The 72,089-nt window shown below is 40.4% G+C and overlaps 1 long non-coding RNA gene across 1 annotated transcript; it reads right to left on the bottom strand.

Annotated features, from left to right (window-relative positions):
- Positions 1-18,390: 18,390 nt before the first annotated feature.
- LOC130680003 (uncharacterized) lies at positions 18,391-39,639 on the bottom strand. Its single transcript, XR_008992995.1, has 3 exons — positions 39,154-39,639; positions 19,558-19,752; positions 18,391-19,076 (listed from the first exon to the last, which is right to left on the bottom strand). It is a non-coding gene; the product is annotated as an uncharacterized LOC130680003 (long non-coding RNA).
- Between the last annotated feature and the right edge of the window lie 32,450 nt (positions 39,640-72,089).

The raw sequence follows: 72,089 nt of genomic DNA, 5'->3' as shown, positions 1-72,089 counted from the left end.
TACCTTAGAGCTACTCTCCATATTACTTTGTGAGTACAGATCACAATTGTCAATATAGCTTCTGCTAGTTTACAATATTTTCCAAATTCTTGGGCACCATAAGTTTGTGCTTCCAACGTCTTTCTTAGGAGGAATCAACTCATGTATTGAGTGCCTGGCCTTCCATCTTTTACAAGGTAAAAGATGATGCGGTTTCATCTGCAACTTGAATCCAGCAAATCAAGTAGGTTATGTGAACATGGCTCAGTCACAATAGAGACCATGGGCTTACCACAGTCAGATTCTAAAATCTTTCAGAGCAGTTGGGTCTGTAGGACATAGACTTCAGTAGCTCAATAACCCCCTGAAACTGGATGTAAAATTTTGTGTCTGTTGATTGTAGAAGAATGGGAGAGTAGCATTCATCAGAGTCTGTAAAGGGCCTATGACCCAAAGAAGGAATGATACATGGAAATTTCACTAGCATTAACTTCTTTCTCTCAGCCAGAATTGAAGATGATGAAAACAACACAACAATAAAAATGTATATATACACAATTTCCTTTTTAAAAATGTTTCCTCATGGACAATGTCATTATTCTTTATGCATGCAGAAGTTTCTGTGTGTCAACATGGAAATGTCCACTTCTTTTTTATGTACAAGGCTAACATAAACTTCTGTGAATAACATGTAAAATAAATATGTCTTATGCATAGACTCCTTCAGCTGTTTCTTAACTGGAAATGAATCTTATTCAATGATGTTTCTAGAAAAAATATTTTGAATGATTCGTATATCATGTATAGCTAGTGAAGGTCACAAAGGAAATCAAATTCTGTGAGTGATTTTCCATATTACAATAAGAAAATGATGTTTGTACTCTCCAGGATAGAGATCAAAAAACTCATCAAGATGGAATTAAGGATTAATTTTAAAGTAATATTTAAAATTAAAATTTAAATTTAAAGTAAGACATTCCCTTCCCCCTAGAAACACCGCAGAAAAGAACCCTAAAAAATAATTCAGGCAGTCTGCAGCTCACATGCATTAAAGATGAACATCCACTTAGGAGCACCTGCCCTGCAGCCCATTATCCGTCACTCCTTTTTTTGCTCTGTGAAGATCAGGGGCATTTCTTCCCCCTGTGCTCTCCCTGCCCCCAGTCTTTGCCGCTTGGGACCACTTGCACCACTCTCCTGACATTCCAGTGCTTACCTCCCTAAGACAAGTGTCCAGTGATCACTGGGACAGGAGTGACACTGATGGGAGGAAAGGGGAAGGTAGATTAGAGTAAAACTTTGCTGCTTTGCCCTGTGTGGGCTCCTTCTCCAACTCCGGCTGCTTCCCTGGTTTCAGGGCACAGTATTACCAGGTACACCCCAGCTCCGGAGTGCCCTTACTTACACCATCTCAGTCCTTTTCCTGCTCTCTTCCAGAGAACCCTACTGCCACAAAATGCACTTGCTGGTCAGTTTTTCTCTTGAATATGGGTGACTTTCAGTCTTTCCTAAAAGGACCCTTAGTAGCTAACACACATGCAGACTCCTCCCCCAGCCACTGCAGGGCCTTTGCACTGGTCTTTTCCTTTGCCCTTTTATCTACCTGCTTCATCCACTTGGCTCTCTCTGTCAATCCTTCCAGCTCTCTGATCAAGTGATGCCAGTCAGCCTTCTCACTCCCTCATTCCATATCCCCCTTCATTTGCTTCATTTTCTTCACAGTACTTTTGTTATCATCTGTAACATTTGTAACACTAGAATGATCTGTTTATTGTGTGCCTCTTGCTGTCAGAGTGTGGGCAAGGGCTCCATTTCATTTTCTGTTTGATGCCTGGAAGTCTGGTACACAGTAGGCACCCAATAAATATTTTAAATGCATTGAATAAATAAACAACACCTTACATGGTTTTGCAGTTTGCAAAGTACTTTCATATTTATTGCTTTATTTAATCCACTACAAAAATGAACTTGTTACCCCCATTAGTGAGAAATGTGAGGATCTAGTTAAAGAAAAAATATTTTTCTATTTTTCTTCAAGCCCCTGTGTGACAGTTTGGAGAAGTGGGCAATTAGAAAGAGACGGGTTCCTGCCTGAGACAGGCCAAATGGTACTGTCGGAGGTTCCTGTGGTGTCTCTACACCCCAGGGGCTAGTTCTCAACATTGGGGTAAAGCTGAAATATGTGATGTTAAAATTTGGTTTTAATTCCTAAGACTTCAAAGAAATTTCTTTATTTGAAGACTAAGTAATGCTATTACAGGTTACTCAGATACTCTTATTCACAAAAGACTCATGTATAAAAACAGGAATTCCAGTGTTTTAATTTATGACAAGAAATAGAATTATTTCATGTACTGGCCACTTCTTTTCACTGATCATTAAATTCTTTCCCAATAGCTGAGTCTTTACAGGAAGTAAAACTATAATTACAAAGACACTTGGCAAGCACAAAAAACAAAAGAAAGAGTGTTAATTGAATGATTTAAGTATGTGTGTTATCAGCGTACAATAACTCATAATAATGGCAATAAGGACAGCCACCAGTATTGACCTCCTACTGCATGCCAGGCCTGGGGCTTTGTTACATGGGTTTACACTGTATATGATAAAACTGTCTTACAGTTGAGGATATGATGAGTGAGGTTAAGTGACTTATGTAAGATCACACAGCTGATAAATGATAGAGCCAGAATGTAGCCAGGGGTCATTTTGAACCTAAGACTCCTGTGCCTCTTCCTGCTGGCCCAGTGCGGTCTCCTCCATGCTTGGAGCAGCGAGTTCCTTTCCCTCCAACAACACTGTAGTCATTCTGTCTTTGCCTACACAGACCCATTATTTAGGACCACCAATCTTATTCAAATATTTAGAAGAAAAATATCATTTGGATTTAGATAAATTCAATTATATCATGGATTTCCATTCAAAATTTCCAAGAATTTTAGAGTAATTCCTAAGACTTCAAGGAAACTTCTTGCTTGCAATGGCTTCAGTTAAAGTACTGAAGGTCTTTCATTGGCCAAAGGGACAATTCCAGAGAAAACAGTAAGGAACGTTTGGGAAGAAGAACAATAATTAATGTTATTTTGTGTAGAACATGTAGTAATGAGGCAAGAGCTTTGGGTTTTAATGGAAAGAAGGAAAATGAGAAATGAGTTGATGACACTTGGGGGCCCTACAGAAATATTCATTTGGCAAGTAAATCATTCAACAGACATGTAATAAGAGTGTCCTTGGCCCAGGAGCTATAAAGATGAACTGAAGGAGTTTGCGGGCTCGTGGTAAGAACAGTCACGTAGATGTGATTATAGAAAGTGCAGTGTGGTCAGTGCTGGGAAGAAGAATGTTCAGAGTGGAAATGGGGTGGGTGCCAACTCTGACAATTTAACAAATTTAGAGTGGTGACTAAAAATTGGTAGATATGACAGCATCTATTTGTGTAGTACTTTATACTTGCAAAGCACATTTGCATGATTATTTGGTTGATCTTCCTCAAGTACTCTGAACAATAAGGCTTATTATTTCTAATAAATAAGGAAAAGTCAGAAACTTGCTCCACATCATGTTACTAGGTCCAGGCCCTGTTCTTCTATTTCTACATCTTGTAGAAGACCATATTCCTGATCTTCTATGACAACATCTTCCATTTATGCCATTTAAATACAGCACCACTGGTACTAATTAGAAAATGGGAGAATCATAATTTGTTTTATTTTCCTTTTAAAAATATTAAATATTAAATTCCTTTGGACATGCACACAATCTCTCACTTCTTAACATTTTCCCACAGTACGCGTATGATGCTCGACTAATAAATGGAGTGATTTTGCTGGCATTTAATGCCAAAGGAATCAATGTCTAGCCTAAGGAATAGAATTTGTCTTTCTTTGAAATACTTAAGGAATCCTTTTAGTAGTTAAAGGTTAAAGTTTGTCTCATTGGTGTCCCTTAAAAATATGTTTTCTAACTTGGGCTATGTGTGTTATTATAACAAATAAAAAAAATAGTAGCGGCTCTGGATATGTTTTTTCCTTCAGATAAGTGCTGGGCTGCTAGAACATATGACATCATATTTGGCTCCAGCCTTTGGAAATGAGACAGTATAAAAGATGACAAGTTCTGGTAGCCAGCAGGGGATAAAGTTTAAAACAATTTTGACAAAATAAAATTTGAGGAAACTGACTATTTTTTAAATTGTACATTTACCATGAAAGTTTTGGGGTTAATCTCTGGAACCAGCACAAGGATGAATGAGGTAATAGTTGCACATGTTGTGGATAAGATAATCAAAGTGGGGACAAGCCCATTTCCAGGCTAATGGGCAACTAAGATTATGTGCCTGATGGCTGTGGTTAAGATAATACGGGGTTCAAAAAAATGATGCTGATAGAGTGGTAAGCCGTCACACTGGATCTGAAGCCTTCTGAATGGGGGCCGGAAAAGCATTAGGCTGGAGCCCAACAAGACAAAGAGTTGGGAAGCAAGAAAATGGGAGATAAACTACAAAACTCCCTCACAGAAATGACATTATAAGGATTGGTAATTAAAACTTCACTGACAAGTGAAACCTGATTATTATACTAGCTTAATGCTGCTCATGCGCACATTAGGGTATGAGAGGAGGTTGTCACACTGATTCTCATTCTGACTACCCAGATGTTACTACCATCGGAGAAATGTTCAGAGGTCTTGGCTGGACCCATTTTGTTTTATTCTGTGGCTTTGAGGAAGGGGAAAGCAAACCTTGTGAGGGATGTGTTGACTGAAGTGCACCATTAATTTCATGTCTTTTTGTAGAAAGCACTTTTAAAGTGTGCCAAGATATTTTAAGTGTTTCAACGACATGCTTTTGTGACAATAGAAAAATGAGGGTATATTTTCATAGTATCAATAAAAATATCATAATAACTTACAGGGCTGGACTGAACTGTATGTTGGGTCACAATGAAGCTCTTTCAGTGTGACAGAGATAGCAGCAACCTCTACTTTATTCCTGAGCCACAGAATAAACATGATCCCTGATTGCCTCTACGATCTCAAGTCTCTGCTGCCAGGAGCTTGGGCCTGATGAAGGGCCCCCATTTTTGGAACTCCCTTCCTTTCCCTCCCCAACAGATCCCAGATTTACAAGCTTTGAGGTCTTATAAGGAAAGAAAAATAAAAGCATATTTGTTTCTTTCTTAACTGGTGTAGGTTTCCAGATGGCATTAGAAGCCATTATTGGCTGAGAAGAAACACTTGTTCGTGTCTCAGTCTTTTACTTGGGGTCCACAAATTTGACAAATTGTTCACTTTGAATATCTTAAGCAAATAAACAAAGCATTTTCAGTATTTGCTGATACTCACTATCCTGTCCTTCTCAAACTTTGCCAGATGCAAACACCAAAGGCCAATTTCTCTAGTTTCTGTTCTGTTGTGAATCTCTGGTGAGAATCCCTGAGCTTTGTATTACTGTGTCTGTGGACATATGGCCCCACAGTTGTTTACTGATGAGTTAAGTTGCATATGGCAGCAAGATAGGGGCTTATAGATTGAACCCCCTTGGTGTTATCCCGATGGAGCCCTTTCACATCAGTGTCACATTAAGTTTCTATTATTTTATGCATGGCAGTAGACATGCTGGTATGTAAAGATCCTCGAGACTAAGATTGTAATCTGAAAGTATTCACAATATTATAGAGAAAGTGATGGTACACATACCATTTTAAAGTCTGTTGCTCCAAGAGAAATAGCAACGGAGGCAACAAGGCTTGACGGAAAGAGACAAATATGGACTTTGAAGCCTGGATGCACGGGGGCCCAAATCCTGGCTGGGTTTGGGGAAATAACATGTAGGTCCACTTGACTAACTAACAAGGGAGCTCTGTGTGAGGGTGAGCTACAGACACAGGCGGTGGAGGGCCTCCAGGTGCACTACCACCAAGAGTAACATCTGGAGAGCAAAGTGCACCGGTGAGATAGTTAGGGGGTATTATGTGACCTGAGTTCTCTGAAGAAACATTGAACGGGAAGTATTATGTTCACTGCATCACGGTGGGGAGAGGCAGAGGCCGGTAGGCCGGTTAGGGCAGTCCAGGGGAGAGCTGAGGAGGGTGTAAAGAGGTGCTGCAGGGAAAGGGAGGAAGAGGACCTGCAGGTGCGAGAGGAGCACGAGGAGAACCAGGATCATCCCTCGGCCTTCTGCCTAGACGACGCCCTCTGGCTCCCTCTGTGTCTCCATATTTATCCGACTAGACAAAATTTTATTTATTTCAGCCTTCCCTCCCCTCCTGGCTGGGGGGGTTTGCTGAGAACTGTCCTTTCCTCACCTGGGTATTTCTAGACTGTCACAGCATCTGAGGATACAGTCAGCTCTTGAAAAGAGTTTGTTCAATGCAAGAATAAGTGTTGAATAAATGTGGAAGATCCACAAAATACAGAGGGGGAAGAGGAAAGTAGAAAGACAGGAGAGTAAAAGATGAGTGCACAATGAGGGGAAGAACAGTGAGAGATGAGAGGGATGTTTTGGAATAGCTTGAGTCCATTCACAAGCAGGAATGTGGAATTGCTGCCATTAAAAAAATTAGATTAACACTTCCTATTTTTCCTTTACCCTGAAGCCTTCACCCATGCACATCTCTTAATAAATAATAGCTGATGGACACAGTGCTGATGTGTCCTCTTCATGTTAATCCAGGCAGTTCCCAGTTTATGAACTGGTTGGATTCCAAATGTCATTGTCAGTCAGTTGTTTGGCTATTGGAAAGTATTTTTCCTTTGAGACAACGTAAGAGTCCGTGCTTAAATTCTACTTGGCAAAAGGCTACTTAACCCAAAGTGTTGGAATCTTACTGCTGAGGTCCTGCAGAGCACTAGCTCCTCACAGGCACATCACACACTGCTCGGTGCTTGCAAAGTGCTTTCGCATACATTTTTTAAAAAGTGGACCTTGTCTGCATAATATTTTTTCCCATGAAAAAATGTGTTCCGAGTTTTAAATGAAGAGGCCAGGAACACATCCTCTTCCCACTCTGGTCTCTGTGAACTGACTTGGCTTTCACAGAGAGCCCCCCACACTGTCCTAGCCAGAGGCACCCGCCTGCAGGGAGAGCCCAACACCAGAGGGGCAGGTGGATGCCAGAGCAGGTGGGCTCCCTGGCGGCTGGGGCCGTCACTGCCTTTCCAGTCAGAAGAGCCATCTGTACCCAGATTCTGCCACTGGCCAGCTCAGCTGGTAACCCCGTGGGAGGGTTCAGTTTCCCCTTATGTAGAGAGGGGATCGTGAGGCCTACCTCATGGAGTTTTGTGATGTTGAAGATGAGATAATGGATGAAGGAGCACACAGCACTATTGTAATAACTGATAGGTACTGGATGCTAAAAAAATGTTCTCTTGATCCTCTTCCTCACCCACCTACCATCACTAAACTTAGAAGTAGAATGGGTGAGGAGGGGCTCCTGTGGCCACCGGCCTTATTGGTGGCACAGGGCAAGGTGCTAGAAGTCAGGGAGGGGCCCTTGTGGGGGTGCTGCCTCGACGAGCAAGCAGTTCCTGGAATGAAGCAGTGAGGGCTCAAGGGCGCTGGTCTCCCTGGACCCCAGGGGCAGCCACAGTGTCCAGTTCTGCATCAGTACTGTGTGGGCCTCTGTCAGAAGGGGAACCAGGGCTGGGCTGTGTGTCATCAACATAACTGAGTGTCTTGCCAGTGAGTCTCAGCCCCGGGCAAGTTCACTATGGATTCAGTGAGACCGAGGCATGACAATTGAATGTTTTTGGGGTAAGAGGTTTATTACCTGACTTGTTCTCCTGGCGATAGATGGGGCACTAGAATTACATCTGCATCTGACAGTCTGCAGGGCTGTAATCCTCCTTCATCTCTGCCTCTGCCCAGAGCACTGGGCAGAGCTCTTTATATAGTGACTCAGTCAGTAATAGGTTATTACCTGGGTGTGGAAGCAGTAGCCTAGCAGCAGGCCAGTTACATCATCAAGTAGTTTAGGTTCAGGTGAGGATCCTGGCCATAGGGACTTCCATTTTCCACATAGTTCCTCTACCAAGAAAGTGTTTAAAACAATGTCAAATTAAAAAATATGGGGCGGAGCCAACATGGCGGCGTGAGTAGGACAGTGGGAATCTCCTCCCAAAAACATATATACTTTTGAAAATACAACAAACACAACTAGCCCTAAAAGAGAGACCAGAAGACGCAGGACAGTGGCCAGACTGCAGCTACACCAGCGAGAACCCAGCGACTGGTGAAAGGGGTAAGATACAAGCCCCGGCCCGGCGGGACCCGAGCGCCCCTCCCCCCAGCTCCCGGCGGGAGAAGAATAGGCAGAGCGGGAGGGAGACGGAGCCCAGGACTGCTGAACACCCAGCCCCAGCCATCCGGGCCAGAGCGCAGACACAGTACATGCCCAGGGGGCCCTGGATACTGGGGGAACAGGGAGTAAGACCTCTGAGCGGGTGCTGAAGCTGAAGCCCCTGTGACAAAGAAAAGCGGGGGCTTTTTGAAAGTCTTAAAGGGACAGGGACTTTACAGCTTGACGGAAACAACCCAGGTCACAGTACAGCAGCTGGAAATTACAGGGAAAACCGGGTGCACTAACCCCCTGGGCAACAGCTCTGAGACCCCTCACGGAGGCAAACAGTCAAGCAGCCCCCCCATCCATTACCCCACCGGGCGCTGCGAAAGCAGAGAAGCAGCCTGAGACAAATTCCGCCCACAGAAAGGGAAATTTCTCCCTTCCGGCCAGGCAAGACACAAAGACCCAGTCTACACGCAATTACCCAACACAAGCCACTAGGGGTCGCAGTTGTCCCAGTAAAGAAAGGCCAGTAGCAAGTGAAAATTTTGGCCCTCCCAGCTGACAGTCAATAGCACCTGTCAACATGAAAAGGCAAAAAAATATGATCCAGACAAGACTAACCCAGACAGCTTCAGCATCTGCTACATCTTCCCCTGAGAAGGAATCTGGGGAGATAGATTTAGCCAGTCTACCTGAAAAAGAATTCAAAACAAAAGTCATAACCATGCTGATGGACTTGCAGAGAAATATGCAAGAACTAAGGAAGGAGAATTCAGAAATAAAACAAGCTCTGGAAGGACTTCAAAACAGAATGGACGAGATGCAAGAGACCATTAATGGACTAGAAAACAGAGAACAGGAACGCAGAGAAGCTGATGCAGAGAGAGATAAAAGGATCTCCAGGAATGAAAGAATTTTAAGAGAGCTGAGTGATCAATCGAAAAGGAATAATATAAGAATCATAGGTATTCCAGAAGAAGTAGAGAGAGAAAAGGGGATAGAAAATGTCTTTGAAGAAATAATTGCTGAAAATTTCCCCAAACTAAGGGAAGAAATGGACTCTCAGACCACAGAGGTACACAGAACTCCCATGACAAGGGATCCAAGGAGGGCAACACCAAGACACATAATAATTAAAATGGCAAAGATCAAAGACAAGGACAAAGTATTACAAGCAGCCAGAGAGAAAAAAAAGGTTACCTACAAAGGAAAACCCATCAGGCTATCATCAGACTTCTCAACAGAAACCCTACAGACCAGAAGAGAATGGCATGATATACTTAATGCAATGAAACAGAAGGGCCTCGAACCAAGACTACTGTATCCAGCACGAATATCATTTAAATATGAAGGAGGGATTAAACAATTCCCAGACAAGCAAAAGTTGAGGGAATTTGCATCCCACAAACCACCTCTACAGGGCATCCTACAGGGACTGCTCTAGATGGGAGCACTCCTAAAAAGAGCACACAACAAAACACCCAACATATGAAGAAGGGAGGAGGAGGAATAAGAAGGGAGAGAAATAAAGAATCATCAGATTGTGTTTATAATAGCTCAACAAGCGAGTTAAGTTAGACAGTAAGACAGTAAAGAAGCTAACCCTAAACCTTTGGTAACCACAAACTTAAAGCCTGCAATGGCAATAAATTCATACCTTTCAATAATCACCCTAAATGTAAATGGACTGAATGCACCAATCAAAAGACACAGAGTAATAGAATGGATAAAAAAGCAAGATCGATCCATATGCTGCTTACAAGAGACTCACCTCAAACCCAAAGATGCGCACAGACTTAAAGTCAAGGGATGGAAAAAGATATTTCAAGCAAACAACAGAGAGAAGAAAGCAGGTGTTGCAGTTCTGGTATCAGACAAAACAGACTTCAAAATAAAGAAAGTAACAAAAGACAAAGAAGGACATTACATAATGATAAAGGGCTCAGTCCATCAAGAGGATATAACCATTATAAATATATATGCACCCAATACAGGAGCACCAACATACCTGAAACAAATATTAACAGAACTAAAGGAGGAAATAGAATGCAATGCATTCATTCTAGGAGACTTCAACACACCACTCACTCCAAAGGACAGATCCACCAGACAGAAAATAAGTAAGGACACAGAGGCACTGAACAACACACTAGAACAGATGGACCTAATAGACATCTACAGAACTCTACATCCAAAAGCAACAGGATACACATTCTTCTCAAGTGCACATGGAACATTCTCCAGAATAGACCACATACTAGGACACAAAAAGAGCCTCAGTAAATTCCAAAAGATTGAAATCCTACCAACCAACTTTTCAGACCACAAAGGCATAAAACTAGAAATAAACTGTTCAAAGAAAGCAAAAAGGCTCACAAACACATGGAGGCTAAACAACACGCTCCTAAATAATCAATGGATCAATGACCAAATCAAAATGGAGATCCAGCAATATATGGAAACAAATGACAACAACAACACTAAGCCCCAACTTCTGTGGGACGCAGCAAAAGCAGTCTTAAGAGGAAAGTATATAGCACACCAAGCATATTTAAAAAAGGAAGAGCAATCCCAAATGAACGGTCTAATGTCACAACTATCAAAATTGGAAAAAGAAGAACAAATGAGGCCTAAGGTCAGCAGAAGGAGGGACATAATAAAGATCAGAGAAGAAATAAATAAAATTGAGAAGAATAAAACAATAGCAAAAATCAATGAAACCAAGAGCTGGTTCTTCGAGAAAATAAACAAAATAGATAAGCCTCTAGCCAGACTTATTAAGAGGAAAAGAGAGTCAACACAAATCAACAGTATCAGAAATGAGAAAGGAAAAATCACAACAGATCCCGCAGAAATACAAAGAATTATTAGAGACTGCTATGAAAACCTATATGCTAACAAGCTGGGAAACCTAGGAGAAATGGACAACTTCCTAGAAAAATACAACCTTCCAAGACTGACCCAAAAAGAAACAGAAAATCTAAACAGACCAATTACCAGCAACGAAATTGAAGCGGTAATCAAAAAACTACCAAAGAACAAAACCCCCGGGCCAGATGGATTTACCTCGGAATTTTATCAGACATACAGGGAAGACATAATACCCATTCTCCTTAAAGTTTTCCAAGAAATAGAAGAGGAGGGGATACTCCCAAACTCATTCTATGAAGCTAACATCACCCTAATACCAAAACCAGGCAAAGACACCACCAAAAAAGAAAACTACAGACCAATATCCCTGATGAACGTAGACGCAAAAATACTCAACAAAATTTTAGCAAACCGAATTCAAAAATACATCAAAACCATCGTACACCATGACCAAGTGGGATTCATCCCAGGGATGCAAGGATGGCACAACATTCGAAAGTCCATCAATATCATCCACCACATCAACAAAAAGAAATACAAAAACCACATGATCATCTCCATAGATGCTGAAAAAGCATTTGACAAAGTTCAACATCCATTCATGATAAAAACTCTCAGCAAAATGGGAATAGAGGGCAAGTACCTCAACATAATAAAGGCCATCTATGAAAAACCCACAGCCAACATTATATTGAATAGCGAGAAGCTGAAAGCATTTCCGCTGAGATCGGGAACTAGACAGGGATGCCCACTCTCCCCACTGTTATTTAACAATGTACTAGAGGTCCTAGCCACGGCAATCAGACAAAACAAAAAAATACAAGGAATCCAGATTGGCAAAGAAGAAGTCAAACTGTCACTATTTGCAGATGACATGACACTGTACATAAAAAACCCTAAAGACTCCACCCCAGAACTACTAGAACTGATATCGGAATACAGCAAAGTTGCAGGATACAAAATCAACACACAGAAATCTGTGGCTTTCCTATATACCAACAATGAACCAACAGAAAGAGAAATCAGGAAAACAACTCCATTCACAATTGCATCAAAAAAAAATAAAATACCTAGGAATAAACCTAACCAAAGAAGTGAAAGACTTATATTCTGAAAACTACAAGTCACTCTTAAAAGAAATTAAAGGGGACACTAACAGATGGAAACGCATCCCATGCTCATGGCTAGGAAGAATTAATATCGTCAAAATGGCCATCCTGCCCAAAGCAATATACAGATTTGATGCAATCCCTATGAAACTACCAGCAACATTCTTCAATGAACTGGAACAAATAATTCAAAAATTCATATGGAAACACCAAAGACCCCGAATAGCCAAAGCAATCCTGAGAAAGAAGAATAAAGTAGGGGGGATCTCACTCCCCAACTTCAAGCTCTATTATAAAGCCATAGTAATCAAGACAATTTGGTACTGGCACAAGAACAGAGCCACAGACCAATGGAACAGACTAGACAATCCAGACATTAACTCAGACATATATGGTCAATTAATATTTGATAAAGGAGCCATGGACATACAATGGCGAAATGACAGTCTCTTCAACAGATGGTGCTGGCAAAACTGGACAGCTACATGTAGGAGAATGAAACTGGACCATCGTCTAACCCCATATACAAAAGTAAACTCAAAATGGATCAAAGACCTGAATGTAAGTCATGAAACCATTAAACTCTTGGAAGAAAACATAGGCACAAACCTCTTAGACATAAACATGAGTGACCTCTTCTTGAACATATCTCCCCGGGCAAGGAAAACAACAGCAAAAATGAACAAGTGGGACTATATTAAGCTGAAAAGCTTCTGTACAGCAAAAGACACCATCAATAGAACAAAAAGGAACCCTACAGTATGGGAGAATATCTTTGAAAATGACACATCCGATAAAGGCTTGACGTCCAGAATATATAAAGAGCTCACACGCCTCAACAAACAAAAAACAAATAACCCAATTAAAAAATGGGCAAAGGAACTGAACAGACGGTTCTCCAAAAAAGAAATACAGATGGCCAACAGACACATGAAAAGATGCTCCACATCGCTAATTATCAGAGAAATGCAAATTAAAACTACAATGAGGTATCACCTCACACCAGTAAGGATGGCTGCCATCCAAAAGACAAACAACAACAAATGTTGGCGAGGCTGTGGAGAAAGGGGAACCCTCCTACACTGCTGGTGGGAATGTAAACTTGTTCAACCATTGTGGAAAGCAGTATGGAGGTACATCAAAATGCTCAAAACAGACATACCATTTGACCCAGGAATTGCACTCCTAGGAATTTACCCTAAGAATGCAGCAATCAAGTATGAGAAAGACCAATGTACCCCTATGTTTATCGCAGCACTATTTACAATAGCCAAGAATTGGAAGCAACCTAAATGTCCATCGATAGATGAATGGATAAAGAAGATGTGGTACATATACACAATGGAATACTACTCAGCCATAAGAAAAGGGCAAATCCAACCATTTGCAGCAACATGGATGGAGCTGGAGGGTATTTTGCTCAGTGAAACAAGCCAAGCAGAGAAAGAGAAATACCAAATGATTTCACTCATCTGTGGAATATAAGAACAAAGGAAAAACTGAAGGAACAAAACAGCAGCAGAATCACAGAACTCAAGAATGGACTAACAGGTACCAAAGGGAAAGGGACTGGGGAGGATGGGTGGGTAGGGAGGGATAAGGGGGGGAGAAGTAGGGGGGTATTAAGATTAGCATCCATAGCGGGGTGGGAGAAAGGGGAGAGCTGTACAACACAGAGAAGACAAGTAGTGATTCTACAACAGGTTGCTACGCTGATGGACAGTGACTGTAAAGGAGTATATAGGGGGGACCTGGTATAGGGGAGAGCCTAGTAAACAAAGTATTCGTCATGTAAGTGTAGATTAATGATTAAAAAAAAATGCAGTTCCCATGTGGTGTCCTCTAATGAGTTCTACACAATGATATAAAGGACATATAAAAGTGTAGGCAAAGGGTCTGTTTGTGTTTATACAGAGGATCAAAGCCTAATTTGGCTACCCCGAAAATGAACTAAGATACGATATGAAAAAGAACTTCCAACATCAGCACTCTCGGGAAGACTCATGACAGAAGATGATCAGAAAAAAAAAAAAAACTTCAACAAAGATCCACGCACTGTCACAGGTGTAGATGCACTCATCCCACCAGTTCCTGGACTTGCCATGGGAAAGATGAAGGAGATATCTAGGCTGGCCTGTGCATGCAGTAAAACAAAAATTGGACTGGATCTATACTGTTGGAACTCAACCAAGAATTAGGAGAAGTGCAAATTGTAGCACTCCAAAATCTTACAACCACAGACTATTTATCGTTAAAAGAACATATGGGATATGAACAGTCCCCAGGAATGGGGTGTTCTAGTTTATCTGAATTCTCTCAGACTGTTTAAGTTCAGTCGGACAATATCCACCATATCATAGATAAGTTTTCACAAATGCCTAAGGTGCCTAACTGGTTTTCTTGGTTTCACTGGAGATGGCTGGTAATTACAGATATGCTTTGGTTAGGTAACTATATTCCTATTATGTTAATGTGTGTGCACAATTTAATTAGTCGTTTAAAACCTATCCATGCTGAAGTTACTCTACAAGAAGATATGTCAAAGAAATAATCAATCTTCCCAGGTTTTCTTCTGCCTGCTACTTCTGTAGCTTTTCTTCTTCCTACCTAATCACAACCTTTAAATAGAACTCGTGCCACATGTCGAATTTACCGAGTATCATAATTCTTCCAAGTGGTAAAGACACCTCAAGACAAATGCTGGGCATAGAAGCCACAGGGCATAAATATACAAAGAAGTAAAAAGCTAACCTTTTCAAACGATAAGGCTTCTCTCTCACTTACCAACTTAACATTTCCCTGTATGGCCCCGGAAGATGACTGGTTAGCCAGAGACGGGTAAGATTCCTCAAGGGAGGAACAACCTAAGACAGGCACAGTCGCAGGGGGGCCATCAGGTGAGAAATTGGGGAGCAGCAGAGGTGAGGCTTAGAACCTCCCCCCTCATGTTCTGAGAGAAATCTTCTGCATACATGGATGTTTATTGCCCTCGTCTAGCTTGGATTAACACATAGTCTACAGGCACACACCTGATCATCTACATTTGCTCTCTTACAACACTAAACTCTGTTTTCTACCTTTATCTCGTATCTACCTACCACTTCAGCATTTTATTAAAAATAATAATAATAGAGAAATGTGGTTTCCACATATAAATCAGGTTTAAAAATCAAATGAATATTCATATTTGAACTGACTGTGTATAGTTCATAATGCATTAACAAAACCGAAAGCTTCTGTGATGACTGCCCTTGCACTGTTCACCATGTAACTTATTCACTATGTAAGAATTTGTACTCCATGTAAGAATTTGTTCGTTATGCATCAGAAGATTGGAGACTGACGAAAATTGGGCTTGGGGTGGATTAATGATTGTGCATTGAGTATTGACCCCCCTATACAGAGATTTGTTGTGGTTAACAACTATTTGATCAATAAATATGAGAGATGCCCTCACAATATATATATATATAAACACACTTCCAATTGTAAAATAAATAAGTAACCGGGATGTAATGTATAGCATAAGGAACATAGTCAAAATATTGTAACAACTTGGTATGGTGATACCTGGTACCTAGAAATATCATGTATATAAATGTTGAGTCGCTGTGTTGTACACCTGAAACTAATGTAATGCAATGCTGTTGTCAACTACCCTTCAATAAAAAAAAAAAAAAAAAAATATATATATATATATATATATATATATATATATATATATATATATAAGTTAACGTCAATGATTTTATTCATTTATTTTGGCACCTACTGAAGATGTGTTTTTCATAGTCACTTTTCATGTTCTTCTCTTTCTTTGAATTATTTAGCACACTGACTCAAGGTCTGGATTGTCAAGTCACACCCACCGCTATGGAGGATTAGGATAGTTATCAACATCCAAAACTTCTCTGACTGGACTTGTAGAAAGTCCTAGAAAGAGCATGGACTGGACTCTATAATCAGTTCAACAGGCCAAAGGGTTTCCAGGCCTCTACTTCTTTCCAGTGTTGGAGATAAAAAATACCTGTGGAGAAAGTAAGGGTTCTTATGGTCAGGATTCTCACTTGGCTCTGGTCAGCTAGCTCGCTACACAGGTGTGGGCAGTACACTGATATTGCCTCTCTATAAAGAACTCCACCCCATGCTCAGGGCTGCAAGGCTGCAGGAGAGCAGAGGCTGGAGGGGCAGCAGCACTGAGGACAGAGGCTGAGATGGCTGTGGGGCAGAGAAGCTCAGAGGCAGAGACCAGCTTGCTGCACACAGACTTACCCTGAGGTGGACAGGATTCTAGTGATTGACCCGCCACCATGGAAATAAAGTTGGGTATAACCCTTTCACACTAAGAACATTCCATTGTCATTTTTTGGTCTCACTGAATCCATAGCAAACTTGTCTGAGGCTGAAACCCATTGGCAAGACAATACTGAAGGCATGGGATCACCCCACAAGAAGCTTATAATCCAGTGATGGAGACAGGAAGATGAGTGATTGTAAGGGCAGCTGGCAGGGCAGTGTGGCCTCAGCAGTGTGTTCATGGGACCGTAGCATCATGGAGTAGGAAGTGCTCAGGGTGGAGGGTGAGGGGAGAGGGAGAAGGGGAGGGGCTGGTTAGGAATGGTGATGTAGGCAGGGGTCCGAATACAAAGGATCCTGTAGGTGGTGCCCCAGGGCATGGTTGTTGCCCTATATCTCACTAGGAGCTAATTCCATCTAGTGTACAAGCCCAGGGAGCTCAGAGAAGTAGTCTGCTGATTCAAGAATCATGCCAGATTGTTTGTAAAAAAGGTTTCTCAAATCATCTATCTCTGTCTGGTGTTAACTCTATTAACTTATATTCACACAATCCGTGTATGTGTGTGCATGTGTGAGTGTGTGTTTTCTAGGGCATACAAACACTTTTCATATTACTGGCATGGAAGGCCTCTATACATTAAAGGTAGTAAGTGAGAGTTGTAAATTTTGTTCCCTGTGTCCCTTTGGCCTGGGCTTGTAAAATGATATTTTTTTCTAGAAGAAAAGTTGCTTAAAACCTACTTAAAATATAACCTAAATGCATCCCTTCGAAAGTTTGTGGGCATTCCATGTTGCACGGATTAAATACTGGTTTAGAAGCTTCTAACACAAGAGCAGTTACTTGTCTTACACCCCAAAAGAAGGGATGGGGCCACAGAATGAGGAAAATCCAATCTGACCGGTATAACCTCAGACTGTGAACATGGGATTGCCGGCAGCATTTCTCAGTTGGTGAAGCAGCTGGCCATTAGAGGGATTCTCACTCGTGGCTTCTCGGTGGAATCACCTGCAGAGCTTGACAACGTGGCAGCGCTCAGGTCACACCCTGGACCAGTCAAGTCAGGATCTCAGGAAGCGAGACCCGGGCAGCAGGACTTTGTAAAGCTCCCCGAGTGATTCCGATCCACAGCCTGCTTGGAGAAGCACTGGTCTACCGGATAGGATCCTGTGGTATCTGGAAAGGCAAGTTCCTTTAACCAGCTCGGTTCATTTCAATCATGAGCCAGATACTGGGCTTGGTCTGGCGACTAAGACACAGGCCTCGTCTTCAAGTCATGCTCTATGGGAGGCCTGGAGGGTGGCAGTGGGGAGGTCCTGTGGATGGGGTGTGGAGCATTGGTTCAGTGAGCATCAGTGAGGGGCAGAAGGGAACAGCACCATCAATATTTGATAATAGTCATGTTTTGTAATGGGAGAAACTGGAAGATAAACCTAGAAGGACTCACTAGAAGAAAGGTTTTTTCTTAGATGGGGAATAGAAGCCAGGAAACTGGCTTCTGTGCTTATGTGTAGTACACCATTCCTTTTGCTTATCTACTCCAGCCTCTACTAGGAAACTAAAAGCAAAACCAAATACAAAAACAAATCAAAGAGGCTTTTTATAAAAATTTTTATAAAACCACTTTTATAAAGCCATTTTTATGGGGGGCATGGGGAAGGCAGTATAGCCCAGAGAAGACAAGTAGTGACTCTATAGCATCTTACTACGCCTATGGACAGTGAGTGTAATGGGGTATGTGGTGGGGACTTGATAATGGGGGGATCTAGTAACCAAAGTGTTGCTCATGTGGAGCCTGAGCATAAGATTGTATATCAATCATACCTTAATAAAAAAAAAAGAAGAAAAAAAAACCACTGACTTAGAAAAAAAACCAGTATTTTTCTCTTAAATATTTAGAACAAAAGAGCTCTTGCCAGATGGCAGGACAAGATTTTATTTTATAAGCCAATGCAGCATTCTCATAAGATTACAATCTGTAGTATTACAAAGATATTAAGACATCTTTGACTGATAGCTGCTAAATGACTGTAAACCATTCTGATTCTCATTTTTTAATTTACATTTCTTTCATGTACACCTTTTCCAAAGTAGGATCTATAATTGCATTTTCTTTTCTATTAGATAAGTAGATGTCATGGAAAGAGCATGGGTGTTACGCCCCAGTTCTACTTAGGATCTCTGGAACTATGTTCCCTTGCCTGTAACATGGTGACAGTAAATGTTTGGTTGAAAAGCTAGAGTATTAACTCTAACAAATGTGGAAGAACCATATGCAGGTTTTTATACTTATTAAATACATGCCAGTAAGTGTATGAGTAGTGGGGACATGTGTCACTCTATCCTCTAAAGTACATTTAGAATATCTACTTGATATTATGTTTGGTTCTCCCTAATGCACTTTCCTCAGGTACCTTTCTCCATCATCTGGAAGGAGCCATAGAAATGTCCGAATGAGCTGAAGTGACAGAGTCATACAGAGTTCCTGCGGTGTTGATGTGGGAGGAGGAGACACTTCCAGGTATTGGTTAACAAAATCTAAATCAGAAAAGAATGTGACAGCAATTTAGCAACAACTTTACATGTCCCACAACAATTTAAAATGTAAGATAATTTACATTATAACTTACAGAACATAACTAGATTCTCAGATATTGTCATGACTAACATAAAACCAAAACTTCACTTTTATAATTCAATACTTTAGCTAACAAAATCCACTTGATGATGCATAGATTAGTTAAAAATAATCTTAATAGGCAATTATTTCTAGGTTCCTAGAATAATATGTAAGCATAATTTATATACAAATTCTCTGTGACATGACTCATATAATAACAGACCTTTCAATCAATGCTGGTGTTATAAATTAAAGCATCAAGTAAGTTTATACATTTGGCATTACTTGGTGGTTTCCCAACTTGCCAATATTCTGTCTTAAATGTACTTTTATTAATCACATTAGAAAAGCCACATCATTTTGCAAATATGTGTTCTTAGAAATGGTGCACAAACCCACCTTAGTTTTTGTTGTCAAATCACGGGCTGGGGGAGGGGCTGGGGAGGAAAAGAATGCCGAATCTGCATTTCAGGCCCTCAGCTAACTCCTGGAGTTGTTTCATGTGAGTCGGGATTCCCTTGCCAAAGGGAACACGCAGACGTATGTGGCCACACTGTCATACTCTCCTGCCAGCTGCAAACCTCATCACAGTTCCTGTGAAGTGCATTTCCATGGATCAGGTTTCTGCCAGGGAAGACTTTTAACAATCTCCTGCTCTGCTTTCAACCAAACAATTAGTATTAGCAAATGGTTCAGGCCACTGCCTGGGATTGCATATGATTCCTATTCAGAAAAGACAAACTTCTACTTAAACCAGGCCCACATGCTGAACACCTGAGCTGCTCTCCTAGATATAATAAAATTGCAACAGTTTCTATCTTTCATTTAAATAAAAACTCACTCTCACATTTGAAATCAAGTTGGCCGTCTCCCCTTGCTGGGTTGGCCATCTGGTAAGGGGTACTTTTGGAGGACTGATGGTCAGGCCAGAAGTTTAGGGGGAAAAGTCATTATCCTTTTGTCCTTTTGTGCTTTACTGTTTTAATGTGGTCAAACATTTTTTGTTGTTTATAATGTTTCCACAGCAGTTTCTTTTTTTTTTTTTTATCTCTTTAAGATACCATATGGAAAATAAGTTAAATTCTCAATACATTTTACAGCCAAAATTTTCTATTTAGAGCTGTGGATCAGAAAAGCACAATCCGGAATGAGGTTACTAAGGCTCATTAGAAAACAACAGCGTGAAAGCATTCGCTGTCTTGGTCTACTACACACCTATGGTTCTTTTAATACTACCATGCTTTTTTCATTTCTTAGGGTATTTCTTAGGGTAAGGCAAGGTCAGCTTCCTTTCCATGCTTTTCAAAGGTTTGTGACTGCCCTCAAATAGAGGGACTACAACCTTAGCAGGCCTGGGAATTTTACTGTCCTTCTCAGTTACGTTCTTCAAAAGCCGGGTCTTGATGGCTACTCTCTATGTAGTCACTCTTCTGTTTTCTTCATGGATGGAAGCTGATTACATCAAGCGGTTAGGAAACCTGTTCAGGAAAACCACCTCATAACAATCCTTTCTATTACATGCTCTTTGACTTCAGAAAATCACAGATAATTTAACGCTATAAGTTTCCTGGAATTAAAGGCAGCTGAAGAGCTCATTCCTGTTTTACAGGTGAGGCAAGTAGATTTCAGAGAAATAAGGTAATTTTCCATGAGCACACCCAGCTCAGACAGTGGAGACGAGGCTAGAGCCTAAATATGCTTTCTGCCTTTTATAACTCATTTTCCCATGTTGTAATACAGATGCACTGCATCTTTGAATAACATTTTTTTTCTGTTGTGACAATTTTCAGGAAATCATGCATTTTCATTAAATGTTCATTATGAAACTTCATGATCTCAACTAGCAACCTGATGTTCATTTAGGCAAAGCTCACCTTTTATAAGTCATTAAACATGTAAATGTATATGTACAACATGTATTAGTATTTACATGTAGTAATCCAGAGTCATGGGGAATATTTTCTTTTGCTATTTCTAAAGAAAATACCCTGAATGCACTTAAACATTTTAAGATTCTATTTCAAGGTCAATCAGTTTGATATTAATTTCTTTAAGGGGAAGGAAGGAAGGAAAATCAGAGGTGAAGTTGATGGCATGGCAAACCCATAAAATGGCCTTATAATGTGTTAATCTGACTAGGCTGAACTAAATTTTCTGGAATCTTCTTTCTTGTCTGACGTATTTGACGTCTTGGGAGACTGGGACGCGTAAGGGAAGCAGCAGCTGGTTTTGTAGCTCAGGCTCGTTGGCCGAGCTGCTGACTCGCCCTGATTCGGAGCAGCAGCTGCACCTGCCGCCGCTTTGCCCCCCCAGGTCTTCCTTCCTCCGACTCCCGGATCTGCGTGAATGCTTAGCTCTGGGACTAATGGCCCTGCAGAAAACTTGTGTTCCTTTGCTATTGCTGCTCTAACAAACTACGGCAGGCATAGTAGCTTAAAACAATCTATCTTATAGTTTTGTTGGTTATATGTCTGACAGGTATTTATTTGGAATAAAGGTCTTTTTTTTTTAATCCTGAGTTTATTCTGATGCAGAAAAGAACTTTAGTGAATCCCCTGATAGACAGAAAAAGGTTAATTGTGGGGAAATTTTTTATGTGAACAGTTTTCATTATTTTTTCTTTAAAATCCAGGCTGCAATATGAAAAACATAATGGATATTATGAGATTAAACATCTTGAATTTAAAAGAGTTTATATTAATTATAGGCAAGTAACATATATCTTTCAGTATTAAGTAAATAGATAAGCATGGGAAATTAGTTTGAACAATTGAGGAACTGGGAGCAATTGCCAACTTTCTTTCATTAACCATTGAAATGCTTCATGAAAGAGGTGGAGTTTAAGGTTCTTTTGTAATGCATTAAGGAAAATTATGTTTCTGGCAGGAGGCTCTTTTTCTGTAATGTATTGAAAATCCACTAGAAAAATCTAGATTTTTTCCTGTCCCCATCTTCTAAACTATCATCTGAAAATAAGTGAAATGTCATGTTATACAAGTACAATCAAATATGTAGGTAGTTTCAAAAGACAGTAGTAAAAGATAGTCACAGAATTTCCATATATCATTGACACGTACAAGTCTTCCTCATGTGTATCTCACAGAGAAATACTGATACTCAGAATTGCCTGGAAATATGACAGTCCAGACAAAATTCAAAATCTGGTAGATGTCCACACATCTTTGCACATGGGAATTGGAAACAGCATTTCCAACTTACCGTCTTGCCTAATTTCATTCAAAACCTCTATTTGTCTGTCAGCTGGTATGCTGATATGGTTCCCAGATGAACTTTGCTCTCTCCAAGAGAACTTACTTAGCCCCCCACATCCTGGCCCATGGCCCACTGGCACACTCGCTTCACTTTGTGAACCAGGAGCGGAGTGTAAACTCAATCTGCTATGCGCACAACGGCACATTCTTGAGTGTGGCTGTCTAGGCTGTTTCCTTTGCTCAGTGGCTCAAGGGTCTTTTTACAGACTAAGTACTGGAATATTACATTGTGGGTAGTGGATTCTTCAACAGATCCTTACCCAGTTCTGACAGAGGTGTTTTAAGTGGCTTTCTGCCACAGAACAGTGTGTTCATCAAAGTGCCTCCTCACATAAGCTGTAGAGTGAGTTCTCTGGCAGCTGAAGCTCTGTACCTGTCACCTGTTCTATCTCTAGAACTGAAGAGAGGATTTAGTCTTTACTTCTTGCTTTTTTCTGATTGGTTGGTTTTCTGGACTTGAATATAAGTTTTTGGGGGAGGGCAAGAAATAGAGTATCCAAAAACAAGACCCAGACACCTAGATACTATAGCTAGCATCTGTGGGTTTGAACTAGTTTGAGGAAGTCCAAGCACTTGAAAGAACAATTAATGCCTCTGAATTCCTTGGACTATGTCCATGGCTCTATATTTATTAGCCAAACAATTTCATTTCCATGTGCCTCATATCTCCTATCTCAAAAAAAAAGGTGCCCCCCACATCACCCCCACCATCAATAACAATAGCAAAATATGTGCTGAGTAAAGATAGATCAAATCAGAGCAGGGGAAAATTAACTATGCATATGTTAAATCATGTGTAAGTTATAAAAGAATACATATTTCCTTGAGCTAGAAAGTGTGGCTAACTTTGTTTGGTTTAGAAAATTCTGTGTCCTCCTAGTAGTATAAAAATGTCATCCTACGTTTTCTTCTATTCCTTTTATGATTTCTTTTGCTTTGATTGTTAAGCCAGCTGTAATATATTCTTGTGCATCTTATGATAGGCATTATGTCCAATGGTCTTAACATCACTCACTGAATCCTCTTCTATTTTTCTTTACAAGATACTCTTATCAAATTCTAAATTCCCCAAAACATCTGGATCTGTTTCTGGTGCCTTAATCTTGCCAGTACCAAAATGTTATAGTTACTGTAGCTTTCTGTTGTGCTCTGATACTTGGAGTAGCAAATAAAAAAATCTCTTGTCTGTTCTTTTAGAGATGAGCTGTAGAATCAACTTGTCATATTTATCAAGGAATCCCATGTAAGTTCTGGTTAAGATTATGTTGAATTTATAGATGTTTCTGTGACAATTGGCAATTTCGTACTATTGAATCTCTCCATTCAAGAACATGGCATGTTTTAGTGTTCCTTTGTATCTTTCTATTCTTGCTCAATTGGTGCATAGCCTGAGTTGACTGCATTTAAAAAGAAACAAAACAAAAACAAAACATCTCCATGATGCTTGAATTCAGCCAAACTACCAGTTCCTTTTGAGACTGTTGTTCTAAAAGAGATCATATTATTAAATGCACTAGTTTAAAAAAAAGGATAATCGCTTTGTCACTTGCATGTATAATCTCAGTCCTTCAGTATCACAGAGTATCACTCAGTAAGTACTTGTTACCAGATGCAAAGTGTTGAGTAGTATTTCCAGGTCTGTTGGCTTCCACCATCCATTTCACAGCACCTCCCTTTATGGCCAGCAGGGGGTGCTCCTGCAGCACATGACCTCTTTCAACACCACTGAATCCAAACACATTTCAAACTTTAGGAAGTATTGGTTTATAAATGATCAACTGCAGTTCTCACACATTCTAGCAGACTCACATCTGTGGGCATTTTATATAGAAGACAAGTAATGGGAGAAGGTGAGATCTTCAAAGTGTCTTGTAATCCAAGAAGGCCTGTATTACATAAGCACAGAAGGCAGAAAGGATAAGAACAGCTTGTGTTTGGGCTAACGAGTGGAGCCTCTGCTTTTAGGGGCTGTCCTTTTGAGCCCTGGTGCCAGCAGACTGTTTTGTGAGCTGTCAGCTTCCTGATCTTGGTCCTTTAAGGGCAACATTTTTAAAGTGGCTCTTTAAATAGGGGGTAGGAGCTCAAGAGAGCAATGAGCTGGGGGCTATGGAAGGAAATGGTCTGGTTGCAGATAATCTTACGGGAAAAATTTTCATTCTGTCTATTGGATTTGGAAGTTTCCCTCATTGTTGATGGTTGTGATGTTCAAAGAAGTGTGTCCTTCTCCACCTTCCCTACCGGTGGGGACTCACTGCTTATTCCTTATGTGCCCAAACCATCCAGTGTTTATTTCTATTTTGCAAATATCATATTTTGTGACATTCACCTGTGTGTTTGTTTATATCACTTCCTAGGTTAAGCAACATGAGGGAAGGATCACACTGTATTTTCTAGCATAGGGTTGGTATACTTGGTCAGCAGTCAATAATTATTTGTTCAATGGATGATAGAAGGAAAGAAAGACAGGTAGAAAGAAAGGAGGAACAAAGAAGAAGTGGTAGATTACTCTTATAAGGTAAGTGAATTTTTAAACTGATCCAGAATCCAGAAATAACAGTAATAGAATTCCCATAGAACATTACTGGGTATAGCCCATGTGGAAAAAGTGAAGGTTCCTTATGGCCAGGATTCTCACCTGAACATAAACTACTTGATGATATAATTGGCCTGCTGCTAGGCTAAGCTTCCACACCTGTAGGTGGTGAGCTATTATTGACTGAGTCACTATATAAAGAAATCTGCCCAGTGATCTGGGCAGAGGCAAAGATGAAGGAGGATTACAGACCTGCAGACTGCTGGGTGCAGATGTGATTCTAGTGCTTGACCTATAGCTGGGAGAACAAACCAGGTAATAAACCCTTTCATCCCCAAGAACCAAGGAAGAATTGTTGAAACTGAGATTCAGTCACCAGAATAATATCTTACTGCCAGCACCAACTGCACTAAACCCTGAAGACTCCATTTAGTAGGCATGGCCTTGGACCTTTTGACACATGGACCAACAATGGCTGGCCCTTGGGGACAAGGCCCAGAAGCTGGCTTCCTGTGTATTCCTGGGGTAACAGCAGAATGGCCCCCAAAGATCAGAGTAGGCTATCCTGAATGGCCAGAAGGTAGGGGCATCTTACCAGGGAGTTTTATCATTATGGCCAGTGTGTGAATCTCCAGTAGCACTGTATATAGACCCCTCAGTAACCCCCACTGGGAGAGTAGTAAAGGTATGGTTATACTAGACCTGGACAGGACCCCCTTCCTGCTACAGTCCTATCACAGGACCACCCTCTTGCATGCATCCTACCTGATTGACAAGATTTGCTTATGTTGGTGCCATTAAATCATGTGTCTTATTGCCCCTAAGGTCTTTGTGGATTGGGCACACACCCTAGCAAAAAAACTGCTACTTGCTCGGGTGCATGGTGCTCCCTATCCATACCACTACTAAGTGTGAGTCATGAACTCATCTGAGTAGAACTGCTTTTGAATATAGCTGAAATAACCTCCTCTGGCTTGTTAATTGTTATAATTTCTATTATCTGTATCAAAATCTTATTTTATCTTAATTTTTGGTATTATCTCTATGTTGCTGTTATCTTCTGTTGGTGGTGTGGAATCTGGTTACAATGCTCCAGCTTTCTAACACAGGGACCATTGCAGAAGATTGAAAGTGTGAAGATTATGAGGCAAGAATCGTGGAGGGGTGGAGTGTGGATAAAGTGAAGGTTCCTATGGCCAGGATTCTCACCTGAACATAAACTACTTGATGATGTTAACTGGCCCGCTGCTAGGCTACTGCTTCCACACCCATAGGCAATTAGCTATTACTGACTGAGTCACTATATAAAGAGCTCTGCCTAGTGTCAGGAGGAGGCAGGGATGAAAGAGGATTACAGGCCTGCAGACTGTTGGATGCAGATGTAATTCTAGTGCTTGATCTATCACTGGGTGAACAAGCCAGGTAATAAACCCTTTCACCCCAAGAATGTTCCTTTGTCATTCCTCAGTCTCACTGAATCCATAGTGAACTTGCCCAGAGCTGAAACCCATTGGCAAGATGACCCAACACAAATGATGACAACAGAAACAATTTGTTTCTAATGAGGTTAGTGACAATATTTGTAATAGCAAAACTGTAACTTAACTATAACCAGTGAGGTGTAAAATGAAGACCATTTGTTATTTATGTAGATTGCAAAGCTAATTGCATAATGTGGTGTTTTTACAAGTAGTGAGGTTCTGGAATGCAGTGTTCCATGTACAATTTTAAAATCATATATTCTACTCAAATTCATGAATATTTCAATGTCAACTCATAATTCCATTCAAATCAGAGCCACAATTGGAATTTTTCTTACCACACTATCTTCTCCCTCTCTTAATACAGCATCAGATATTTATTAGTTGAGGTGGTTACTTCAGGTGTTTACATTCATAATTCCTTGGGTTACCTTTTCAGGTGTGGGGAAAGTGGAAGTTCCTATGGCCAGGATCTTCATCTGACCCTAAACTACTTGATGATGGAATTGGCCTATTGTTAGGCTACTGCATCCACACTTGTAGGCAATAAGCTATTGACTGAATCACTATAGAAAGAGCTCTGCCCAGTGGTCTGGGCAGAGGCAGAGACAAAGGAGGTTTATAGACCTGCAGACTTGGATATAGACATGATTCTAGAGCTCAACCTATTTATGGGAAAATTAAAGCCTTTTACCCCAGGAACATTCCATTGTCATTTCTCAGTCTCACTGAATCCACAGTGAACTTGGAAGGGCAGAAACCTTCAGGCAAGACATCAGGTAATAACTATTAACTTTTCTCATCTTCAAACAACTGCAAAAGGGGGTATTTCAAGAATCTTCATTCTTCTGGGTAGTTCATTATCCAAAACTCTAGTCTATATAAATTGTTCTTAGAACACCTAAGGTTAAACTGGATGATATAAATGCTATTTTGAATAGGACAACTTTTTAAGATGTTCCTACTCTCAAGTTTCATGTTTATTAATTTAATAAAAACTTTCATTATTTTTTTCTACAAAATACTGACTTCCTATATTTACCTAAATACACAAATTAAGAAAATCACATGTCAGAAATTCACCTTGACACGGAATGTAAACAATGCAGCCAAAACAGAATATTTTATTTTTAATATTTCAAGCACTTAAACAAACTGAAAAAAGTGATCAACATGATCATTAATTCTTCTATGCACCCTGTGGGTATATTTCACCTTGTTTATTCAGTGGTAAGAGAATCACTGGGAAACTGAAGGTGGCTGATAAGGAAGCAGGCTCTGGGAGACTTAACTGATTTTCCCAAGAATTGTAAGTCTGAGGATAGGTTTTTTTTTCCTCCTTTTTTAAAACTACTAGCCTAAACACTTGCTGTAGGTGAGATTATATGCTTTGTGAAAATTACCAAGTGTTGTTTGACATGCTGTATTTGATTAATTTGATATGATGTATTATTTACACTAATTTGGAAAATGTGTTCTACTCAAACACAAATATAATTGTCTGATAGTTTTTGTGTCCAGAATGACACAGTGAATGAAAGATAAGCAAAATATATTTTACTTTTTATAAAAACTTCAATTAGACAAATACTTACTGAGTACCTGCCTTGGAGGTAGGATTTCCTCGAGTCAGAATGCTCCGGGGTTCTAACTCCAGCTCTGTTGCTTAGAGCTGGGGGACCTCAGGCCTGGGATTGAACTTCTCTAAACTCAGTTTCCTTATCTGGAATATTCTTTAGGATAAGTATAATCACCATTTTTGAGGTTGTAGGAGGATTAAATGAGATAATTCATGCAAAGCAATTGGCATAGTGCCTACCATATGTTGAACTTTCAATGAATGACAGCTATTACATTCTCACCATTGTGCTAGGCCCACGGGATAACATAAAAGATGTTTAAAACACTGCCTACGTTATTAAAGGGGTTATAAGTAATATTTTCTCTATTATATTAAGAACCCTAGGTTCTGTGTAGCAGGTTGGAAATTACAAGATTGATTTAAAAAGTATTCCTGCCTACAAAATGTACTTTTCACGTAGATACACAAACTATATTTGATATGGGGTTTGCTTGTATTTTTTCTTTTATTGTAAAATAAAACACAGGTACAGAAACACACACACAAAAAGGTGTAGCTTAGAAAATTGTTATAAGGCAGTCAGACTTGAAACCACCATTCATTTTAAGCAATAGAATGTTGCCGGCTGTGATGGTTATTTTCCATTAACTGACCCACGTCAAGGTGCCCAGATTACACATTGCTGCTGGGCCAGTGTGTCACACGTGATCCTGAGGACTCAGCATGTCACCCTCCTACCCTGAGGAGTACCCACGGAGGGTCTGACTGGACCAAGTGGAGGAAGGAGGTATTCGCCCCTCTTCCCCAGCCTCACTGACTGAACTGGGGCATCTGACCTTGTCTCGCTGTATCCGGCCCCTCAGACTGGGATTTCTACTATTGGCTCCTTTGGTTTTCAGGCCTTCAGACTCAGACTGAATCATACCACTGGCTTCCCTGGGTCTCCAGCTTGCAGACGGCAAATTGTGGGACTTCTCAGCCTCCATAATGACATAAGCTTATATATTGATATCCGTATCTAATCTGTATCCATATCTAATCTAGATCTATAATCTATCCATGTATCCTACTAGTCTGTTTCTAATGAGAACTCAGCCTCTCCAGAAATGTCTTCATGGACCTGTCCCAGTCACAGCACCTCCCTCATTCCAAAGGCACCATGATCCCGATGTGTATAGTAAGTTCTTCCCAGCATTTTGTTAGCATTTTATCACTCAAGTGAGACTTTTATAGTCCAGAGTCTGCAATCTAGATTTCACTGACTGCATACCCGTGATGCAGTTGAACACGGTCCTCTGTCCATTGTATTTCCCGCAGATTGGCAACTGGATCCACACATTCAATTAGCCTCAGGTTCAGTCTTTTCAGTGATACTATGGTTTTCATCAGGAGGCACCTAATAATTATTTTTGCTCTTTTTAAATATTTATAGCAGTTGATATTCAAAGCTTAGCTATATTAACTTATTGGGGTTGGAACAAAGATGATATTTAATTTTATCACTTCTTTTTAATTTATGAATTAGCAAATTTATGAGATGCCTCATATCTACTATTTGGTTATCCAATAGTATAATCATAGGAGAGGGACCACATATTTGGTTTTTTTATTTACCCAATTTTCAAGATAGTGAAGTGGTTAACTATTATTTTCAAGAATGACCAATTAGTTTATTTTAAATATCATTACAAAATATAAATATATTTCATGGGTTTCAATTGAATGTTATTTTTACCCTTCTTGATACTCATTGTCTTATCTTTGGCCAATGGGAGCTTCTTTCAACTGGCTCCAAAGTCTTCCAACATTATGAAATAGTCTCTCTTTACTCTCTGTCAGGATATTTCAGATCATCTTGTGTATTACTTGCTCCTGATGTGGAATCAGCCACTTTTCCAAGAAGCTCCATTGTCTTTTAATAGGAAATGATATATAAAGACTACAATCTAGGCTCTAGGATCACCCATTGGAACAAGGGTTATCATTGTTTCTAGGCTTTTTCAGATAATTCATTCTAATATTTCCGACTCAGAAACAGGACCACAGGGTTTACACTTTGCCTTTTCTATATTCCATCTGTATTTTATTCTGTTTACACTGAAAAATCTTGGTTTTTTTTTTATATTGCATATTGAAATAATATTTTTATACACTGGGCTAATTGTTACAAAAATTGATTTCACTGTTACTTTTTTGAAAAATCTTGGTTTTTAAGGATATCAGGGATCATAGAATTACAATGTCCCAGAATTACCCACTTTCTTTATCCCATGTTACATATGGGACAGTCTCAGAATAACAAAACTTGCATTAAGATCACCACTATGATTACTAAAAGAAGTTATATATGTTTCTATGTGCTCTCCCCATTCTTCCCCTACCTTTTAAAAATAATTGTATTGTGTCTATATTATCATATCATATATTCTTTGCAGTCTTGGATACCTTTCCCACTAAATCTTAATTCTATAAGTAACAATGTATTTAATGCTCAACCAAGAGCTTATATCAATGTACTTCTAGTTATTTTAGCTGTCTGAAGCTTGTTCTCTAATAAATTCCAAAGGAAATAACTATGGGAATGATATTCTCTGAGTTCCTGCATGTTTGTCTATGACCTTTATATATTTTACATTCTCTTTCTTTGAGTGTCTTAAATATGTTACTTCATTTTTTCTCTGGTATAATGTTTTGCTGTCAAAAAGTCTGATGCTAACTTATTTTTTTCCCCTTATAAAATCATGGCTCTTTTTGCATAGATGTAACAAGAAGATTTTTTCCTATCTATAAAAGTCTATTAGTTTTACTAAACTATGTATAGATATTAGTTGTTCTGAGTCAATATTCTCAGCTACATGTTTTTTATTCTAATATGTTTTCTCAATGTATTTTTCTTCAGGAAAGCTTTCTTGAATTATAGTGTTTATATTTGTTCATTTTCTTGTTTCATTTTTTTTCTTTCTCATGAACTTTTGGACAGTCAACAATATATGTCACTTTCCTGTTTTCCTTTTCACTTTTTAATCTCTTCATTTACTTTAAATATTTTTAAATTGAGGTAAAATGCATATAAGATAAAATATATCATTTAACAGTTTTCATGGCACAACTCAGTGGCATTAAGCACACTCACAGTTTTGTGCGACCATCACCACCGTCTGTCTCCAGAACTTTTCCATCCTCCCTGACTGCAACTCTGCTCAACAGGAACTCTCCATTCCCCACTTCCTTTTCATTTACTTTTGCTTTTCAAAGTGTCATCCCTTCCACCTATTTCTCTTAGGGCATGTTTTGTTGTGTTTGTTTTTGTGATCCTTCTGTTATAGTCTTCAATTCTAAAATGGTATTTTTATTTTATTTTCAATGATTTTCTTTAAATCTCAACTCATTTCTGGATTTTTCTGATGTATGTTGGTCTTTTATGTCTTGTGTCATCATTTCCTTAATGTCTTTTAGCTTATTTTGAAATGCTACATTATTATTTTGATCTGCTTTTTTAGCATGTTACAGAATGCTGTAAATTTTATAAGAAATGTTTACTACAGGATTTTGGTTCTATTTCTTAGTCTTTTTTCTTATAGTAACTTACTATGGGGTTTGACCTTCATAGTTTTCTGTTGCTTATTTTTACATGAATTCATATTTCCTGAACTTCTGAAGGAGGCTTGGTTCAGATGGAACTTCTAACTTTACAGCGCACCCTCTTCTGTTGTTCCCACGTAGTGTTAGAAAGACGGTGGCTTTGCTTTCTGGAGTGTCTGAGCATTCTCGGCTCTTTTCCTCTCCTGCACTTTACCTGACTCTTTTCTTTCCTGTGTCTCCACTGTACCTATCCTGCTCAATTTCTATTCCACTTCCTGCAATTTCTTCTCATTGTGAAGTCATCTTGAAAAGCACCTGCCTGGTCACTTCTGAGACCTCACAAGGGTGGGGGTGGACTGCACTCCATCTTAATGCAGTGGGCAAAATCCTGCCCAGTTTCAGCTTCTCTTCTCAGCAAGGTCTGCTCCCCTCTCGAGGAAGTCCCTGCTGCTTATTTTTCTCAGGTTTGCCAAATGCTTTGTTGCATCCCTCTGGTTTCTCCCACAAATATGGTGACAACATATAGTTTGTATCTATTGGTGGTTTGTCTCCACCTGCTGTATTTTGGGGTTTGTGGAGATACCTTGTTTCATTTTTTTGGGAAATGTTCATTTGCATTTTTGGTTTTGTTATCTACTTGCTTTCTCTGTTTTTGTCTGGAGGTTTGGGAAGATCAAAAAACTTAAGTTACCAATACCAGCACCAATTTCCCAGCATCTTCACATATGTTATTATAATTTGATTTATTTATTACTACATCTTCTGTTGTGATTCACTTTAAAATGTAAAAAAATAAATATATTCCAATTAATAAAAATGGAGTTCTGAAGGCAGACCTTAAGCAAAGTCTTGGTGTGCAGGGAGCTGATTTGAAAGCAGTCCCAGGGAATAAGGGTGGAGGACAGGGATAGGAAAGGGGAGGAGGGAAAACCCCTGCAGGGGTGTGCTGTGGAGATAGTTACATTACCGGCAAGTAACTGAGGCTGGGACCTTTCAAAGATCTTAAGGGAGTATGTATCAGAACCGTCTACATGAATAATATAAGAATAAAGTATGTATAATCTGCTCCACCCCCATTGACTAGGGGTGGTCCCCCAGTATGACCCCCCCCCACTTCTGTGTTGTGCACATGTAACGCAGAGTGGATTCCCCACCCGGGCACCACGAGCTAGACACAGAGAAACCTGGGCAGAAGCAGTCGGTGCAGCAGCGGAGGGAGTAAAAGGTGGAAGCCTGAGGATATTGAAGTGAATCCTGTGCCAGAGTATGGTTACTAAGCTAACTGAAGTGATTAAAAATGTAAACCTCTTGGAAGTTGACCAGTATTTATGTGTTTATGTATGTGCCAGAGAATATTGTATGATTACAACTACAGAGCTGACAGACCCGTGACCTTCAGTAAATCAGACATATTTTAATTTGATTCTATCTGATAGCACCTAGGTACATTTGGTTTTTTTAGATAGTCCTTAAAATTCTCAGTGCTCAATATTATAGATGGTTTTTTTTTATTTAGCAGTGTCCTGTTTATTATTTATCACTAACCAAGTCATTTTATGATAGGTATATAATGGTTCCAATATTATTTAGTCATTATAACCACACCTGACTTCAAAAGACTGTTGTACCCAAATAACTTTCTTTTCAAGGAGAAAATGTCCAGTATTACAAATTTCAAAAAATAGTCATGAGAATACACTTGGTATGTTCACAAGTTTGGCTTACAAAATAAGATCATATTTATTTTTAGGTTGAATTGTAATAACCGTCAATCCCCCTTCTAGCCGGACTACAGGAAATCAGTCCTTTTCCTGGGCTTCTCAGTGTAAGCCCCTGTTCCTTACACTGGTCCATAAGGCACTCTTCTTCCCCACTGGCTTCTTACAGGGAGAGTAGGTACAGCCTTCAAAGCCAGGGTCCTAAACCCCCTCTCTCGGTAGCTCTGCTACAGACCTAGTTAGTCCTTAGTATTGTTTTGAGTTTTCTATAATGGGGAGTGGATGTGGGTGGTGAAACCAATGTAGCCAAGAGGTTGTTTGAAAGGTGCTATTGTCTGGAGCTGTTTATTCCGCAGTGGTTCTTTGGGGTTCATGCAGGAAGAGTGCTCCTTTGCCAGCTTAGGTACAGCTGTCCCAAGCCAAATGCACTCAGGCCCCCAATGTCACAGCTTCCTGTTTACATACATGCAGCCCCGATCCCTCAAACACACATCCTCTTTGTGCCTGGATGGGCAGCTCTTTTCCAGATCATGCTATGGAAGGGAAGAATTAAACTTTGGGGGTTAGCTAACCATCTAGTTATGGAAACCTTTCCCAGATATACGCCTATAACTTGGCACAGTTTGTTAACTGTGACTGCCTTCCTGAACCAACCAGAACAATGCTAGGTCCTCTACAGTCTAGCTCCTTTATTTCCATTCTCTTTCCTGAATTCTGCCTACTTGCAGTCTAAAAGATAAAGCAAAGTTTTAGATGTCTCACCATCATCTCCTTTTTTTGTAATTGTGCTGCTGAAAGGAGACAAAATTAAAAGGAAAAGCAAATGATTCATAGGTCAACAGTTCAGGAAACATGAATAGTTCACATTCCTTTTTAGATGACTACACATTACAATTTGGGGCATGAAGGGAGCTTTTTTAGGAGTACAGGGCATGGTGGGAGCCAGGGAAGAAACAAAGTGCTTTGTAAGAGAAATACAGATTTGGAGTTGCCTTGGCAATTATTACAACCTTCTGAGATCCAGCAAACACGGTCTTGTTCGTCCTCCTGCGATCTCAGTCTTGGCGAAGGGAAACTATTCACCGGGTCTAGAAACCCAGGAGTCGTCCTGCTGTCCGTACTTTCCTTCACTCCTTATATCCACTTAATCTCTGCAGGTCATCATCTCCTCCCTGACAGCCTCAGTCCTTCTCATTTCCACGTCCCTCTCTCTGTGCCCACTTCAGCTGCCATGGTTCAGGCTCTCCTACGGTAACTGTCTCTCTGAGAGCCCTTCCCTTCCACTCCATACTGGAGCCAGAGTGAGCTCTCTGCAACACCAAACTAATTATTGCAGTCAACAGCTTAAAATACTGGAATAAAGCATTGTTTATTATAGCAAAAACCCCAAATGCCCATCAACAGTAGAATGGATAATTAAATTGTGGCACATTCATACAATACAATGTTGTACAACAAAAACAGATGAGCAAGAACATGGTATAACCACATGATTCACAAATCTCATGACTATAACACTGAACCAAGTACCATAAGAGATCATTCTCTACAATCTATGTGTATATAAAACTCAAAATACTTTATGATGTTGGAATGGAGCTTGTGGTTACATGTAAGGAGGAGAGGAGGGTGAAGTACTGACTAGGTGGGGGTAGGAAGGGAACTTGTGAAATGGTGATGTTCTATTTCTTGCCTGGCTGGGAATTAGTTACGTGGGTTGTTTACTTTGAGAAAAGTTGACGAGTTTAACACTTACAATTTGTAAACTTTTTTGGTGTGTATATTATTCTTAATAAATGCATTTAAAGATACTGTAATGATACCCCCAGGCCTTCAGGGTAACGGTCCAAATTCATAGGATCCCCTCTATGATTACCACTCTTCTCAGGATTTCTCCCTAGCTATTCCCCTTGCGTATGTTCACTTCACTAACTCTGATTTTTTGCAGCTCCCTGAAAAGGACAGAAGGTCAGGTGGCTGGGTGACAAATACAGGTTTTAATGAATGAATGAATGAATGAATTGTGGGGCTGATACTACTTGCCCTGCAGTGCTTTTGTAAGGATTAGATAAGAGAATACACACGCAGCTCCTAGTGCAGTTCTTGAAGCATAGGACCTACCCATCATCTGTTCATGCCTTCCTCCTCCCCCACCCCCACCCATGCAGATGGATGGACTTACCATAACTCTGAACATTATTAGGGTATTGTGGTCGAAGTCACTCTGGGGAGGTATTGCCTATCCACGTCACTATCCACTTGGTGGAGTTTACTTCCAAACAGTACCATGGCTTGTCTTCAATTACCAAGAATACAAATCTTGACACAAAATTGACTTTCTTAGGCAAGCTGTCCCAACAAAGCCCATATTGAATATTTGAATCAGATTCTTTCTAACTTCCTTGTAAATATCACCACATTATCATTATCTGATAAAGGGGTAAAGAAGAGATATGGCTAGGGAAAGACATTTCATGGGGTCCAGGTTACTTTATACATAGGTGGCATTATAGGCATTATAGGTAGGTGGGGTTTTTAGAAGGATCTGAGTTTTAGAACTGCAAGCTGTTCTTTTTAAAAATTGGTGGCAATTTTAAAAAATAATATCTTCTTGCTCTAAAAATGCTTTCCTTCTCATGCCAGATTTTGTAAAGACCTTCCATCTGGCTCATTCTCCTTGCTACTTGTAGTTTAAAATGGTCCAGATGTTGAAGGATTGGGTCTTACAGCTCATTCTAAAGGGGTCTGTCTTCCTAATCCTACAACTGCTTGTGTTGGGAACTGATCAACAAGAGAGGCTCTAACAATGAACCTATTGTGAGTGTTTCACCACCTATGTTTATTTTTCACTTGGCATATCTTAGGGGAATACAGCCATAAAATAAAGCGCTGAAACCTATTAAATCTACTAGGACAAGGATAATTGTGAACCAGGTAATCCACAGTGGGTAAGACAAAAAAAAAAAAACTAAAAATGCAAAATAAAATTAGAATCAAACTGTATTAGGAATAGAATTCTCAAGGATTTTTGCCAGCTGGTTGTGATCCAGGAAGAGGCCCAACTGACTGAATGATCTCTGTCATTTCTGGTTCTCAGTTTCTTAATCCACACAATTATGAAAAAGTAGATGTGATACTGATAAAAGTCCTTTCTTTCCCAAGAAGACAGACTTTGGTAAGTTGATTCACCTGGGCCCCAAGCTTTAGGGGCCATAGTACCAGTTCTAGAATATGACTCAGGGAGGAGAAAACAAGAAAGAAGGCAGCTGTGCCAAAGAGCCTCTGTCCCACCTGCCCCTTTCTCTCTGCCAGAGCACACCCATCTTCAGTACTTCCCTGAAGTAAATGCCCATATGATTTCACAAGTATAACAATGCAGGAGGTGGAGGACAAAAAGAGAATAAAGCATGAGATGCCCAGATTTGCCTCTACCCTGAGATGACCTTGACAATGGATGGTGTGAACAATAACCCCGATTTGGTTGGAATTTACCTCTTGAGGAGCCTCAAGCTCATTTTCTCACTTAAATAAGCCTATGGAAATAAAGGGACAACCTCCTCTTATTACAATATTAGATTTAGATCTTTTATAGGGTAGTACAGAAATAAAATTCTAAGAAGAACCACAGAAACATGAAAAAATGAGCTGTGTATAAAGTTAAGGTGTAGGAAGTCAGATGCTTGAGTAACGAGAGGATGACAAGACAGGTCAGGGCCTGAGGTTTTCCGCAAATGGATCTACTTTCAGTTTGAAGCCTTCGGATCTCGGTGGTGGTGGTGGGGTAATATGTTGATAGGTGCTGTGATATATCTCACTTTGCTCTCCAATAACAATCTCATCAAACAGCAGGGAATGGGAACATATTGCAGTGTCGCCTGGACTGGAGATTTTGTCTCTTCGTAAATACCACCTCTGGGAAATCCTGACTTGGTTATTATCCTCAAAAGAATAGAAATGTATATTTACATGATTGAGGGTGACCAGGCATCATCAAGGAGAGCCAGGGAGCAAATGTTTTGAAAAGATACCAAAATGGCTAACAAAGGTGGCATCAGGGTGAGCTGTGAAAGAGACAACAGCTCAGGTCTTAATATGTGCTCAAGGGAGTGGCTTGTCCAGGAGCACTTGGCCTAGGAATAGGCCCCGAGTAAAATCACTATGGGCAGGAGAGGAGTGAAAAATAAAAACCTGAGTTCACTATGTTTGTGAGGTTGATTTCTGTGGAATTAAAAAAATGCCAACTGGTGAATATAGATGGTCAATGTGAATACTTCTTAATATAAAGACAATCTGTGAAGGCTTCACCCCTGGAGATCTTCATGAAAGGGACAATCACCGTCTAAAGGAATATGGACATACCATGGCTCTGAGGCCCAGGGTCTTGGCTGCAGTATTTTTGAGCTTCTTGCTGGCTCCATCATTACATGTCTCATTTATACAGAGATCCTTGGTTTCAATAGCCCATATCGGGTGATGATACAAAATAGTTAAGTTCTATCAACAATAATGCATCAGGATTTGAATGCATATACCTCTTCAGTGATGAAATATCTGGGCAGAAGTACTTCTCCCACCTCTAGGCAGCAAATGGTTAGTTGTGGACATGCTATGCAATTCCAGAGGTAGCAGCATCCTTTGCTTTCAACATGATACAGACATTGAGCTGAGTCCCACTTAGGAGGCTTGCTTCACTTTCACAGTTCTGTGGTCCGGGACTGAAGTTCTGAAGGGAGGGAAAAGGCAGGCAGGCGTATTTTCTGCACTTGCTGAGTGGGCCACAAACACCTCCATTCCTCTATTTGTTTAAGACAGGGTCATCTCATTTAATTCAGCAAGAATACAAGTGCACCAGCAAGAGAAGAAAGGCCAGCTCATAATCTTCTTTCTGCATTTCAAATATGCTCCCAGTGAAAGAGGTTGCACCTGGGGCCAGACCCAGGCCTCTATTTCCTACCCCACCAGCAGGGTAAGTTAGGGAAGCCCCAGATTCACAAGTCCGCCCTGGGTGTTTTAAGGTCATGCACATAATATCTGAATGACAAATATATATTCTGGAGCAATATCCACTTCAGACCAAGAACATACACTGCTTGGAGCTGGGGGTAAAACAAGAATGCTGGGAGAACCCTGAATTATTTGGGAAAAACACCCCACCCACAACCCATTTGGACGTCTAGTATTCCCCCCTGGACTCGGAGACATTTGGCGCAGGAGACAGAGAAGGACAATGAGGAAGGTTAGGCAGAAGCACCCTGGGATGCTGACTCCCCCTGCCTTACGCTTTTAACTCAAGGACAGGCAGGACTGGGTTGAATACAGAGTGCTATCCAAAACGACGCAGGCAAAAACATGCAAACGTATACATATTTAAACAATGGAAAACCATGTATGATCCTGTGACAGGAGCAGGAACCACTTCCATTTAGCATCAATTCCCTTTCGTTTTCACTACGTAGGGGGCCAGTATTGGGTGGAAATACGTTAAGACTAACTTCCCGTCTTAACTTTCCGCATTTATTTAAGCTCTAAATCCGCCCCAAATCCTTTTGCAAGGAAGCAGGATAAAATTCTTAAACCACAGTTATACACAATGTCGGCGCTCAGCTGGTGCACACATCTGGGGGACTGTTTGACCAAGAACGCGTTCCTTACTAAGGTCCAGGGCGCAGGCACAGTGCCCAGCAACCCCAGCGGTCTCCCTCCCGAGCCGCGGCCCGCAGCCTTTGCTCCTCACAGGCACAAACCTCCCTGCGGCGGAGCTCGAGCCCCGGCTGGGGCGGGGGGAGCGGGGAAGCCGAGGCAGCCCCCGGACGGGCGCGCCCCTCACCTGGTGGACGGTGCGTGCGGCCGCTCCGCACTGGGCGAACTGGCGCGTCCCGCTGGCTCCAGGAGTCTCACTCCGAACCCGCTTTTTCTCTCGAGCTTTGTCAAAGCACCACTTCTCGCAGCACCCGGCTCTGGGGTCCGCCGAGCGCTGCCCCTGGAGGGTGCTTGGCCCGCGCCGGTGCCCCCTGGGCTGCGACGAGACAGAGCCGGGAGCGAAGCGCGGGTGGCAGGTGCTGCGCTTCGCCAAGCCTGGGCGCCCCGACTGGGAGAGGAGGCGAGCGAGAGCCGGGAGGAGGAGCAGGAGCAGGAGCAGGGAGGTCTAGGGACCAACCGGCAGCCTGCGGCCACCGGACACCACTGCACCGAGAAGGGGGTGGGCGGGCTGAGAAGGTGAGCAGGGGTGCAGTGCGGAGGGGGCGGTGGAGGAGAACTTGGGGGTCGGAGCGCCGGGGTGCTTCAGGTCTTGCTTCGGCTGCGAAAGAGAAATTCTGGAGCTGATGGCGCCCTCAGGGCTCCCGGTTGCAAACACTAGAGGGCGCCGCTCCCCACGCTACAAAACTGGTTTATGGGGTTGTAGGAGTGGACAAGGGGCCCCTCTGAGCCCTTTGCTGGCGGCAGCCCAGGCAGCCCAGGGGCAGTTGGTGCGAGGAGGCCGACCCCACTCCCTTCTTCTGTGGCTCAGCTGGGCTGGGGAGATAGGAAAGAAATAGATGCCAGGTTTGTACTTTGCCTCCCTGGGGCTCCTCCAGGCAAATGCTCTGGAGGTGAAGTACTCACCTTTCTCCAGGGGAACGTCACAGGATGCTTTAAGGAGATGGATGGGAGAAAGGGAATGAGAAAGAAGTGGAGGATAACGGGGTGGGGAAGAGGGGAAGGGGACGGAGAGATGGGGAAAGCAGAGAAGAGAGAAACGCCTTCTGTGTTTAGGCTGGGGGAGTTAAAGCCGAATTTCAGGTTGGCAGAGGGCTTTGTGCTCTTTCTTACTCGTTTCACCTGCTGCAAGGCCAGAGACGGTGGCCTGAGACGTTACAGAGCCCTGGCACTGTTGCAGGACGCTTCCGGAGGACTGGTTGGTTACTCCCTGCTGGGAGCTTGGGTGGTGGTGAAACCTTGAAGCTTTATGGAGACTGATTTCTTCATACGTCGGTGAACAAAACAAAACAAAACAGATCATTTGAACAAGCCTGACAGATGGGGAGGAAAGATGGGGAAGCCATAAAATAAAATAGAAAAATCTTATGCCGATAATATGATCTTTAGACAGGCTGGCACAATCTGTGAGCTGCAAGGACCTTGGAACCTCTGTAGGCAACTCCTGTCAGTTCCCCAAAATATTGCCTCACACTGGCCTTAAGGCTGAGTTGAGAAGGCTTTTATTTTTTGGTAGCTTGGCAATTTTAACACAGATGAAATTCTTCTTCACTTCAGAAGGCAAGCATGCATGCCCTTCGCCCTGCCTTCTGGAAGGCCTCTCAGGATCAGCAGGGAAATTTCGCTGAGGAAGAGAAAGGAAAGTTAGTAAACCAGCGTCTTGAATTGTGCTTTGCTTCTGCTAATCCTGTTACCCTAAGAGAAAAGGCTTACGTGCACTAAAGCTTAGCAGGAGGGTGCAGTGGAAGGATGTTTTCCTACCAAAGAAAGATGCTGCTTCCAAGTCATCATTTTGAAATGTGTTTGATGATAGCGATGCTATGCAAAAGTAAACAGACGGAGTCCTTCCTTATTTTATAAAAGAACCTCACAGGATTAAAGTTTTTTAGATACCCCAGGAGTAAATAAGGACATGGTCCTACTCTGGTAACTCCGGAGTCCTTCCAAAAGACAAAAGAAATCTGAGTTCATTCTGTCGTTTTTTTAGGGAATTAGTTTACCTATGCTTTCATTATTAAAGTGTAAGCAACTATGGCATCAGATATACGTTTGAAAACTATCCTGAACACATCTCAGAGTAGCTTGGCCTTGGTGGATTTCAGCTTCACGGGGTTCATGGTTATTCTGGGATGTATTTTAACTTCTGAGATATATTGATTAGTTTCTCCCAGGATATATTGTACCAGTTTAAATGAAAGTGAACATCACTTAGTTAAGATATGGTAATTCAGTTTGTGGATTGCCCATTTGTATTTCCATAGGGCTCTATGAATGCTTTAAGAAGTATATGCAAATCACACGCTGCTTTCATAATGGTAAATTCCTTGTCAGTTATAAAAAAATATATAAGGATTGAGTGGAGCCCCGGGCACCTGGCATATCAAATTCATCAACAATCGGTGAGAACTCAGAAGTCAGTATGAAGGAATTAGTTGATCAAATTCATTCATTCAGAAAATATTGATAAACACCCTGCACCAGGCATGAACCAACTTCTAGGAATACAATGGAGAAGACACAGTTTCTTCTCTGATAGACATTAGAATCTTGTGCAAGGGCTGATTCGGACTAGTAAACCCAGTACAAAGTAGTAGTTGGAAGATGGGGGAAGTACAGGGAACTGTGAGAACTCCAAGGAGGGCAATCTAACCCAGCCCTGAGGACCAAGGAGCAACAGCTGGGGGCAGGGGCCATGGCTGTGTGTGTACAGGAGGAGGGGTCGTAGTTGGGGGGAGTAGGACAAATGACAAGCAATGCTTATGTCCATTCCCAAGTCACACCAGAATCACATTCGTTAGCTTTCCACTTGGATGCCAGAAACCTGCCTGTTGTATATGAGGAAGCAAGCCTGCACTTGCTGCCGTTCCCGCTAGGAGGTAGACGGCAAGCTGCTTAAGGTGGGGACTGTGTATGGCTCGTTTATCTTAACCAGGATAAAGAACAGTCGGGACCCTAGTAGACATCCCTCCACTGTGGAAATGGGAGTGAAATGGGAAGGGAAGAAATTGTGGTGGGGTGGAGCCCACACATGTATTGAGCTCACAAAATCCTAGGGGCTCTGCATGTTATCCCACCAAATAATCCCCATAATCCTAGGACATAGTTCTTGTTCTTCTCTTTTACTTTGCTTTCAAAGAATGAGCTCCAGATTGCATACTGTATCTGTGGTGAGCCAAAGGCCAGAGGGAGAGTATGCAATGTCTGTAGGCACATTTCTGCACTGGTCAGCTTTTAGCAAGTCACGCTGTGGGAACAAAGCATAACTCCCAAAGTGGAATGGCTTACTATAGCAAAAGTTTACACCTGGTCCACAGTATCCCTGTTAGCTGTGGATTGGCTGCAGGCCCACCCCACAGCTTTATTTTAGGATGGGGCTGGACCCTTGTTAGGCAGAGGGAAGAGTAATGGTGGAACATCACGATGGCTTTTAAGCTTTTGCTTAATTATAGAATCAGTCCCTTCTGCTTACATTCCATTTGCTAAAGGAGGTCGTATGACTGAGTCTGATAGAATAGACTAATCCAGAAGTGCATTTTGAATCCAAGTATTTAAAACCTATGGGAGATGGGTTGAGCAGACATAATTGATTCAGTGGCTTCCTGAGGTTTTTGTCCTGCCCTAGGGTGTACCATTTAATTGTTTGACCAGAGAGCGGCAAGTTTCTTGTGCATTGAAAATTTCTACACACTGATTCCAAATCCACACTGTGAATAGTTTAAACACATTTAACTTATAAGAAAAGGGGTGCACGAGATAGGCAGATCTGGGGGGAGAAGGAGAAAACATTAGAGAAAGGAACTCCATTCATTACCTCTGTTATTTCTGAGGTGTTTCCCTGGTGCAGTGGTTTCTAAACTGGCCATGGGTCAGAGTTATCTGGGGAATGTAAAACCACCACCAACAAAACCAGGCCCTTCCCAAACTACTGAGTCAAAATCCCTGAGGCTGTGGCCCAGGGATCTGTGTTTTTTGAAGTCTTCCCCAAATGATTCCTTAATGTGTTAAAAAGAAAACCAGGGAGGTGGTGAGAGGGAGATACATTGAAAAGAAGAAAGGAAAGAAGGAAAGAAAGAAGGGAGGGAGGGAGGAATGAAAGGAAGAAAAGAAGAAGAAAGAAAAGAGAAGAAGGAAGGAAGGAAGGGAGGGAAGGAGGGAGGGAGGGAGGGAGGGAAGGGAAGAAAGGAAGGAGGGAGGGAGGGAGGGAACAGAACCCCAAAATACTGCTGAACACTCAGATACAATGTATTCTCAAGATAGTAATTTTGTCTTAGAACAAGTTTTCTCAGACTGTTCATATTATGCAGCCCTTCTTTGACCCTGCCACACTCAGTGGTTGTCTTAGAACTGCTCAGGCTGCCATAACAAAATAACATACAATCGGCAGCTTACACAAAAGACAGTTATTTTCTCATGATGCTGGAGAGCCGGAGATCAAGGTTCTGGCAGGATTCCGTTCCTTGTGAGATTTTCTTCCTGCCTGCAGACAGCCCTGTTTCTCTGTGCCCTTCACATGGTGGGGAGAGAGACAGAGAGAGAGAGAGAGAGAGAGAGAGAGAGAGAGAGAGAGAGAGAGAGATCTGATGTTTTTTCAGTACCATTGAGTCAGGGCTCCACCCTTATGGCTTCATTTAAGCCCCTCACCTCCTTAAATGCCCTGTCTTCCATATGGTCATATAAGGGCTCAGGATTCCAACATAAGAATTTTAGGGGGATACAGTTCAGGCCATAGCTGTGATCTGCAAAGCCAGTCTTACTATCTCAAGTGAGATTGTCAACTACAATAAAGACGAGACACATGGATCCACGGTGTTTATTAGTTTCTCTTCATTACAATTTGCAAAGTGGAAATTTAGCAAAATTAGTGACTCAAAGAATAAAGTTCTTTAAAAAGTGTCAAAGTGATACGGTCATTTGGTAGGACATATGAGAGTGCTCCTAGGGGTCTAGAATAGTAGGTAGTCTAACTCTGTTGATTCTTGAACTACTTGCACAAAATTACATGCTTTTACAATTTGCTTAGAGATTAAAATAATCATTTTGTAATTCAGATAAACATATTTTAAGTTGACATATAATAATGACCATAGTATATATGTAGCAGGATTGTGGCAGAACCCAGATACAAATCCAGGCTTTCTGAGACAAATTCATGTTTTTTTCTCAACCATCCTGACTCCCATTCTGAAGTAGGAAGCCAAGAAAAGGGACAATGTTTTTAAGGCTTCAAGAATGTAGAGGAATAACAGGAGGTAGGAACAATGTAATAGTGTACCCCCTCAGGGCCCTGCTGTGCTTGGGGCTCAGCCTTTGGATGTGAATCCGCTGAGCCGGTGTCAGTGCCAATAAACTCTGCTTCTCGCCAGATGTCTTGGTGTCCCGACTCCTTGTTCATAGTTTCGGCAATTTCTGCAATATTTCCTGGGGCCTGTCAAGGATTTGGAGACAGTGTATTCACCTCCTCTGTTGCTGGGGGACTGTCCTCAGGACCCCGGGAGAGGTGATTGTGCCCGATGCCAGCAGACTATTGTTCCGAAGGTGATTTGCCTCTCCCCATGATTCGGGGATATAACCCGAATGCCCAACGGAACCCAGTGAGACGCAAGAACCAGTGGGGATTGCCCCACAGACTGGTAAGGACCCGGGTTCAATGTACATCTGTCTTAAGGGACAGAGGGGAGCCTGATCACCTCCCAGTGTCGCTCGAGTAGCCCCATCTGCAGGTGAAACCACGACCTAAGGCAAAGGGTGGAGTGTGGAAGTAAGGGTGGTGAAACTCTGGTGAATGGCGACTGTGTGAGACGTGGCCTGGCTACGGAGTGAGTCCTGATTCGCTGCTCTGTGGCAATCCTCTTACGGTTAAGGGTGGCCCTCCTCGGAGGGATCCTGACTGGGAATTACGTGGTCCCACCAACACCAAGAGGTGCCTGAAATATCTCCACAAGGAGAGCAGCTGAAGACAGATGAAGTATGTAACCAACCTTCCAACCCATCAATCCCAGAACCAAGTAGTCCTTTTCATGTGTGGGAAGGCAAAGGGAGGTGTGGGTGAAAGGCAGGGTAAGCACACCCACTTGGAGTGCATGCTTAGGAGCTTCCGGAGGGGTTTCAGAGGTGATCATGGTGTCAGACCCAGTCCCGAGAAACTCTGGACGTATTGTGGAGCAGACTGGGTCTCCTTTGAGGTCAGATGGCCATATGAGGGATCTCTAGAGAGACAGCTAACTGGCAAAGTCTTTCGGGTAGTCACAGGGCGCCCCAGAGACCAGTTCCCTTACATTGCCTATTGGCAAGACGCAGTCCTGTCCAGGACGTCCTGGCTGAAAGCATGCTTAGAAGAGAATTGTAAGACCATGATGGCCTGAGTGGTGGCTTCTTCCAGGTGCCCTCCCGATCCAAAGAAGCCCATCCTCACCAGTGAGCTGGAGAAGACACCTCCACTGTATGATCCTCCACCCATTCACCCACCTTTGCCAACTGCCCTGCAATTGGTTGAGTCCACTGAAGGGTCTCAGTTGAAGGGTGACCTAGATAAGACTGTGGAAGATGCTGCCATGTGTGCACCATCCCCCGTGCCACCAACCCCATTGCCTCCAGTGCTGACCCCACAGCTTCCCTGTCGGAGGGACCAATCTACCTTGGTTGGAGACTCCCCTGGAAATCGCAGGCCAGGAGCCCTGCAGATTCCCCTGCATGAGACACGTAGCCCTATCTTCTATGACCAGGATGGGCATATTCAAGGGGGACAAGTCTTTTTTTTACCAGCCATTCACTACTATTGACCTTTTAAATTGGAAGAATCATACTCCATCTTATTCTGAAACACCTCAGGTCATGATTGACTTGTTACAATCTGTAGTTCAAACTCATAAACCCACCTGGATAGATGCCCATCAACTCCTCCCAATGTTATTCAATACAGAGGAAAGGTGCCAATAACCCAGGTGGCCATAAAGTGGCTAGAAAACCATTCCCCACATGGAACGCTCAACACCTGGGCAGATGGCCAAACTCAGTTCCCAGAGGAAGACCCCCACCGGGACCCAAATGATGACCAGAGCTACCAGAAATTAAAATGGTATCAGGAGGCTCTTACAAGTGGAATGAAGGAAGGAGGGAAAAGGGCCATGAATATGGCCAAAACCTCTGAGGTCCTCCAGGGGCCCAAGAGAGTCCAGCTCTGTACTGTGAGAGGCTGTGTGAGGCCGTCAGGCTCTATACACCATCTGACCCAGAAGCACCAGAAAACCAGCGGACGGTTAGTGCCGCCTTTGGCAGTCAGGCCCAGGGACACATTAGGCCAAAGCTACAGAAGCTTGAGGGCTTTGCTGGGAAGAGCGCAAGTGAGCTGATGGAAGGGGCAGCTAAAGGTTTTGTTGACTGAGACCAAGAGGTCCAACTGGAGGCTGATGGCAGATGAAGAAACAGGCAGACCTTGCAGCAGCTCTAGAGGAGTGTTCAGAAGGGCCTCGGAGGGCTGCTCCGTCAGGCAGAGGCTGGGCTGGTCAGGGTCAACCTGAGAGACCGTGGCCCAGGAGAATCCAGGGCGCCCACTGCTGCCAGGAAGGACACTGGATAAACAAATGTCCCCAAAAGGGGGGTAAGCCCAGGCCCGATCCAGAAGCTCGAGGAAGCGGGCAAGCAGTGTGGGGACAGTACCAGCCCCAAGGCCAGCCCTCAAGGGCCTGGAAGAGCACCTCAAGGCCTTGTTGAAATGGAGGCTATGAAAATGAATAGGACCGACTGGGCTCCATCCCCCCTGACCCCCAGGAGCCTATGGTCTGAATGACAGTAGGGGGTCAAATAATGGGCTTCATGGTGGGCACTGGGGCTAAACACTTGGTGGTTACTCAGCGGGTGGCACCTCTCTCTCAACAACTGGCCACCATTGTAGGCGCCACTGGAAGCAGGATGTGCTGGGCCTTCCTGATGCCTCGGGGTGCGCCTTGGGGGTCGTGGGGTTGTTCATGAGTTTCTGTACCTACCAGACTGCCCCGTGGCTCTTCTGTGGCATGATCTCTTGGGGAAATTTCAGGCCCAAGTAACTTTTGACTCCCGAGGGCGTGCAGCTGTAACCCCAGGGGGTGCTGAAGCAAAGGGTTTGACTCTCACAGTTCCCCAGAGGAGTGGCATCTCTTCGGTTGCCCAGGCCCCACATCGGATATCCTTGAACTGCCCTTCCAGGTTCCCAGAGTCTGGGTGGAAGATAATTCCCCCAGGGTTGGCCAGAAATGTTCCTCCAGTGATTATAGGACTTAAGCCTGGGGCTGAGCCAGTATGGGAAAAACAGTGTTACACCCCTCCAAGGGTGCAGGCAGGCATTCAGCACCACCTGGACAGACTCTCAAAGTACGGAATCCTCCGACCGTGCCAGTCATGTTGGAATACTCCAATTCTACCAGTCCAGAAGCCAGGGACAGAAGACTATCAGCCCATCCAGGACCTACGTGCAGTAAATCAAGCTACTGTCACCCTTTACCCTGTGGTCCCTAATCCCTACACTCTGCTGGGCCTAATCCCACCAAAAGCAACTTTCTTCACTTGCCCAGATCTAAAGGATGCCTTCTTCTGTATCTACCCAGCCCCTAAAAAGTCGGCCAGTATTTGCCTTTCAATGGGAAAATCCTGAGCTCAGAGGACATGGGAAGTTGACTTGGACCAGACCACACCAGGGCTTCAAAAATTCTCCCAGCATATTTGGGTCAGCCCTGGCCTCAGACTTGAAGGCATTCCCTGCCGACCAGCTCAGCTGTGCTCTGCTTGGGTATGTGGTCAGCCTTCTGCCTGCAGGACCTGCTGGGGAGGAACGCCTTAGGGGCCAGAGAGGCTCCTCCACCTACTGTGGGAAGCTGGATACAAAGTACCAAAGAAAAAGGCCCAAATATGCCAGAGAAAGTTAAGTACTTGGGCTTTCACCTTTCCCACAGACAGCTGCGACTCAGTCTAGAAAGGAAAGGGACTGTTTGTGCAAGCCCCACCCCCCGAACCTGATGTCAGGTTTGGGAGTTCTTAAGTGTCACAGGATTTGGCATTTTCCTCTTACCAGGACACCTCTCATATTGGATTTGGGCCCTCTCCGGTGACCTCCTCATAGATAGATGGCATCTGCATGGACCATCTTTCTGAATGATGTCACATTCACAGGTACCGGAGACTGGGACTTCAACACGACTTCCTGGGGACACAATTTAACCCATAACATCTGGTAATCTAGTAAAAGCTCCTAGATTTCTGTATCAGGCCATCATCTTTGTCTCCAATTAATTGTCTCCACTAATTCAGGATGCTAACCCACTGAGGAGATTGTTCTATAATTTAGAGAGCATTGTTAATTTAAAAAAAATCTTTAAACTAAAAATGTCTAGTTAATTTCTGCTTAATGGCTGGCTATGCATTCCTTTGAGGACTGGAAAGTTTTATTTTGCGGAGGGAAAAAGATAATCAGAACTCTTACCTTCTTTATGAGCTTCAATCAAGCTGGTCAAGTGCCTGACTGAGTTTAGGAGGGTTTTAAGTTTCTGTGGGAAAATAACTTCCAGAATTATGGCATTAAAATTTTTGTTCTCAGTTTAACCATAGATATTGATCTTGATGGCAGCAATGACAGTAGGTTTCTTCCTTACTTGTGAAGCTTTTATCAAGTCTCTGCAGTATGCAAGGGTTCCAGCAGAACAAATAAGATGCTATCTACCTTCAAATGGCACTCGTCTTGCTTTCCCTCCAGAGGTAGGAAAGCACAACAAAAACTCTCTTTACCCTTGGCAAAATGTAATTTAAAAGGATGTTCTGTACCAAATAGAAGAAGGGTAAAAGACACATAGAGAGAATAAGAGAGAGAGAGAGACTAACAATAACAAATAGTAATACTCTATTGCATTCATGTTATGATAATTAATTCTGTTGCTTAGAGAGACATTGGTAATATATATATATATATATATATATATATATATATATATATATATATTGATTTCATGTTTTTTAATACTTTTTTTACACTTGAATCCATCTTTGCTTCTAATCCCTTTTTAAAGCCAGGCTTGATGTTCTTCTGTAACCCAGCTTCACGAGCTTGTGCATCAAATTTATAATGTGGAGCTGACAGTTCAGAGGCAGCGATGACTGCACTGATAGGGGTATAATGGTTGTTTACTAAGTCACCTGAGATGACACATTTCAGGATCACATTGTCTAAAATTCAGAGAAATCATCGTGCATTGCCAGAGCAAGGTGACACAATCTATTGGACACAAATGAGACTGAATAAAGACAATGTTTGTATCTTATCTTGAGTAAGACTTATAGATAGTACTATACAAATTGATAAAGACTAATTCAAGTTTGCTAGTAAGCTTAGAAGAACTGTCTTTGTATTTAGTTGGGCATTTCCAACATATTTATAGTCACTTGGCCATACATTTGCACAGACTTTCATCTAGATGGATGAGTCACAGATCTGACTCTCAATGGCTCCCAGATGCATTCCAGTGCTGACCTACTAGTCAATAATGATGGACTGAAAAAAGGAAAGATTTAAAGAGTTCTCAGTTGGCAAGAGAGAATGAGAGAGAGATTAACAATAACAAATAGTAATACTCTATTGCATTCATGTTACAAAAATTAATTGTTGCTTAGAGAGACATTGGTAATATATATACATATATATATATTTTTTTTGATTTCATGTTTTTTAATACTTTTTTTACACTTGAATCCATCTTTGCTTCTAATCCCTTTTTAAAGCCATCACACCCTACTAAGTCCCCCAAATGGTTAGTCTGATTCTGTAGAAATACAAATGAAGTATTTTTCCAAACAAGCAGAGTTGACCCTGTTTCTTCCCAGCCCCATTTTCGCTGCCCGTGCTGTTGAGCAGTACAGGGGCTTGCTGGTTTAACTGCCGAGTTACTGTTTTGTATATTCTCTCTCCTCAGTCGAACTTGCGCTGTTTTCTGCAGGTCCTAGCTGACTCTATGATTTAGCTTTGGACATTGCTATACAACCCATACGAAAACTGTTTTCAATCGCCTCCCACAGTTTTCTATGAACTCTTGTTACCTACAGGACAGAGTCCAAACATCTTAGCTTGGCACTCAGTGTACCCCTTCACCTGTGCCTGAACCCTCAGCCAGAGCAGGTCAGTGTGCTTTGGACAGGCCCTGGGCCTTCGCTGCACCAAACCCTTGTGCGTGCACTTTATTTGCTTGAAATAAGTAACAGTTAATTTAAGTCCTACCCATCCTTCAAGTTTCACTTCCTTCATGAAGTCTATGAGAGATGCCTCTTCAGTTTAGGTTTGTAATGCTCTCACCTAGGGGATTTATTTGAAAAAGGCAAAGCAGACTTTAATTTTGGCATTGTCTTCTTTTGAAAAATTTTCTTCCTTCCCTTGAAAAGAGTCAAAGACCAGCATTCAAGTCTTTGGCTCAAAAGGAATCAGGGATTATGAGGTAACATTGTGTTGGTCAGCAGGGCACAGCTGGAAGAATGTTCTGATTGAATGAACTCATTGTTAGTGCTGCTGATAGCAGCCAGACCTCCTGACCTCCTCCTGGTCTTAGGAGGAGGAAAGCCAAGAGCAGATTTCCTCCCCTGCAGCATTACTGATACAGCTAACTGCTTTAGGGTAGACACTTGAGCATTAGCAGCAGCTTGTTTTCTTCTGGAAGACAGATGACAAGGAGGTAGGAACAGGTTTTATTGTCACAGTCCTGGGCTGCTGTGGTGGCATTACATCCATCCCCAAAATGGTGGTACTACTCTGGCCCTCCTATAGGTACATAATTCTAAAGCCTGAAGAACTTCGTCTTTTAGTTTTGGCTTTGGGGTTCTCTCCAACACTCTCAGGCTAACATCTTGAGGACATTTGAGATAATGGCACCCAGTAGGCACTGCATCCTCAATTCTGTCTTCACGAGCAGATGCACCTTCCGTCTTAAATCCTGTTAAGGCTGCACTTTTACAGACACCTCTTACTATGCTGTGGCTGAAAGTACAGAAGCAGTAGTTGCTCTTGCAGCTTGAAGGCCTCAAGCTGTGGGTCTCTCATTCAATTTAGATTGCAGACCTCAGGCAGTCCACATTTCCCTTGCTAAAGCAGGGTTTCCTTTAATCCTAGCTGGCTGACTTGATAACTGGTCTGATTTTAGTTCTCCCTCACAGGTTTTTCTAGAAGTGACAAGAAAGAGCCAACACATGGATCATTATAAATATGCCAATGATTTGCCTTACCACTGGAGCCTGTGTGAGCACATGGACATTCCCGAAGTACAGAGGCAAGCCTTCGGCTCAGTATTTTGCTTTGTCATTAGAAGGATCACCAGCTTTCCAGCTGCTTTGCCTCCACTAAGACCGGATCTATTTTGGCTGAAGTTCTTAGCAACACTTCACTTTCAGGTACCAGTTCCCCATATCATTAAGATTTATTTGGATGTTTATAAGAAAAATCCAAATAAAGAAATAATTCAAGCAACATAGAACTTTATTTCTCTTTGCTGTATACAAAGCCTGGAGGCAGGAAAGAAAAAGATGGGGGGAAGAGATAGTATAACAACTAATACAGAAAGTGTCAGGGATGGTGAGATTTATCTCTCTTGGGACACTCCCCAGTCTTCCCCATATTGGTGTATTACTAATTTAAGTGATCAGAAATCAATACTTACATGAACATATTCATTTACTGTATAGTTCAAACTTTTTCTAGGCAGTCTTTTTCTTTTGCCTCAATTCCATCCACATTCCTTAAATTTTTTGAAATTGCCTACCGTATTTTGTATTCCAATTGTCTCCCTCCCCTATTTTCCTTGAAGATCTTGGAGTCCACTTGGAGTCCTGTCTTTTGCTTTTAATTGTTGGCCTGATGGTTCCTCAGATCTGTTATTTAGCTGCCATTTGGGGGCCTGTCTTTTACCATCTTTTTAGGTCGAATCCATCATATCACGTTTCCTTGACTTCCTTTTGTTTGGTCAGCTTATTATTTGGTTGGACCCTATTGTCAAGTAGAATCCTTAGAAAATATGGGCCTGAGGAGAATTCCTTTGAATTTGTGCATTTATAAAAACACCTTTACATTATTTCACATTTGACTGATCCTTTTCCAGAGTAGAGAATTAATGGCTGAGAATAATTTTTCCTCAGGTTTTGGTTGACTGTCCTCTAGCCTACAGGGTTACTGATGAGAAACCATTTACCATGCTTACTCTTTGGCAGTTAACCTATATTTTCTTGTTGGTGTTACTCAAATCTGGTGTCACAAATCTCTCATACTGTGCCCGAGGCCTTTCTGTTTCTCTTTGTTTTCCATTCAGTATGTTGGGCATTCAGTGGGAATTTTCTATCTGACAATTTGTGTTTGTTACCTCCGGGAATTTCTCTAGTGATATTTTTCCTGATAATTTATACTATTTAATTCTTCTTTTTCACCTCTGAAACTCCTATTAGCTGGGAGAACCAACGATTAATTCTTGTTTTATGGATGCCATATCTTTTGACTATCTCTGAGGACTTAATCTATGGTCTCAGAGATCATCTTTTCTCTTGGCCCTCTCAGTTTTTCTAGAGAAGGAACCCTCTGAAAAAAGTCTGGGATCTCCCAAAATTGAGCATCCTCACAACTGGATGAGGAAAATTGTCCCTCTTCTAGTCTTTTTGCCTTCTATGAGCAATTTGGGCTACAGTTCTTTTTATCTTGATTAATTGATTACTAGAACTTTCCAAGTGCTTTCCTTTATCCAGATTTTTTTTTTGAAATATATTTGTGCTTTCTGTCCACTTTCTTTTTCAACCATATCTTTTATTCCTTTACTAAAATTTTAGTGGGATCTTGTATGTATATTATAGTCTAAATTATAATCCCATGCTGTTATTTATTTTGTTGCTCAAGTTCTTCCAGCCCTGTTCCCTGGAAGCTCTTTCATGTTGGCTTCTGGGTCCAGGCCCTGGAAGTGGGCGTGCTGACTGCTGCTGGGTGTCATTGCTTCCAGGCTCTCCTCGGCAGACAGAGCCAGATAATATGTGCAGATATGTTAGCCAGTGTGTACATAGATGTCAGTAATTGTATCTGTCCATTTGTATTTATAAGCTAAATGTCAGTTCATACTTACAGCTCTGATACTAACCCAGTACTATAGGGTTCATTCTAATGGGGGAAGTTTGTTCATAGTGCTGAGTCTACTAAGCCATTTTATTCAAAGCCCCTTCTAAATTCTAAGAAAAATACCAAAATTATTGTTCATTAGGTTAATAATAATAAACAATTCAAATAGTTATTTAAATAATGTAGTAATTAGGCCATTAAAAGTAATCATAAATATGTTTTATTACAATAGGTTTCTTTATTATCTTTCCGTTTGTTGTGAGTATTTGTTGAGCACAAAACTGTATGCCCATTTGGACACTGAGATCATACTCCAGAGTATTCATTGTTATTTCAGTGTCTTTGTCTTTATATCTCAGAGACTGTGTGTTATCAGAACATATTATTATCCCAGAGATTTTATTTATAATTATCATGGAACTTTATGGTTTACAGTTGCTTGTATTGTTAATTTAAGTGGGACACAGATTCTTAATCTCTTTGTTTAAGCAAGGAATACTACGGCCATAAGTTTAAAAATCTTCCTGCTTGGAGAAGAGCTAAGTGCCAATAGTCCTCTCCTGACTTTACAAAGAAAATTTACTTGCATTTATACCTTCCAGAATATAAGATGTCAATTACAGTTTACCTGGGACTGGAAATTTTCCTAGGAAGTGAGACTTTCAGTGCTAAAACTGGGAAAGTCTGGACAAACAGGGAAGAATTTTTTTAAATATTAATACCTGAAAAACAAGTTTTTTTTAGATAATCATAATTAGAGTTTTTAGATATTAGAGGTTATTTTTATAGGTCATAGTGATTATCTTTGGAGTTCAGGTGTTTTACAAGATTTTTTTTTTTAATTGAAGGGTAGTTGATGCACAGTATTACATTACATTAGTTTCAAGTGTACAACACAGTGATAAAACATTTATATACATAATTCTAGGTTCCAGCCATCACCCTACCAAGCTGTTACAATAACTTGACTATATTCCTTATGCTGTACATTACATCCCGGTTACTTATTTATTTTACCATTGGAAGTCTGTCCTTTTTTTTTTTTTTTTTTGTGAGGGCATCTCTCATATTTATTGATCAAATGGTTGTTAACGACAATAAAATTCTGTATAGGGGAGTCAATGCTCAATGCACAATCATTAATCCACCCCGAGCCTAATTTTCGTCAGTCTCCAATCTTCTGAGGCATAACAAACAAGCTCTTACACGGAGAACAAATTCTTACATAATGAATAAGTTACATAGTGAACAGTACAAGGGCAGTCATCACAGAAACTTTCAGTTTTGCTCATGCATTATGAACTATAAACAGTTCAAATATGAATACTCATTTGGTTTTTATACTTGATTTATATGTGGATACCACATTTCTCTCTTTATTATTATTATTTTTAATAAAATGCTGAAGTGGTAGGTAGATACAGGATAAAGGTACAAAACATAGTTTAGTGTTGTAAGAGAGCAAATGTAGATGATCAGGTGTGTGCCTGTAGACTATGTGTTAATCCAAGCTAGACAAGGGCAATAAAACTTCCACGTATGCAGAAGATTTCTCTCAGAACGGGGGAGTGAGGTTCTAAGCCTCACCTCTGTTGATCCCCAATTTCTCACCTGATGGCGCCCCTGCGACTGTGCCTGTCTTAGGTTGTTCCTCCCTTGAGGAATCTTACCCGTCTCTGGCTAACCAGTCATCTTCCGGGGCCATACAGGGAAATGTAAAGTTGGTAAGTGAGAGAGAAGCCTTATTGTTTGAAATGGTTAGCTTTTTATTTCTTTGCATATTTATGCCCTGTAGCTTCTATGCCCAGCATTTGTCTTGAGGTATCTTTACCACTTGGAAGAATTATGATACTCGGTAAATTTGATATGAGGCACGAATTCTATTTAAGGGTTGTAATTAGGAAGGAAGAAGAAAAGCTATAGAAGTAGCAGGCGGAAGAAAACATGGGAAGATTGATTATTTCTTTGACATATCTTCTTGTAGAGTAACTTCAGCATGTATAGGTTTTAAACTACTACTTAAATTGCGCACACACATGAACCTAATAGGAGTATAGTTACATAACCAAAGCATATCTGTAATTACCAGCCATCTCCAGTGAAACCAAGAAAACCAGTTAGGCACCTTAGGCATTTGTGAAAACTTATCTATGATATGGTGGGTATTGTCCAACTGAACTTGAACAGTCTGAGAGAAATCAGACAAATTAAAACAACCCATTCCTGGGGAATGTTCACATCCCTTATGTTCTTTTAACAGTAAATCGTCTGTAGTTGTAAGATTTTGGAGCGCTACAATTTTCACTTCTCCTAATTCTTGGTTGAGTTCCAACAGTATAGATCCAGTCAAATTTGTTGTTTTACTGTATGCACAGGCCAGCTTAGATATCCCCTTCTTCATTCCCACGGCAAGTCCAGGAGCTGGTGGGGTGAGTGCATCTACAGCTGTAGCAGTGCGTGGATCTTTGTTGGGGTTTTTTGACGGTCATCTTCTGGCATGAGTCTTCCAGAGAGTTGTTTTACAAGATTTATTTGTCAGAAATTACATTTTTAAGTTCAGTTTTATGTCATAAAACTAAATCTGCTTTTCTGTGATTGTAGAAGAAGCTTTCTTACAATCACCTGAAATTTTTTTATTAGAAATTCAAACGGCCTACAGTTTCAAGACAAAGTATTGGAATTCCAACAGTAAATGGTAGGGGGAAAAAGTCTGGCTAAGAGGCTCAGTCCTGAAAGGTAGAAAGAAAATGAGGCAGACGGCCCTCCACAGCTGCACTCTCTCTTAAGGACCCACAGCTGGTCATGTATGTGATGATTTATTAGGAATTCTTTGACAAGCACTGAACACCTATTATTATCTTATTTCTGAGATTACAACTTACTTTTTGAGCTTGCTTAATAATGTCTTTTTCATGATCACATCACAGCAATAATGGCAAATGTTGACATATCATATATTAAAATAACTCTTCAAATTGTATTTTATTTTAATCATCATTGATTTGTATGCATCTTAGACACAGTAGTGAGAGAATTCTCTCGTGGAGAAATGAATGTATCATAAGTGTGGGGAGAGACAGCAGGTGTGGAATAAAGCAGGAGGCAGTAAGTGTGGGAATGTGGCCCCATCTTCTCTCTTGAAGTATGTGGCACATTGCCTCCAAATCCTGGTGGTTTTAGTTTTAGGTGGTACTCTGTGGTTACCTCCTTGTTATCCCAGAGTTTTTAATAAAAGCTTGATGAATTTTCTGGGTTTTATTTCCCTTTTGTGCTGCTGATTGTTAATAATGATCGATGCTTGAAGCCAGAAAGATGGTAGCAGGACTGCTCAAATGGGAATCTTGAGCTAAGAGCTCCCCTCCCAACAGGTGACTGTGCCTGTTTTGTGAAGCTCGCCATAGTTGACTGTTATGCTTTCAAGGAGAGTAGTAAGCCATCCATCCAGACTGATGTGGATAAATAGTCTCAGCTTACCCATGTGTATGGAGCTCAGAAGAGATGTTCATCTATACTTCTAATATAATTCAAAAACCTGAACCATGAAAATAAAATTTTGGTTTCTGTTGCTATAGAACTGCAGTGTTCTTTAAAATCTATTCTTCCATACCAGCAATAATGAATAACATGATTTATGAAATTAGGTTCATGTCAAATAGCCAAAAATACCTTGTGATCAGAGGACAGCATGGTTGTCATTACTTTGACCTCACCGTTCCTTCTTCACTGCCATGGAGTATTTCATAATAAGTGCTTCCTACCCAAGTCAGAGTATTGCAAAGAACATTCTGAGAATTCACTATTAGTTTCCTTGGACAAAATTTTCAAAGACTTTGACAATAAGAATTAAATAGGAATAAACTTATATAAATTACAACACAAATGTAAAAGATGATATTAAAAAAACAGAATTATTATTTTTTAAACATCTGAATTAAAAACCTGTAGTTTCAATTAGTATCTAAAGTACTTCAAAGGGCATAAAAAAGGCAAAGATTTCAAGGACGTATGCAGCCCTTAAGTTCCACCTCAAATATCTTCTGCTTTAGGTGTCTTATTAGCTCCTGTCTGACATAAATATTTGCCCATCTTCCAACAATGATAGTATATTATCTATACCTCACATAGCACTTTTCACTATCTACTCCCTGATGTGTTTATATATATATAGATGTTATCTCTTCTTACTAAATCATAAGTTGTTTGAGCATAAAATGCTTGCCTTAAACACCTTTGTTTCTCTTTTCATATAGCTGGCACTAAAAGAAAGAAAAAAATTGATTGATTCAAGAGACCATTCAAATGATCTATTCTGTAGATAAGAGGTCTACAAACTTTGCCTGTAAAGGACCAAATGGTAGATACTTTAGGCTTTGTGGGTCATATGGTCTTCATCTCAACTATTCAACTTTGCCATTATAGTGTGAATGCAGCCATAGGTAATATGTTAAATAATGGGCATGGCAGTGTTTCCCCAAACATTTATTTACATAAACTGTGGGTAGGTAGACAGTTGTTTGCTGACCCCTGCTGTAGAACACTGTGATATATAATGAGTCATAAGAAATACGTATTTGGTCATTCACATGATATTTCCCAGGCATATTTGGACTTCATCCACATATCTGAAAACACTCCAGAGTCTTAAAGGTGAAATGGTGTTTTGTCATATTAATGAGAGACTTTTGGATCCACCCAAGGGCAGGGGCTGATTTGGTTGAATCAACCAATGGACAATGATCTAGTCAATCAGAACAGTGCAATGAAGCCCTCACAAAAACCCCTGAGAAGAGCATATCACTCTCTTGTGTTCTGCTTCTGTATTGGAGAAAGCTTCCATGCTAGGGGAACCAGAATGTACCTACCTGCCACTGAGCCAGGCCCCAAGCTCCACAGGGATCAGTGCTCCTTTATTTGGGACCTTGCCCTATGTATCTCTTCACCCGGCTGTTAACTTGCATGCTTTATTAAACGGATAAACATAAGTGTTTTCCTGAGTTCCATGAGCCACCCTAGCAAATTAATCAAACCTGAGGGTGGTCATGGACACTCGCAATCTGTAGCAGGTTGGTCAGAAGCACAGGTAAGCCTGGGGCATGCAACTGGTGGGGGTAGGGGGCAATATTGAAGGATGCAACACTTATTTTGGGGAATCTGGTGCTGTCTCTGGGAAGATAGCATCAGAATTGAGTTGAGCTCTCAGACACCCTGCTGGTGTTGGATAATTGCTTGGTGTGGTGCATGGGAAGACCCCCTCCTCCCCTCCACCACGAACCATTGCCACATATGCATTGAAATCAGGTCCAGGAATCTGAAAGAAATTGCACTATTATTGCTGTGTTCTATTTTGTAGGAAAAAGAACACAAGCATATATTCATTGGACCTTCAAACAGGAAATATGTCAACAATTCTGTAAAATAGTAGAAGTCCTCTCTTTCTGTCCCCCTCAGTTGTAATGCATGCATCTCCCTGCCTCCCTGGAAGCCCCATCCCACCACACTGAGACTCCTCAGAGGTCTGGTGATCTTTGTCTGTCTCCTTATATTTAAATAAGGGGATCTATCAGCTGATTGGATGCTGTGTGCATGTGGGCAGGTCTTGGTAGTGCACTTGACTGTAGAAAGACCGGATTGGGCTATTTCGTCAGGGAACCCTGGATGGTCTCTTTAGGCTTTTCTCTTGTGCTGATAAGATGCCCAGAAAAGAATCTCCTAAACGCTTTCTTATACAAGGGGTGGGGTAGGGATGGGGGATAAGTAAACACAATGAGGAAACCGTGGTAAAGGTCTAAAGATATGCTGACTTAGTTCACATTTCATGGGGAGGAAGGAGCCTGTGTACTTATTTTTCTTTCCTATGAAGCATAAACTATATCCCTTTTCATATGGTGTGAACACCTAGCATGGCATCTAACACAGGGTAGATGCTCAGCAAATGTTTACTAATAATTGGAGAACATAAAGCTGGAAAGGCTGGGAAGAATATTTCCTGATGATTGGGAGTCTAGATATCTGATCTTCTCATTCCATCATATTTTCCACATCTTCCTTAATTATAATTTGACATGGGAATGCCAATGAATCCATATTTCTTACTTGTATATCTTCTTGTGGAGTTTGTCAGAAAAGATTACTAAGTCTATGAGAATGAGCAGAAATAGGAAAAGAATACTATATTCAAGTAAATTGCTGATTTCTACTTATTTTTTCATTAATTTTTATTTGTTAAGTGCTGTCTTCATAATTGACTTGTTTAGAACCACTTACAATCATTATTTGAATTGACATTCAATTGTCATAAGGGTACTTTCAATTTACTTACTCAGTTTCTTGTCTATTATTAAAAATTATTTAATTCAATCAGATTTTAACTATGTGTTAAATAAAAATAGTAACTTAGCAACCAAATTTGGATATTTCCCAGTCATGATAAATAGTGTTATAGAACTCAATCTGCAACTTTCTTAAAATAAGAGTAGCTTAAGGACAAAACTTCTAATTAATACTCATTTTATTAATTCATATAAGAGTGGTCATATATGCTTATGATCTGATTTTCTACAATTGTTAATCACCCTTATGAACTTGACATCTCTCTAATGTATTCACGAGATGAGGCAGAGACTGCTAAGCATCCTCTGTATCTGTTCTCCACTTCTTTTTAATGACAGAACCCTTGAGTTTTAGATGGGCACATGGTCGCCCAGCTAAAGAGAGCAACTCTATTTCACAGACTCTTGCAGAGCAATGTTGAGAGCAGCAGGGATGTGTGCAACTTCTGGCTCACGCTTGCTTTCCATTTCTTTCTTTTCCTTTTTTATTTTTCTTCTACTACTTCAAGTTAGAATGTAGACAAGATGCTGATGAGCCAGTTTTGATTACGCTGGCAAAGGGATCCCCTGAGGAATGGTGGAGCAGCAGGATAGAAGGAATCAGGATGGCTTTGTGGTACTTCTATGGGAGAGAGAAATCAGCTTCTAGTTCTCTGACACACTCGTACCAAGGGATTTTCCCATACCATACCTAATAAATCTGAGTACGAAATTCTGTGGATCTTTTATTTAGGATAGTATATAAGGCAGTCTTAAGCACTTATAAATTCATGTTATCAGCTATTTGTGTCAATAATGTGTTTCTGAAATTGGGTTTAATCCTTTTTTAGCACAGAATTTATAATATTGTCTTTGTCATTAATCCAAATGGTTCTCAATAATTAATTTGTAATTTCTTTAAAATATATGATTTAAATTTATGATAAAGCAGGCTAACCCAAATATTCTGATGTAGTAAGATATTTTGTATACTTACACAATCATTGTAATAATACTTAAATATATTTCTATACCATGCAATGTATATTACATATACACACTCTCTTCTACATTAGGTTAAAAGAGAATAGTATGTTTGCATGTAACTGAAAAGAATGAATGAATGTAAACCCATTATAGAAAGTCTCATTTTTGCTGGTTTTATATGCTAAGGCTATGTAGAGAAATCTGTTAAAGCTATATACTACTGTCATCCTAAAATTGTATGAGCCATGCGAAATAAAGAAATGTCTTTAAGGATATACAAATAAACAGCAGATTCAACATGCCAGTAAACAGGGATATAAATTTATGAGGTATCTAACTAAGCAGAGTGAATGAACTCCTGTTCAAGTGGAAATCAAATCTGTGGCTTTGCCTTACCTTTTAGAATCTTAGAAAAGAAGCTCTAAATGGATTAACATGAGTTATACATGACATTTAGTGGACTAATTTTAAAATAGAAACAAATAAAAGTTACACAGATATTTTTCTAAGTTGACAAAGATCAGGAAGGTTGATAAATAACTCAGCTGTTGCTAGGCAGAACAATCAAATGCTATTTTGTATCACTTTAATTCTTAACAGATAATTGTTCGACATGATGCAACATTAGAAAGTCCAAGTGAATAGGCAGTAAAAGACATTAATGACAATCGTATATGAAAAATGTATCTTAATTTGAGGGACCCAGAAGTTTGAAAAAGCTAATGATTAATTCCCCTGTAAATAGGCAAGAGTTTAATGAGCAGTTTTCTGGAACTTTCTGTGTCAGTTATTGCTAGCTATCTCTCAGCATTTTCCCCCTTCTCCCATTGTTACTGACTTATTTAGCTGGTCACTATGACTATAAAAATAATGACTCTATTTACCAGCTTCCCTTGAAGCAAGGTGTGGCCATGTAACTGGTCTGGCCAATAACAGAAGAGCCTTGTGGTTGCTTTTTGGAACCTTCTTTAAAAGACATTATGTGGCCTTAACCCCACACTTCTTCCCCCCTTCTTCCATCCTGCTGACTGAAGCATGACAGGCATGGCTGCCATCTCGAATCTCACAGAGTATGACTTCATCTTAGAATGGCAGAGTGGTGAGCAGGACCCACGGTGGTTTGGGGAACATAGCCCCACACTAGTTCTTCATTCCTAATTCCACACTTTCATTTAAGATAGAAATTTCTTTCTTTCCATGCCATTATTTTGCATCTTGGTAACTTGTGCACAAATCCATTTTCTACTGATAAATGACAATAATATGTACAAAAGCTTCACTTAATAGGATAGAGAACACCATGAATACATTAAGAAAAATGAAAATCGATTCTGAATAAAAATTTGAGTACTTAATGATGCCAGCTGAAGAAGAATCTGTAACTTCCCAGGGTTAAAATGTGATGGCATGAGGAGTTTATCTTCTTTCCTCCCAGGGACTCATTATCCTACCCAAGGAAGAAGACAGGATCTCTGAAATGCCCAGGGAGTGGTGTTCACGCAGCCGCAGTGATAGCGCTGTATGAAAGCAGAACATTAATCGGCAGAGGGTACATTCCTCAGTTCAACTATCAGGCTGCCGCTGATTCTCCAGGGTCTGGGTTCTTACTTGTCGGGGGCCTAAATTCAGAGCATTGACCTATAATCGCCTCACTTGAACTTTTCCAATCACAGGACTACATTCCATTAGCTGGTTTTACTCATTTTACAAGATGTCTGTTTCAGCACCATTCATCACATCCTTGTTCAATTCCAGAAGAAGTGGGTATGGGGGACATGACTTCATGAGGAAAAACAAAGTCTTCCTGTAATCTCTGGAAGTCTTTCCCCTATGTTTCATTGGTCAGAACATTGTCACAGGGCCATTCTAGCTGCAAAAGTTGAGTACTTTGCTGGGAGCTGGTTTCATCACTGCCTCAAGGAAAACTGGTTTATTTGGAAGGAAATAGGTGAGGATGACTGTCACACTGTATGTAAGGACACAGAGAAAGATGGGGACAGGTGACTGGAGGGTATACACTCCAGTAAATAAAGGGGGCTGCCTTTATTTAGTGTTTCTATGATTTCTAATCTTTTCAGAGAAGCCAGAAATCTAGGTTTTTATGAGAAAGTTTCTGATTCCTAAAACACTGTTCAGACTAAATAAAATGTTTGCTGGTCAGGTGTGACCAGTTTGTGACCTTAGACTTAGGCCCTTAGGCTTAGATGTATTAATTCACACTGTGAATTAGTCTTCTCCACCCCACGGCTCACTCTTTATAGGATTCTGAAGTTGTCTGCTGCAGCTGGGCATTTTGACTACCTGCTTAACACCTAGTGTCCGACCCAGCCAATCCTGCTTAGAGAGTGGTATTTCTCCCTGATGCTTGCTACCCATTTAGGTGTCATTTCTGTGACATGCTCCAAACGTGATTCAGCTTCTTTTCTCTAGTCCCAGAACCTGCAAAAATGCTTGGTTACCTTTCTCAAATTTCAAGTAGCTTTCCTGTTTGAAGTGTGCTCAGCTGGTTGTCCTCCGGTGTCCTGAATCTTCAGAACTTGATCTCTGAAGTTAAAACACAGCAAAGGTCTTGAACCAGTCTGTCACTGATTTCCTTCTGCATCCAGGGACCCTAAAGACTTAAGAAATATGACATCCGTGGGGGAAGGGTTACTAACAGATTGCCAGTTTCTCCTGCTTCCTTCCGCAGTTTGGTGAGCCCATTGAGCCTTCTTAGAGCAGTCTCCATCATTCCCCTCTGGCTCCAAGAATGGTCACTTTGCACTTCTGGACTCTCAGAGTAAAGGTGCTGTCTTTGCACAAATATGAAGTGACTATTTTGTCTGAGGCCAGCTGAGTGCAGAATTTTAGGCCCCATATCTTTAATGGTACTGCCCAGTTACAGCACATATGAGGCCAAGTGTGTAGAGGCACAAAGAAGCCTGGCATCCCATGAAAAAATAATTAAAAACTTCATTGCCTCTTCTTGAGAAAACGCAAAGCCATTGTTTCATATATTTCACCCATTTTTCTGGTTGTCTTAGCAAGGGGGGAAAGTCTAATCCCTGTTCCTCTATCATGGCCAGCAAAGGTGGTCAAAACACAGCCTACGTAAGGCTGTTTCCTCTTATACTCATGATTCTTTTCCTTCTAGAAGTAGCTCTTTATTTCCACTCTAAATATTATTAACATCTCTGGATTTTCTAGTTTTTCTTTGTCTTTGTGCTATCTTGCCTAGGACTTCCATTGACACTATTTGATAAAAAGCTAAATGGCTGCCATGGAAACTCAGGCACCTTTACCTGACATCTGAAAAATCTGGGACTGGGATAGGGGTCGGTGGTGGGAAGAATGAGGTGGCAGACACAGCCATTAATGTCTTTTCTTTCACCCCTGTTACTCCTGTTTACCTTTATATTACTTGTTTACACCCTACCTCCACCACTAGGAGGCTATAATCTGTATGAGGATAGACACAACATCAGTGGTATTTACTTGTGTATACTTTACTCATAAGAAGAAAGTCAATGTATTTTTTGAATAAATATATATGATATGAGAAATAAATCAGTTGTACATGTAAATGGAATCAAGGCAGAAAACTTTGAGAACCATTTATTTTTTAGAAACACTGCAACTCAGACTAAAACTTGTAATAGTTCCTGTATTTAAAAAAATCCAAGTTAATTGTTACTGGAGTTTGGGGCAATTTTGGACCTTGTAACAATTATACAAAACTTCCTGCTTATAGATTTTATGTTAATCACCTTTGGTAGAAGCATTCACATTTATTTGGCCACGATGGGAAATACTGTATACAAAATTCACAGATTTTGAGACCCCAGTGACCTAAAAGGGCATATAGGAAGAACCAGACTTATTATGTCTGATAATATTAGAGATCATATACTTAAACTCTGACTTTGGAGAAGGAAAACAGAATACATAAAAGAAGGGAATGTTGCTATTTTTATCAAGTAAGTTAGTGTCGGTAAGAATTTTGAAAATCATTAATTTTGAAAAAAAATCTTCTTAACTTATACATTTCTTGCAACATTTATAAAATCTCTAGGGCTTTGTTTGTTTGTCTGTCTTGTGGAGGAAGAGAAAAAAATTAAGTTTTGCTCCGTGTGGCAAGCCCTTATGCTATTGATTACTGCATGGTATTTCTGATGTTGGTATAAATGAAATTCATTTGCAATGAGAACAATGTTTCGAGTATCATAATCATAATTATGGAATATCATAATCAAGCAGTCACATTTGACTTCCATTAAGAGTGAAGCAGGCACGGTATGTCAGCTCCTGAGTTCTACAGGAATTGATGTCTTTCTTTAAGAACTTAGATAGTTGTTTTCTTTTATACATAACATAGCTGAATGATAAGGCCTTAAAATTGTCAATTTAAAGGTGCTTGAGAATTTGTGTCTATCAGCATTAAATACCTTCAATAGCAAGCTTGGTTCTTTTTGTGAATGATCTTTTACCTCCAGCCTTCTGCCCACGCTGAAGCTATTCTCTCTGCCCTCAGAAAGGCCAGGTTCAGGTGCCAGATTGCAGCGTGCTTGTCCTAGACGGGGCTGCCCCTGGTCTCACCCACCCTTTGAGAGGTGTGGCCAGGGAGGGTCTCGATTCATGGCAGATGCTGAAGGGGGCTCACCTCAAGACAGGTTCCACTTGAGAATCATGCTCTGCTTTTCTCTCCCTTACCCCCACCACACCTCAGTGTAAGTTTCTAACCAGATACCAAGATGTCTGTTTTATGTACTACGTATGCATAAATTCCATCTTTTCCTTTGTTGCTGCTAATGTAGTTCTATCAAACCGTCATTTCTCTAAGTAAAGAGCTCCTGACCAACCTCATTTATTAAAACCTTTCGGTAGGCTCTGTTACTTACAAAATTAAATTAAAGCTTCTTAGCATTAAGGCTAAGGACCTGGTAGGCCATGTGTGGTCTACCTGCTCTTTGCTTCTTCCAGTTAATGTCCTTCAAACACTTTCTGAAGCTGAAGTACTAGGCGACTGGTGGTTTCCTAAAGCCATCATGATGCTTCCAGCCTTTGAGCCTGTATGTCTCACGATCCCTCATCTGTTTCCCAATTCCCTATTCAGCCTGTAAAACTCTGGCCAGGGTGAGTTCTCTGGGAAAGCATGAGACACCCAGGCTCACCAGTTTTCCTCCTGTTTTGTGAAGTCCCATACCTGCCACATACGTGCTATGGCAGCCATGTAACCTACACTGAGATCATTTGCTTTCAGCCTCTGTTTCCCTGGAGTACGGTGCTGCTTTCCCCTGTTGTAGTGGCTCTTCAGTGGTCCCTAGGAAGGTGGAATGCAGGTAATCAAAACTTTTTTGTCTTCTTAAAACTTTATGCCTTAATTTCTTTTTTTCATCTTTGATGGTGGATGTATGTCTTTATATGTCCATATAGCCAGATTAGGAAACATCTAAATCACAGTATGTCCATAAGAGCGCAATTATTCCAGCTAAAGGCATTTACTGGGTGACAAAGGCCCTAATCACAATAAACTGTCAGTGTAGCTCAAGAATGTAGTCATATTTTTAATTTTGTAAGGTAACTAATGATCAAAGATTAAAGTTAGAATGAAATCAGATTATGCTGGAAATAAGATATGTGGGTAGTAAAGAAAATTGGCCATTAAAATCTATTTAGAATAAGTCATGCTTCTTTTAACTATGGAATTACACTATAATATAGAAGTCATTTGATATAAATAATAGAGATATTTTTGTTGAATAAGTTTGCCAGGAATATATTTAATTTATTATAAGTCATGGCAGTTTGAGTAAACCAGCATTTGATTAAGCTGGATAGAGAAAAAATAATAGGCTTTTTATGCCAACCAATGAAAAAGAGCCACCAGAAATATCACTAGATAGTTTTATAGGCTTATCTACATTTAATAAATACTCGTTTCAGAATTTGAACTATATTATGCTATACTTGGGGAAAGTTTTTAATATATCAGATAGTCCATAGCTATTGAAAAATGTTAAAATTGCCAGTGAAATAGCAAGACAGAATATCTTTGAACTTTGAAGAAACGTATCTCAATTGTTTAAGAGTATTTAAACATGTAGAAATTCTTTAATGTATCATTTAAACTTATAGGCGATAAATGTAAAATAAATGACATATACTTGAAATACAGTGAGAAAAATTGTTAAATGTTATTTTACAGAGACAAGGTTGAATGGCCCAACTGATGGCTGAATTAGAATTATGACAAAATATAATGTAGCATGGTAAAATGTAAAAGAATTGGTTTCTCAAAAAATTACACATTCATTATCATATGACCCAGCATTTCATTCCTATACCCCAGTGAATGGGAAACAGGTATCAAACAAATAGATGTACATGCATTCCTAGCAGTATTCATAATAGTGAAAAGGTTGGAAATAGCCCAGATATCCATGAGTGGATGAATTGATAAACTAATTATGGTATATACATACAATGGAATATTACTCAGTTTTAAAAAGGAAAGAAGTACTGATACATGCTAAAATGTAGGTGAATCTTGAAAAACATTAGGTTGAGTGAAAGAAGGCAGATGTAAAGGTCCCATAGTGTATGATTCCATGTATGTGAAATGCCCAAAACAGGTAAATCCAGAGAGACAGAATGAATATTGGGGGGTGCCAGGGTCTGGCGGGTGGGGGTAGGAGGGCAAGCAACTGATTAATGGGCACAGGGTTTTCTTTTGGGATAATAAAACTGTTTCAGAACTAGATAGCTAGAGGTGGTGGCTGCACAACGCTGTGAATGCATTCGATGCATTGAACTGTTAAAATGGTTAATTTTACTTCATGTGAATTTCACTTAAAAAAAACCCAAAAGGAAATTTTCCTAAGCAGTTCAAAAGTGTTAAGTGGGAACCACAGTTAAAGGACATAGGAAACATAGTTTGGGAAGAAATCTAAGCGACATTTAAAATTTGCTATGCTTTTTCAGCAGCTCAACCATTTCCATTTGTTTTTTAACTTGTCACAAGGTTATATTAGTCAACTTTTGACTAATAAATTACATAATTTTCTTCAGAACACTAGTGTGTTAGTAATCTCACTACTTTATATTGAGTACTGAAGAGTAGAAAATTCAGCGTTGATGTCAGTCAGAGCTTGATGTCCTTTTGCATATGCTGCAGTTGTCAGTCACACAGCCCCTGGCAGAGGGAGCCTCGTCACACCCCCGCTGTAGATGCAGGTGCTTTTCACCACAAGGCAGAGTATACACTTTAGGCATGCAGGAAGGTACTCAGAGAGACAAGAGCCAAGCATGCCTGCTTTTACTTCAGTTAGATTAGTCACTTCTCCTCCTCTATGAGGAGGCATCAGGGTTGGGGAAGAGAATCCAGGAACATGAGGAGTGAGGAAAAAAACAGCGGTTTGCTTGAAGAGTGGTTTCAAAAATTTTTTTGTCTTTAATATCCTAGGGTTTCACTACGACTTGTCTGGGTGTAGATTTTTTTCTCTTACTTGGGATTCATAATATTTCTTCCATCTAATGATTAATATATTTCATGATTTCTAGAACATTGTTTTTTTGAATGTGGACTTTCCCTTGTCCTTATACTCTACTCTTTAAGATCACCTGTCTATCCTCCATGTTTCTTAACCTTTATTTTATAATTTTCATCTCTCTCTGAGCCATCTCCTTGCCGATCTTTGGCATACCAATTATGTCTCTGTTTCAGTCTTTGCTGTTTCCTTTCTAGAAGTCTTCTTCCAGATATCCTCATAGATAATCACTTTCTTTAGCTATTTGCTCAAGTCATCTCCTCAGAAATGATTTCTCTGAATCCTATCTAAAATAGCATCTACTTTCATTCTCCAGCTCTTTTCTTTATCTTTCTTCAAAGACTTATTATTACCTGACACAATATCATGTATTTTTGTTTATTTGATTATTATATATTCTCTTATAGATTGTAAACTCTGCAAGATCAGGAAAAGGACTTTTCTATTTAGTTCCATGAGATCTCAGCAATGCCAAGGACAGTGCTTGGCATATATTAGCAATCAAATAGTCATTGAATGAATAAATCAATTACATTTTGGGGTATTTTCTTAGCTCTGTTTTCCAGTTTACTTATTTTCTCTTCATTTTTGTCCACTATTCTGTTTAGATTATTGAAGTTTTTCTGCACTTTAAAGATGTTGCTTTATTGTGTTTGACCTGTATAGCTGATGAGAATTCTGCTCTCATTCTTATTTTTCTTTCTTTTTTGTCTGTCTGCTTTTAAATATTTCTTTTTACTATTGGGTTTTAGCAATTGGATTATGATGTGCCCTGGTGTGGTTTTCTTATATTCACTCTCCTTGCAGTTTATTGATCCTTATTCTTGTACTTGTGGGTTTATAGTTTTTATTGAATTTGTATAATGCTTTACCATTACTTCTTTAAAAATTACTTGTTCATCTCTGGGACTACATTTAGATATATTTTTGATCAGTTGATATTATCCCACAAGACACTGATGCTGTGATTTTTTTAGTACCTTTTCTTTTGTGTTTATTTTAGATAATTTCTAAGTAAGTGTCCTCAAGATCACTTTATTTTTCATTGTCTAACATGCTGTTAATCACAGCCAGAATATTTTTAAGTCATTGTATATTTCATCTCTAGAACTTCTGTTTGTGTCTTTTCTTAACATTGTCCATTTTTTCCTCATTATGCTCATGTTTGTTCTCTACCCTCTTGAATATATAGAGTATAATAACTATTTTAATGTCCTTGCTTGTTAATTCTGTCTCTTTGCCATTTATGCATCTGTTTCTATTGATTGATGTCTTTTTTCTTGGTTATGGGTTATATGTTCCTACTTTGAATGTTTAGCAATTCTTGATTGGATGCTAGACATTATTATTTTACTTTGTTAGGTATTGAGTTGTGTTGTGTTCTTTTAAGGACTGTTGAGCTTTGTTTTGGCCTATAGTTTAGTTACTTGGGATTAGTCTGATTCTTCCAAGGGTTGATTTCAAAATTTGTTAGGGCTGGTCTGCAATAGCCTTTATGGGCTAATTTACATTTTTAGGCAATACCCTTCTGAGGACTATTCCCATGATATATGGCCTATGGATCAGAAGATGTCTTTACTTTGGCTGGTGGTAATGTGAACAATTTCCAGACTTGTGTGAACCTGGGAATTGTTTGGCCTTCTTTTCCTGGAGTTTATCAGCCTTATAGAGTGTCATTGCATTTATAGATAGACCAAAATTTAGTCAAAGGTCTGAGTAGACACCCCTCCCCACCCCTTGTGAATCTCTAGAGCTTTCTTTCTATACAGCTTCTTTCTTTATGGCATTTTTGTCCCCACAAATTGTAGCCTAAGTGGGAGTGGGTAGGGTAAGCATGTTGTTGCACCAAGATGTGGTAATCTTCAGGCTTCTGGTCCAGCTGCCTTTGGACAAGTGTCAAGAGGGAACTGTACTAGAGAGGGAGAGTAAGTAAGAGCATGTGTCATAAGGTCTTCAGTTTAAGACTAAGAGGACATACACTGTGCTGCTTTGAGATCTAACATGGACAAGAAAAGCTTAACTTCCCCCATTGGTTCTGCTTCTTGCTTTGAGTTGGGAGAGAGGATTTTGATGGGCCTCAGTTAACTGAATTCTATGGAAGGGGAGTAAGTCAGAGAAATATTTGTCTGTTATTTTTTGGTAATTTTATAGCCTGGTGAGATTTCCATTTGTCAGAGCATGGGCCAAAAATAAGAGACTAGCAATGACCTAGATGTGCCACATTAAGGGCTGAACTCTGATAGCCACATGTCAGAAGGAAGAAGAGTTACTGTAAGGAAATTTGGAATCAGCATAACGGTGGAGTATCTGGAAAGGAGTTGTAGGTCATCCTATTCCATAATTGATGACAGACTTAACTTGTTACACCATTGCTGCTCACATTTGCCCGCAAGGGGAAAAATGATGTCCAAATATATGTAAAATTCATGATTATTAAAAAAATTATATCTACATTGGGTCCCAGCAAATGTTGCTGGACTGAGTGGTCTCAAGCAGTACAGATTGGTAAGGACAGGCTCTTTGGGCCTTAGGATTACATTATTTTTTCTATTGTTTGAATCTGCATGGTATTTCTGAGTACGAAAAACGGATTGAATTCAGAGGATTGAATTTAATCTGGATACCTGCTCATCATCTATGTGTTTGCATAAGGGCCCTATGAATTATAAATTTTGAGAACTAATATTGCAGAGGTAATTTAGGAAACAATTCATTATGCTTTATAAATTGTAAGTTTTGTTCTGGAAAGCCAAAGGTTTTATTAATTCTTTTTTTTCCTTTTTTTCCCTTAATGTATCCTTTTATAGTAGAAGTAAGTGATCCTTATCATCTTACAGATCTATGAGGGCTATAGTTTTACAAGTCTGTGATTTGTACAACTATAGGAACATGGTTCAGTGTACTGGAGAAAGTAAATATCAAGTAAACAGAATACTCAACTAATTTTAAAATTTTGTTTGAAAAACTAAATACTGTTTTGTGACAAAAAGAAAAAGAATAAATATTGCCTATAAATTTAATTTTTGGTATGAATTTAAACTACTTTAAATGGATCCTTCTGTTTTTAACCCATTTTTTCTTTCATTAAAATTTTACTTTGAAAAATATTCAATTACAGAAGAGTTGTAAGAATAGTGTAATAAACTCCTTATATTTTCCACAAATACATGTACACATTGTAATTATTTTTTTATTTTTGTTGAACCATTTGAAAGCCAATTTCTTTATTTTTCTGACTCAGATTCAGAAATCTGAGATCAGTTGTTGAATGATATTTAGTTTTCTTCTTTATCTCACTTAATTTGGAACAGTCTTTTTGTCCTTTCATAACACTGATATTTTTAAAGAGTTCAGGTCAGTTGTTTTGTAAAATGTCAATTTGGGTATCTGATACTTCTTCATGATTAAATTTAAGTCACACATATGAGTTTTTTCCTAAACATGATGTCAGTTTGTCCCATTTACTGGTGATAATAACTTCATCAACTGGTTAAGGTTATGTCTGCCAGGTTTCTCCTTTTTAAGTTACCATTTCTGCAACTATTAAGTAATCTGTGAGGAGAATCCTTTGAAACTGTGTAAATACTTTGTCCTAATCACACTTTTACCCCATGCATGATAACATCTATTGATGATTCTTGCCTGAATCAATTATTATTATGATGATTGTATAATGGCAATTTTCTAATTCTGTTATTTCATATTTGCTTGTAGGAAAGAGCTTTTCCTCCTGTATTGGTTTGCTAAGGCTGTTGTAACAAAGTATCATAAACTGAGTGGCTTAAACAACAAATATTTATCACCTCACAGTGGCAGCACCGGAAGCCTGGATCAGGGTGCAGACAGGGTTGTAAGGAAAGGGTCTGTTCCCAGCTTCTCTCCTGGACTTGTAGGGTAATGTCTTCTCCCTGTGTCTCTTCATCTCATCTTCCCTCTATGCATGTGTTTGTGTGCGAATGTCACCTTTTTTTTAAACATAATAATATTTATTGAGCATTTACTAGGCACCAGGAACAAAGTTAAATTTATACCACCCCATTCAGTCCTTAAAAAATCCCTGTGAAGTAGGTTTTATTATTAATCACATTTTTTTGAGAGGGTATCTCTCATATTTATTGATCAAATGGTTGTTAACATTTAACAACAATAAAAT

Source organism: Manis pentadactyla, chromosome 12, assembly GCF_030020395.1.
Source record: "Manis pentadactyla isolate mManPen7 chromosome 12, mManPen7.hap1, whole genome shotgun sequence".
NCBI classification, from domain to species: domain Eukaryota; kingdom Metazoa; phylum Chordata; class Mammalia; order Pholidota; family Manidae; genus Manis; species Manis pentadactyla.
Note: the sequence above shows the minus strand (reverse complement) of the source record. Positions and strands in the feature narration are given on the sequence as shown.